Source organism: Leptinotarsa decemlineata, unplaced genomic scaffold, assembly GCF_025532065.1.
Source record: "Leptinotarsa decemlineata unplaced genomic scaffold, Ldec_3_MD MMD2_tig00000035_RagTag_RagTag, whole genome shotgun sequence".
Lineage (NCBI taxonomy): Eukaryota > Metazoa > Arthropoda > Insecta > Coleoptera > Chrysomelidae > Leptinotarsa > Leptinotarsa decemlineata.
Genome location: NW_027412540.1, coordinates 15,381,388 through 15,453,476, shown reverse-complemented (window position 1 = coordinate 15,453,476; position 72,089 = coordinate 15,381,388). Strand labels below are relative to the sequence as shown.

Genomic DNA, 72,089 nt, shown 5'->3' with positions numbered 1-72,089 from the left:
TTAAGTGGTCCCAAACTGAAATCATACACAGGGAGGAACACTCATTTGGGAGAAAGTGCAAAGAAGCTGCATATATGTTGTTCAATGACGCATTCAGTCAAGCTAGCGTAGAGATACGCAACATATTTAAATCTTTAATCAAGCAGGAAAACAGTTGACTGTGGAGCAGTCAGCATGTATTATACAGAAATATAAAAATAATTACTTAGTATACATTGGTATGTAAGTAGTTCATGAATATTTGTAAAACTAAGAAAGAAATAAAGGTTATGAATTTCAAATTGAATATTGAAAATCTATTCAGCTTAAATAACATTAAATTCACAGGGTGTAACTGAATAAGTGTAAAACATTCAAGGAGATGATTCCACATCGAAAAAAAGATAGGATCTTTCATATAAAGAAATTTCTTTGGAGCATCCCTTGTTAAGATACACCCCCTTAAAGGGGGTACATGAAATTTATATAACAATTTTTTTCACAAGCACTGAAAAAGTTACAATATTGAAATTAACTTGACGTTTTCTACTACCAGAAAGACACTTAGGTAGTAATTTATTTGGTTTACCCCATGGTTGTAAGGGGTGGAAAACGCAACCCTTAAAATTTATTTCCAATCTAACTTTTTGTCATATTATTTTTTTACCATTTAAAAATTTATTTTTAATAAACCAGTTCGCAGCAAAAAGTTATTTTACGAACAACTACAGAGATACATCGTCATAAATGCGAACTGGATTTATTGTTATTTTGTAGTTAGTACCTGCATCAAACGATTAAAGGGTGATAAACAAAACTAATTTATCAATAACAAAACACACAACATGTGTAAATCATAGTAGATGTTCAATATGTTTACCTTCAGACATTACACATGCGTCTAGACGTTGGTGCATTGAGCCACGTATTCGTTCAAATATTCCTGGAGTATCTCCGATTACCCTACACGTATCGATGATACGGTTTCTCAAGTCCTCTTCATAGTGAACAGGAGTACGATAAACCAAATGCTGTAAATGGTCCCAAATAGAGAAATCGAGAGGATTGAGATCCGGAGATCGAGCGGGCCAGTTTTGTGGTGCTCCTCGACCTATCCACTGATTTACATGCTTCAGTTAAATGTTGACGTGCTACTTGACTAAAATGGGCGGGAGCCCCATCATGCATAAAAAACATATCCCTTCTGACGCTCAAAGAAACTTCCTTCAGCATTAATGGATGCACTTCTTTTAAAAATTGAACGTATGCCTCATCATTCAATCGAGGAGGTAGAAAATGAGGCCCAAATAAATCATCCCCAATAACTCCGAGCCACACGTTAAGAGAAAACTGTTCTTGATGATCAGTTTCGATAATAGCGTGAGGGTTTTCATCAGCCCATATGTGGTAATTATCAGAATTAATAATCTTGTCCCGAGAAAAACTACATTCATCTGTGAATTCTATCGTCTTCAGAAAGTCACAATTTTCTCTAATCATTTCCAACATCCAATCGCAAAATTCAAGACGATTCGGAAAGTCTCGCTTTAACAGTGCCTGTACTCGTTGCAGATGGTAAGGGTAGAAGAGTTGTTTCTTCAAAATTCGAAATACAGTCATATGATCAACATTTAGCTGGAATGCAACCTTTCTAGTACTGGTAGTAGGTTATTCTTCAATCGAATTAAGTACTGCTTCCTCAAGCTGTGGTGTTCGTACTTCTCGATGGCGACCACAATCCTGCGTTCTTTTGTCGAATGAACCATATTCTCGTTATCGTTGACGAAGTCGAGCAAATATTCTATGTGAAGGATGCTGCCGTTGAGGATACATTTCAGCATATCTTCTATCTTCTAGAGGTTTCTGACCCATTCCCCTGCGACAGACCGTAAACGTAATTCATATCAGCCATTTCCTCATTTGTGTATGCAATTTTTAATAACAAGTGAATTATTAAAGTAACAAATTAAGAACAGAACAACAACACACAATTAGTAATAATTCAATTTTGAAAATTCACAAACTGACAGCGTCATAACAATTTAATTGTCACTATCGCTAATAGCGACCTACTAGATAGATTAGTTACGTAATTTCGCATTTATGACGATATATCTGTGTAGTTGTTCTAAAAATAATATTTTGCTGCGGTCTGGTTTATTTTGGGCAAAAACTCCAAGAGCATTTTTTGTTCAAAATCAAACAGGCTATCGAAAATAAATTTTTAAATGGTAAACAAAAGATAAGACAAAAAGTTACATTGGAAATAAATTTCAGGGGTTGCGTTTTCCACCCCTTACAACCATGGGGTAAACCAAATAAATTTCTGGCTAAGTGTCTTTTTGTTAGTACAAAACGTCAGGTCAATTTCAATATTGTAACTTAGGTCTTGTCCACGTTTGATTTCAATTCTTTCTTCAATTTCCCACCTTTTGTGTTTCGGGTCAAAAAGTATCAGCTGAGATTTTTTAGAATCCATTTTAGGTTATGGGCTATAGCTAGATCCAGTAACTTTTTTAGATCGCTGTTCATTTTTTCCATTGCCACCTGCCAGTTACTTGGAGGTGTCACTCTGCGAAAATTCAAAGTAGGTCCATTATAGGTCCGAGTATATCTTTCAATGAGTATTTCATGATGGTCAGATTTTGCAGGATGAATAATATTTGTGAAGTAGGAGTTTATTTGATTATTGATTATTATCCGCGGGAAGGTTGGGGCTATGTTTATTTTTCAAAATTTCAAGTTTTCAGATCAGATCAAACTGGAATTTCCGTTTCTCGAAACAAATTCTAAATAGGCTTTCATTTTCTCGTCGGATTGCTCCGGTGGTATAATAACGTAGCTCCTTATAGCTCGTCCAGTCTCTGTGAGGTTTGGTTACTATGAACTCTCCAAGAACTTCATCTCTAATTTTAATCATTTTCTTGATGTTGAAGGTAAGCCATGGAGTGGGCGGTTTTGTTGTTTTTATAGACCTAACTGGGGAATGCCCTAAATTTTTGGCATTGAATTGCTCTACACCAAATTTCACCTGTAAAGGGTTGACTCCATTCAATCAACACTCTTCGTACCATTATTCTATTTATTCCCTATATTGGAAACAGCTAAATACCGTCACTGTTAAAAAGATACGTGACAATACCTGAACTCAGTTATAAATTACTCTATTATCGAGTCCAAATGAGTTCAATTTTATTCCAATTGAACCAAAATCCGAGAATTTCGGAATGCGTTCCGCTTAGTCAGATTATTGTAACGCTGTGCTGATTGGAATCGATTCCAAATGGGAATGTATTGTCACGAATGCGGATTTGCCACCCTTAAGCACTCAATATTTCATGTTGGAGAAAAATCTATGTGATATATTTTTTGGGCACATTGGCACGCATAGTAATCGAAATGAGGATGTTTCGACACCCGAATATATTTAATTGTTAGAAAAAAGAGCATACATAAAATCAGTAAGTTCCATTATATTGTGATTCTGTTTTATCTTTGTTCAAGATTAGAGATTTTCCGATACGTATAATTGCTAATACATGTATATGGCAGCTTTAGCTATGCAAGTGTGTGTGTTGACGAGCTACATTGAATTTGATTTTCTGGTATGTTACAGCCACTTATAATTGACCAGAAGTAGACTTTCGATACTGACTAATATTGCAGTAGTTATTGTATGAAAGAATAAATTAAAAAACCACTTTCAATCCCAATACGAGAGGGATTCTTAATATTCAACAACTATAAACATTTACATTCCAATCATTCTATCATTGGAGAGTGAGGCTTTTTATATTTTGGCATCTCTGATAACATAAAGTAGCCCATACACGACAAAATAATGAGTGAAACTGAAGTTTCAAATAATCAAATTTTAGAGGAAATTATCAAAAGTAATAAAGAATTGAAAACAATAATAGAGGCAGTGGAAGTTAGATTATCACTAAAAATTGAAGAAGTGAAATATAGAGTTGATAAAGTTGAGATTGAAAATAGAATATTAAAAAATAAGATAGAATACTTGGAGAGAGCACTGAGAAAAAACAACATTGTTGTCTTTGGAATAGAAAGGAAACAAAATGAGACGATAACTGTAAATGGAACAACTGAGATTCTTAAAGACTTATTGGATATAGATGTTGCTGAGTCTGAGATCGATGACGTATACACTTTAGGAAGATCAGAAAAAAGTCCTATTAAAATAGAATTCAACTCTTTCATCAAAAAATCTTCGGTTATAAAAAATTGCGCTAAATTGAGAGGCACTCGAATACACATTGTGAATGACTTGACACCTAAACAGAGAGAGGAGGGAAAAATCCTAAGGAAGCACCTTTATCTTGCAAAACAAAACAATGAAAATAATTGTTACATCAGAAACGATAAACTGATTGTTGATAATAAAGTGTATACTGTAGCTGAACTTGAAACATTCGCAGATACCGAATCAATTCAAAGAAAACCCTCTAGCGATCCAGGAACGCCCATTGCCAGTAACTCTAGACAACAATTTCAAGAAATACAGGAAATACAGCCGTCTCGAAAAAAACGGGAAATCTGGAAAAACTAGCAGACTCCCGGAATATTTCCACTTCAAAACCAGTTTCAGACAAGAAACTTGTTAAGGAACGTACAACTGACAGGCCCGTTACTAGACATAACTCTATATCTAAGAATAAATAAATATCATATAATAAATATAATTTGTTACTTTCGATTCAAACTTTACTGGTTATTTAACTGTTTATTTTTCAAAGTATGGATAGTTTTATAACAGATTTTGAAAGCAATGTAGCAGATACTATTATATGTCAATCTGTTATGGAGTACGAAAAAGAAATAAAAATCGAAGCAAATTTCAGAGTCTTGCAAATGAACATTAGAATTCTCAATATTCTGAACGAATCTGATTTCGTCTCCACTATATGAACTGAAACAACTAAACTCATTATCTCTGTTCAAGAAGAAGCTGAAATTATGGCTGACTTCAAAATCAAGAATTCCAACACATCGATTAGTCGATACAAAAAATATATACTATGATTGATATTAAGTTAAGGCTATTTAAAATAATTTCTTTCACACATTCGTTCTGTCAGATTTTTCTGTGGAAATCTGAGGCATGCCGTTATCATATCAACACAAGTTATACTTTCCTGATTTTGATGATCGCGCTTGCCCCATATTTCATGATTAATTTATGACGTAAATATAACGTCTAAAACGATTCTTTTGTACTAATTATCTTTATTTCACAACAATTCATATATTCTGTGAATACTCCCAATCTTATCGTTATGATATCCTGAATAGTAATTTTATTTTCATGAAATTTTTGGTATTATGATATAGTATTATTTCCTTGAAAAAAAATTATATTGTTTACACTTTTCTTAAGCCATTTTTGTTCCAACTTTCGTCTACTGCTCTTTTTATAATTAAGCTATATCCGAAACTCTCAAGCTAGTTGAAAACACATTCTTTTGGTTAACCTATAATCTCATTTTTACCCTCGTTTTCTTTTCCGTTAATTTGACTGTATTACATTCGGTTCGTCAACATCACACCAGAATAATATGTCACCACACACAAGATGATAATATCAGCTTCGGTGGATTTTTGTTTATTCTAAGCCTCATATTACTAAGTTTTTTTTTATTAGACATTTGATTTTGTAACAATAGAAGGTCTGTATTTTTTTCTCGCTATTTATGAATAAACATTATTATTATTATCATTATTATTTCGTGAACATTATTATGTTCACACACTTTTTGGTAGGCATATAATGAGAAGCGTTAACCTAACTTTGAAAAATATTCTCGCCAACCAATAATAGAAGCTTGATTTTGCAACATTCCGCTTTGGAAAGCCCCGTTTATTTTTGTTATCGGTTCAATCACCAGTGACATTTATTTAGAGAACCTTCCGAAAGAAATGAGGTCTTGCAAAAGTCTTTACTCAGGTACTGGTTTCTCAATCCAATATTTCTTCATTAAGCAACAATGCTAACCAAATCTACCACAGATATTCAGTTGTAGCTACTGAAAGGTTAGCTGGTAGTTATGAACGGGAGGAATCACCACTTGCTCATGAAAAATAAAGCTTTGTGATCTCTCAAAATAACTACTAGTTTCAGTTTTCTACAAGTGTCACACCATCAAGGAAGCATCGTAATAAAATATTTTCATGACACTCTGCAACACCAAAGTTCAAATTGGTCAGGGTCACTCATTTTTAGTAAACACATAGATATTAGATGAACGTTCAACATACAGTACATTCCATTTAAAACGGGTCACACTGAATAACTTTTGGCACAATGATTTTCCGGTAAAATAAAAAAACACGTCAACAATTCTATGAAGGGAGACAAATTTTGACATATTCACGTTTGATGTTACTTTCCCTATTGCACTTCTAGAGAATGTCACTATTTTTTTTGGTGGATTACCGTATATTGTTTCGCATTATCAGATGCTCCATGATGAGCAGATTTCAACAAAGTATAAAACACATGCTCTGAAGCTTATGGTTCGGGAGCTACAAATTATTTGAGTTGAAACTTTTGAGTCTGAGTTGAATAACTTTTAAAAAAATGATAAGCAGAAAAATAGAGAAACGGGTCGAAGGCCACATTTTGGAATATTTGTTCAAAAGGCAAATATGAAAGCTATAAATTAGAAAAAGATTTTTTTTATTAATCTGATGACTGGACAATAAGAAGAAAAAAAATTTCTATAGTGAATGAATAGTGAATGGTCAAAAACGTTTTCACAATCTTCCATATAATGATACAAATGAGCTTCCATTGCCGCCCTTACATGGTTGAGAATCTCGGGAGTTATTTCTCTACAATGCCTTTTAATATTCTCTCTCAAATCGTCTAATGTTGTTGATTCTATCTCATACACTTTAGTTTTCAAATGACCTCATAGAAAGTAATCTAGAGGAGTGAGACCCGGAGACCTTGGTGGCCATTCTGTAGGACCTCTTCTGCCAATCCATCGACGAGGAAAATGATCATCCAAAAATTTTCTCACTGGAACGGCATAATCAGGAGATGCAGCATCCTGCTGGAAAACTATTTCGTTTTCAAATAAATGTATATCATTCTCAATTGTCTCATTGATGCATGGTATTATTTGATTCTCCAACATATCCAAATATTCATCACTAGTCAAATTATCATCGATAAAAGAAGGTCCTAAGATGTGCCCAAACATTCAATTTTTGAGGTCGTTAGGTATGAACTTGACGGTATAAATGAGGATTCGTATCACTCTAATATCGACAATTTTCCCGATTCACTTCTACATTCAAAGTAAACGTACATTCATCCGAAAAACAAATGTTATACAAGAAGAATACATCTTCGTTCAATTCATGAACTAGTCTAATCTTATATGGATGAAATTTGTACTTATGAAGGACCCTGAAAACATTTGTACGACTAATTCTTGATTCTCAAGATTCTCGTGGCCTAAAACTACAGAACAAATAGCTTCATCGTTGACAACTCCTGAACGGTTATGGTTTTTATTATTAACAGATCCAGTTTCCATTAATGTGTTCTATAATTCCAAAACGTATTTGTATCGTACATTTTTTCCTGGATGATTATCATTGAACATAAGGGCAGCAGCTATAACACTATTTCCATTATGGTAGTATAAACTCACTGTTTCAATCCGTTCTCGAAGGGTATAAACCATTGCTTCTCGAGAATTCACAAAAACAGAAACACCAATTGAAATTTCACCTGGTAGGTAATCGTTATTGTAAAATGAGACAAATAAAAAATTAAGAGAATATCGAATACAAACTTAAATAGGCAAAATAAGATTTTTTTGAAGTATACTCTACGAAAACACCTATGAAACTGAGGTAACATATTTCACAGAAGTACATTCAGGGTGGCTCGTTTTCAACTCGAATAATTGTCAGCTTCCAAACTATGTGCTTCACACCATAATGTATTTTAGTTTGTTGAAATCTGTTCATCATGGAATATCTGATAATGCAAAACAATTGATCCATTAAAAAAATACTGACATGGGATAGGGAAAGTTAGATCAAATGTGAATATGTCAAAATTATACCCTCGTATACTATTGTTGATATCTTTTTTTATTTTTTCTGAAAATCGTTTTCAACTCAACTAATTCGTAGCTCCCGAACCATAAGCTTCAGACCGTATGTTTTATACTTTGTTGAAATCTACTCATTATGGAGCATCTGATAATGCGAAACAATATAGGGTTATCTATTTGAAAAAAATTGGTGACATGCTATGGGGGTGCAATAGGGGAAGTAACATTAAATATGTCAAAATGTGTCCCCTCGTATACTATGGTGAACGTGTTTTTTTATTTTTTCTGCAAATCATTGTATCAAAAGTTATTCAGGATGGCTTGTTTTATATGGAATGCACTGTATATCTAGATGACGTCTAGAGGATATCTAACGTATTTTCAGTGGAAAATGTGTTTCCTAGGTTTTGGCGGCACCCAGTCTGAAAACTGAGAATTGAAAATCTTGACTGAAAATTTCAAATTTAATCTTTGTCATACGAAGGTTATTCATTGCAGTTACTTGTTCCCGATTTCAATCAATCGTAAAACAGTAGTTACGGTATTAGCTAAACGCTCCTAGAAATAAAATTGTTAACTTTCAAAGAAATTGAATGAAATATAACAATTATTCAGGATTTTCAACAGCATTCGGCAGCTGCGTATCCATTGATTCAATCAGAGAGCCAAAAAAATACCTGGTGAAGTTTTATGGAATATTCCCGTTGTTTTCAAAATCGTAGTAATCAGTACTTGAATGAAGAGTTCGGAAGACATTTATTTCCCAACATAATTTATTACTGTCAGTTTCATTCGCTAACCAGATATCGCTAGCAGTTTGACTCTTAAACCAATTCAATGAATTAATATCTCTGACTAAACTTTCTTCATAAATGTGATAGATATGTCCTGAAAACTTCAGTTTGTTATCATTCCTCTTGGAAAAGTAGGCCAAGAAAGGGGGTCATGAAGCGATATCATTAATTAACGACTGAAGCAGATGTTGATATCAATTTTAATACAATATGAAACAAACTGATCACAATCGTCCTTTTGCTATTATAAGACTGACAGCTATGCATTTCCATAGAAATATCGAAATGATGAACTTATTTTAAACCATGGGAAAACGGTTTTTATGAACTTCAACCTTAGGAGGCCATCAACACCTGGCTGTAATTTCGCTCTATCTGAAACAACTAAGTTCCTTGGCACCTTTATAGACAGCAAGTTAACATGGGAACCACACATTGACCACGTCTGCAAGCTGCTTAATAAAGCTTATTTTGCCATTTTACAGCTTAAAGACACAATTGCCAAACAGGGTCTTGTAACTGTGTACTATGCATTAGCTTATTCACATATTTCATTGAATATATTAACCTGGGGACGATCGAGTCATTTACAGCGCGTCTTTGTTGCTCAGAGAAGATTACTGAGACTGATTTTCAATATAAATCGCTTAGATAGCTGTAAAGAAACTTTTATAAATAATAATATTTTTACGGTACCTAGCATTTACATCTATAAATGTCTGGTGTACGCGAAAACTAATATACTTTCTTTCAATACCTCTGCTGAAAGGCACATGTACGATACACGACATAAAAAATATTGTCGATACCTGGGCATAAAACAGCTGCATTCAAAAACTCTCTATACTATAACTGTATTATTTTGTATAACTGTGTTTCTCAGCCTATGAAAGAAACGGCGTTATCTTTATTTAAAAATGAAATAAAAAAATATTTGATGCTGAATGCTTTTTATAGTATAGATGAGTTTATAAATAGAAATAAATGACCTGTCGAAGGGAAAATAGGAGGAATAAGGAATCAAAATTATTTCCTCATTGTGTAAACTTTTTGTGTAGTGTAAGTATTTTGTTTTATCCCATATACACCTGACAAATATTTTGTTTTGTCTCATATACACCTGTTTTTTTGTGAAATTGACAAGTATAAGTTATATTATACAATCATATTTGTGAATATGTTCATGTGTGAAAATGTGATGATTCAGTTTTTATTCATTTTGTTACATGACTCTACATTTATTTGTGACATTTGTGATATTATTTGTGTGTGATATTTAAGTGACGTGCCAAATATACACTATTGTATCAAATATTGGTAAATAAATATTCTATTCTATTCTAAATACAAACGATCTTATACTAAGTAGGGAATTATTGATATCGTATATTTTGCAAATTTCCACTTAGGCATAATCATTATTTTTGGTAAAATATTCATGGTTGAAATGTTACATATTGATTACTAGCGATGAGCCTTGACTTCGCAAGGTTCTAATTTGAGTCGAAATTTTTTCGTGAAACATAGTCAGGTCCATGCTTTCCAGATCCAATTACTACTGTTATTACACATTTATTCAGAGCAAATTCTCCACATTAGTTGCAAACGTATATTTCATTCTGCATGAATTGCATCATAACACAATATATTATTAAAAAAAAAACGAAAGGAATTTGTATTTCCAAAATTTCCCTGGGTATTCATGCATCTATGAAATAATGTTTTATGATTTGATTTGATAATTTCAGTACGGTATGGTTTATACATGTAAGTTCTGAGTCGAAAAAACAACCATTGTACAGTTTCTAATGTCAAATTAGTGAGAAATCATGTTGAATAGGATCGAATAAATTCACTCTACTAAGTTGAAAGTTGATTTCTACCAACAAATTTTTCAAATTTCTACTTAAATTTCAATTTGTTACGAAGCAATTCAACAAACAAATCCTTGAAAATACAAATGGTCAATGTCATTTAGGTAGTTTAATTGAACCTCTACCTGAAATTATGTTACCAAAATCATCAATACCTTATCTGAGATACCAAAACAATCATCATGTAACTTACATTACATATCAAAATTACTGAGTATCCATGGATCCTGAACTAACAAATTTCCGTTCAACATATACACTTTTAGGAATTTTATAATCCCCATGGATTTTTCCAGTCTATTATCATATAAATTATCTGCATTCAGAGCATTTATGATACATCTATCAGAGAAGGCTTTTCAAGAAGAAATAAAGATCATAAAGCAGGTCGCTTCTAATAATCATATTCCTCCGGAAGAAAAAATATTAAGAGCAGATAGTTGTTGGTTCACAGATGTATCAAAAACACCTTCCGGTTCTGGTGCAGGAGTTTTCAGTCCAGATTCAGGACAGAGATACCAACCTGCCTAGGAACCTATGCGACTGTATTTCAAGCGGTAATTTACGCTATTGAATTGTGTGCAGAGAGATTGGAAGAATCCAACCTTATACACAAGTCAATAAAAATATTCTCGGACACTCAGGCGGTGTTGGAAGCTCTTGGTTTCTACCGAGCAACGTCTAAATTGATATCCAATAGCCAAAAACGATTCTCTTCGATATGAAGACTTAAGAGATTGTCTCTGGTCTGGATTCCTGGCCACACTGGCCTGGAAGGCAATGAGGCTGCTGACTCCCTTGCAAAGGAGGGTGCTGCAAGCAGCTTCATCGGACCAGACCCTGGCGTTGGCATCGCTTTAGGCTTTGTCAAACAAAGATTGAACACCTGGATTGCAAGAAGATGTATGAACTTCTGGCAGAATCTTCCAGGATTGGCTCACTCCAGGGCATTTATTCACTCTGCGAAGCTTTATACCAAACAGTTGTTGGACTACATTAGGGATGAACTACGGTGTCTTAAAGGCCTTCTTATAAGTCACTGTTATTTGAATCATCATATGCAGAGACTCGGACTGTCGGAAAATAGTGTGTGTCGTCTCTGTTTGGAAAATGATGAATGGAGTCGTACTCTTACCATCTAACCCTAAATGCACTCACCATACAAACTAATCGGTTTCGTTAAGAAGCTGGCTTCATTTGGTTGAGTGTGAATAGGCGCGAGCAACAATGAACCCTTGAGGGTTGCGGTGGAGGGTCCAATAGACCCACTCATTTCAAACCTATCTGAATCAATGAACTATATCTAAATCAAGATGAACCTAAAGAAGCTAAGAAATATGCTAGCTATTTGTGAAAGCTTTGTGAACACAATATGGGAAACATGTTACTCAACGCAAAACCCAAAAGGGATAAGTAGAATAATCAGGTACATATAGACTAGAATGTGGTGATTGTTCAGTAGCTTATGCAGGCCAGACAGGAAAAAATTCCAAAATGAGGTACCGTGGGCATATTTTATCAGATAAAAAATCTGCTATATATGCACTAAAGGTACATCTACAAGGAACAAACCACTCAATCAATGAAGGAAACATGAAAATTTTACATACGTGCAGTAAAGAAAGGGAGATGAATTTGTTGGAAGCATTGGAAATGAATAAATTGAATAAAAATTATCAACTAGAACTATGCAGCATGTCATTTTTGAATTTGTGAATTTTGAGATCTGGTTTATGATCTATTGGTATTTGCAGCAATCCATATGTAGTTGTAGTTTTCAAACTACTTTTGAAGACGTTTTTGATTGAAGTATTTTATTAATCCTTTTTTTTATTTTTCTAAACAAATCATCAAAATAAAAACATCTCCTAGCAACTCCTAGCATACTCCGTTTGGAGAAAATTGTAGGGCACTATATTACACTACCTTAAAAAAAAATTGAACACAAAAATGAACTCTTCTTCCAAAGCGAGTTACATAATTTGATTTTTCTGGATTTTCATTTTTATTTTCTGACTTCCTCTTGAGAATTCCATTTGGTGTATTTGGAAATTTTGCATTTCCAGGTAAATTTTCATTTGATGATTGTATAAGAGCTGTCTCCACCCTATCAATCGAAATATTCTTTCTTTTTCCATTCATTGAAAGTGTAATATATTTTTCGGTTTTTTCTAAAACCTTATAGGAACTAGAACAAGGAGTTTCTTCAGCCAAGATAATAAAATAACATTTGGAGTCATTTGCCCTGTGGCAAGATCCTCCATTGCCCTCATTGCCGATAGAGCTGACTAGGTTTTCTGTCTTCAAGACTGAATAACTTTGACATTTTTTTCGTCTGATACTTGATAAATTCTGATGAGTTGACTTCTTATTAGTTCATATGAATCTGAAGAATTTTTGTGTTGTATTGTAACAAGATTTGAATTTTCTTCAACAATCTACAATCTTACAATCTTAAACTGTCAGTATCTTTCCACATTTGATTTTATTGGAATGTATGCTATGTGGGTTAAAAAAAATTCTACTCTATTGAACCACAGCTCAGGTTCAGTGTTCCAGAAGGATGGAAGTGATAGATTTTGCACGATTGAATTCAGTTTCTGGCTCCATACTTTTTATCAGGTACACAAATACAAATACATATTTCAATATAAATATCAAATATATTTGTACAGGAGCATAAAAAAACTCTCCCATAGTTATCGCGAAGGTGCGATTTTGTTCCATCCTTTTCATAAAAGAGGACGTATGCTTCTCTACTCACAAGCGATTTTGGTGAAATTGGTGACATGTGTGAATTTTTTCATTTGTGCCACGTGCCAGTATACGGGTGTATGCTGTATAATGCCCTCTGTCCCACTGTGATTTAAAAGTGTATATAGATTATAATTTTTCTGCTGCAAAATTGTCCATATCCTTTCTAGAGGAAATTTGATGACACTATTCAATTCACCTCTAAATCTTTCTGTTGAAGAGAATATTCTTAAATGAATCACTGAAATATGGGGAAACTTGTGGATTAATAGGAACTTTGTGAATTTTCTCCTTTTCTTGCATATCGAACACGTCGGTTTTTCATTTCCACCCAGAGTTTCTTTACTTGTGAACGAATCCAAGCATTGCTGCAAACTCAATTGGTCGGTTCTTTGTGATATGGATAGAGACAAATCCCAGAAAGGATCAAAGGTTACTGATGAATGTCCACAGTGTGTGCATTTCATCGTGGATTTCAATTGACCAACGAAATTACCTACAATCTTAGAGTTATGCTTTCTCAAGTATGTGAGCCATGACTTTTGTGTATTTCCGCTGTCGCTCAATTTTTTGTCAATCTCCGTTGAGATTTGTTCAGGTACCTCATTAATTATATTAACATCTTCATGTGAACCTTCTATTAGATAAGGAAGAAAGTCCTGGGCGTCTTGACGGACATTACCTATGAATCTAGGAGCAAAACTTTGAATCACATTTTTCAAGGAGACTGTATTTAATACTGTATCAAATGAATCTTCTGACCACAACTCCTTGATGACTTCTGCAAACGCTTTAATTAAATTTAATTAAAGCACCCTCCATACAACAAATACTAGAATTGATATCTTTCATAAATTCATAATTTTTCAAATATTCCAATAACTATCTCGTGTTTGATAAACATTGGATTACGCTGTTCATGAAACAGGTGTAACCAATATTTTTCCACCCATTTAGCCCAAGGGTTTTGACTGAATAATTTATCACTGGACAATTTGAAATATCTTTGAGAACCATTTCAGAATTTTGCTGGGAGAAAGTATTTTTTCCATTTGGTATTGTTTCATTTCCATAAAGTGGTATGTTATTACCTCTCTTTCCTTTATGAAGTTGGTTTTCAGGAAACATGTAAATTTCATCAAGTTTTTTAGAATCAGGAAGAGTACCAAAAACCGAAGCCGTATTTACTCTTTGGATGGCTATACTGATTTTTTGAATGAGAAAAGATATGACTCTTGATTCGTGGGTTTCATTGGTTACCTTTTCTCCAATTTCATTGACGAAATTGTTGTAATCTGGACTAGTTTGACTGATAGAACAACGATTTTTTTCTGTGGAAGTTGAAGGCGTATGGTAACTGCTGGATAAAGTAATGGTGTAGACTCTTCACTCATTTGTTGAATAAGTTTTTCTATACCTTTCGTTTTCCTATTATTATTTTCAAGATTTCCAATCAGCTTATTACAAAAAATCTCTGGCTTTTTGACTTTTTCAATAACACTACCTTCTGTTTGTGGAATCAAAGTCTTGGAAATTTATCATTCCAGTAAACTCCTTGAGAATTTCAGCCTCCAGCATTATTTTCATGTCAGGAACAGTTCCACCAGGATTGACATTGAAATACTCAAGAAGGTTGACCAACTGATCTCGCGAAAGATTTTGAAGTAACTTTACCATGGTTTTATCAAATGCGTAAGAACTATTCACTTCTTGGGATCACCAATTGTAGTTTTATAAAGACGTTTTTGATTGAAGTTTATTATTAATTCTTTTCCAAAAACAAACGTCACATCTTTCTTGTTAACACCACTTCTTTTTTTAATCTAATTACCCTGTCCTATAAACAGAATCAGAACTGTAACTCGAAACAACAAGGTAGAACCTTATCACTTCTGTGAAACCCACGATAAAAGCGAAAAGGGAAACGACTCAAAATATTTATAATGGACTTGGCGGTTTGCTTATCAGAAAACAGTACGCCACCGGAGACTGTTGTGCAAAACTTTTGGTTATCACCTTTTGTCGTGAAATTAGTGCGTGATCTGAAATGGATTCCGAAAAAAATACCATCCACGAAAATGGCTTCGATAATGGTTCTCTCGAAATTTGCCCGACGGTACCTGAACGCGAATATACACAAAGAGGTAGGTATGCTTACTACTGGACTGTGCGACTTGGATTTTGGTGGATTAGAATGTTTCGAAAGATGTTGAACTAGCTAAATAGTTGTCTATTGAATAATTAGTATAGAACACTGGTAAAAATTTTTCCACCGGTACCGGTGGCAATTTAATTACCGCCCATATTAGGGAGAAATTACTTTCGTGTGTGATCTCACATTCCATGCGGAATATTATTTTGTAATTCTACCCCGAAGACAAGTGTGGAATTTTTCAGTGGAATTTTTCATTTTGAGTGTACTTTTGTGTTGAAATAAAACTTTATAGGGTAAATTTGTGATATAAATTTATATCGAGATATTACACTCTTGACAGAATTTTACAGTAGAATTTTACACTCTTATATAATTTCACAGTGGAATTCTATACTCTGATAAAATTTTACGGTGTAATTTTTCATTTACGGGTTATATTACCTTGGGATATTCCGTTGTGAGAAGGTCCGTATTCAGAGTAGTTTTGAAGACAATGATACCTCAATCGGATGTTGACTCTTGACTCTTAAGTCATAACTTAGATAATTGAATGCACAAGACATATTACACATTGATATATTAAAAAAAAATATGTATATACAAAATAAGTTCATACACATTCTTGAAATGAAATTCTACAAAACAATTTTTTTTTTCATTTTCAAAAAGTCAAATAACAGTACAAAATAGAAAAACCATTCTTCAAATTAACATATTTTCTTTCTTGCTCATGGTTGTATTATTCGGAAAGAATAATACTGTTATTATCCTGAAAGAGAAATGAAATATCATCAAATGAATAGGTTTAGAAATCTAAAAAAAATTTTTTTTTACATTCAACAATTCTAAGTCCTCTCAAAAACACAGTTAGTTGACGAACACACATTCCTAGAGAAAAACTACTATATACAAAAATACAGTTATACTTACTTTGGTAATAAACTCTGCAAAATTCTTCAAAAACTTTGTCACGCTATTTTTGTTCGTTCCAGAAGTGCTGGCTTTGGTCCCGGTTCTAGGATGTGTTTTCATGAAATATCTATCTATGAAATATGCAGAAATTCCATTGTCGATAAAGCTCTCTCGGGGTATTTCATATTGAATATATAAAAACATCCATAGCACTGCTTCAGTGCATAAATGAAATTGGTGTTACCATCATTAACAATGATTTTTACTATGACAATGTATATATGCATTTAGAAAGTTTTATATGAATTGAAGCGTCTATAACAGCCCTCCTCGCAACTTTTGTAAGAACAATTCGATAAGAATCTATGAAGTCTTTGATGGATATTGTAGTTACTCAACAGTTGACATTTTTCTGAGCAAGTTTCACAACTATATTCATGTAGTGCAGAAATATCTGGAAAAAAGAAGATATACATGTTATGATCTCCGTTATTTCTCACCAAAGTTTCCAGAAATCCAAACAACACCTCCCTTTTTTATTATTTCGTTATTATTACCAAATTCATGAAAATAGGAAATATTTCATTTATTCCCCATACACTTTTTCTGAGTATTCAAATGAAGCAGCTACAACAAAACTGTGTTCAAATATTCTGTTTATTGAGAGCAATAAAACAGGACTATGAGTTTCTTCGAAATATCCAGTTTTAAGTCTAACTTGTTTCCGGTTGATGAAATTTTCCAGATCAATTAAAAATTTTGAGGCAATTCTAATTGAATTCCTTGATTTTCAGGTATTTCGGAAATAATTCCTAATTCATGGAATTCACACAAAAAAAAACTTTTTAGTTTATCTTATGAAAGCATACAAAAATGGTTTCAAAAGATCTTCCATCGCCAAAGCTTTTCAAAGTTGATTACATTTTCAGTCTATTGAGCATTTTTCCAATTTTCTCAATTTTTGACCAACATATCCCGAACTATAGCAAATATGGTAAAATTGTGATACATATTATGTTTATTTATTTGTGTCAATAAAAACATGTGTTTAGTTCCAACTTGTTTCCCGTAACCGAAAAAGTTTCAAAGAGGATGAAAAATTAAATTTTAATCTAGAAAGTATTCACACCTTAACAAAAAAGACTCATATGACCTCTTTTGATAATAATGGTCTCTGTTAGATGAAATATAACATAACAGCCAAAAAGCGAAGTTCCAAACCAGTGCAGAGCACTACTTGACCTTTTCCGATCCCACGCAGAAAGCATTTCGAGGCAATAATTCCTGAACTATGCATTTCACGTATGACCTTTCTCATGGATATCATTGACTTCAATATTGATATTAATCAAAAAATTTTGATACATATTCAACCGTTTGAATACAAAATTAGATTTTTCCAAATGTTTTCCAACATTTTCTGAAATATAGCAAATATAGCTATAGTGGTGTGGTATGAAGTGGTGATGAAGTGTTTTGTTCACCTCTTCAACAGAAACAAAAAGGTCCTAAAGTGTTTCTCGATTCTTTCAATTTTGAGTTCCAACTTGCCTCCCATCGTAAAAATGTTTTCAAGTTCAATAATAAGAATCACAAATCCTCAAATTTATCCAAAATTATGAGAGATACGAATAAAACGTACAGATATTTTTTAGGTGAATGAAATTACGATTCAACATTGTCCGATATTTGCAACAACCAATACGAAACTTTATTCCTCATCGAAATTCATTTTTAAAATTGATTGTGCATACGGCGTCACTGATGAGTCACGCCACTGCTATCGACTATATCTCTTTTTCTCTTTTTCTCAATACCATTCAGTAATTATCACAAACATTTTCAAATATATCTTCTGCAATTATTTGAAAATCAGTTAAAATATGTTGTACTATTCCATACAGTATAAAATAATTCGCGATGTGAGGTTAGGATATACTTATAATAATAAAAAACACTCTATAATGCATAACGAGAAAACTCAATGAATTCATCTGTTTATTGGACTAGTTATTGAAATTTTACAAGAAATGTACCTACTCACCTTCTTTACTTATTTTCACCAACAACAAAAATATTCTAATGCACACGTAAGACAAACCGATGCGCTTCTGTAGACAAGAATGAACAATACAATAATCGCTCACAAATACAAGCGTGATTTTACATTCGATAAAGAGATGGCGAAAATTCACATTTCACTAAGGGAGAATACCCATCGTCCAGTTAGTAATTCTCTTCACATGAAATGATACGTTATGATTTCACACATATATTAGATGAATATTTAATTCTTAATGAAAAGTACATTGCCTACTGAAATTACGCTCGGGGATGTGAATTATTCAATATAGAGAGTATATTTTCAATAAAACTGAAGTAATTTTCTTCGTTCGAAATGAAAATTCCGAGGTAAATTTCAATCATTTTTCCCGGTGAAAGGGACAAATAATGTGCTAGGGATCACACCTTAAAAGGTAAGACCTCGTTAGTCCTTATCTCGCACAAGTTTCTCAACTTCTGAGAGTTGTCGTTCGTATGGGGGTGACAGCTGATTAACAGAAAAACAGATTTTGAACAGATTTTTAAACAGTAAAGTTATATACTTCTAAAAAATTTATGAAATAGTAATGGATTTCTTTGAATATTCAACCTGGCAAAAAATTCGACTTGTATCTGAATATAATATTTGTATGATCTAGGTATACAGTTTCTTGAAGAATTTTCAGTAAAAACTCTAGTATACAGTGTGTAAAAGCCAAATGGAATATATTCATCATTTCGGTTACGGTACATATTTTAATAAAATCTCGAATCAAGTCAAATGTTAATTATAAATTAACAGTCTTCAAAGTAAAAATGCCACTTCTATCTTCAACACCCTTCGAATGACAGGTACAACTTCCATTTTTTAAATGGGAAGTATAAGTTTGTGATATATAGTTTGGCAGGTCTCCTCATTCTCTATTCAAAAATGTTATCGCTCTCAAGTTTATTGCAACAATTGAGATAAAATAAATTTGATCATGTGGTTACCGAAATGCGATAAAATACACTCAAAAATTAAAATGTAATGCCAAACGTAATGAAATGTAGAATATGAAAAAGAACTATGAATGTCTTTTCAACATCCTAATCTGAAATAAAACTGTCTTCTAACATTATTTAACATATCAGGCCTGACCGACCTAATCGCAAGCATTATTAGTTCATTTGAATCATTCAAATCTGAGGGTTTAGTTTTGACCACATTGATCTTTACATATCCCCATAAAAAAATCTAATGGTCAGCGCGATCAGGTGATCGCGCTGACCATTCACTCGATTCTCGCCTCCCTATCCACCGATTGGGAAATGTTGTATCGAGGTATTGCCGGACATTAACTTGGACATGTGGTGGTGCTCCATCCTGCTGAAACAATATCATATTCACTGAAACATTAGGGTTTCCTGGATCAGAATATGAATTTGCTAAACTTAGAATGACATCATTTTGAAGTAGTGCCAAATAATTATCGCCGTTCCTAGAATCCCTGCCCAAACATTAACCTTTTGAGGGTATTGCGTGTTGTTTTCTCTCATCCAGTGAGTATTTTCCGTTGACCAGTAGCGACAATTTTGCCGATTATCATGACCGTCAAGAGACAAAGTACACTCATCAGAAAACATAATTCTTAGAATTGGAAGATATTTTTATCCAACATGTCCTTCATTTGCCCACAAAAATAAGTTCTTCTATCGAAATCGTCTTCCATGAGCTCCTGAGTAGGTATCATTCTAGAAGAAGGCATTTTTTTTATGTTTACTATCGATGTATGGCTAACATTGAATGTAGTGGATGCCTGGCTACTCAATGTATGTGTGTTTTTCTCAAACTCAAACACCACATATAATTTGAGTTCATTACTCATTGCATTGGCAGCTGCTTTTTTTATTTGAACCACATGATCAAGCTCGCGAAACTGTTTCTCTATTTTGTTCATTGTTCCTTGAGATATGGGCGATCAATTAGTGAATTTCTCATGGAATAGGCGAGCTACTTCTTGTTGTGTTCGGGTTTTATCTCCGTAACCAATCATTTGTAAAAGTGTTAATTTATGTATTTTCGTTAATCTAACCATTTGTCAGACTAGAAGTTAACGAACTTCAAACTTGAATCAGAATACTAACAATTAATGTTGTAATATACAAAACAAGTTGACAAGACGTTTCAAACTAACGTTGCCAAGGAAATTGTTTACAGTTTTTCAAAGGATGCCATTTGAAAAGAACATTGTTATGGTTTTTGCTCACTTTCTTATTATCAATACCTCAACATGAATTGAGTTTTGATTACATTGCAATAAGGTTGGAGTATATTTTATCGAATTTCGGTAACCATATGATTTTAATTTATTTTGTCTTTATTGTTGCGATAAACTTGAAAGCAATACCATTTTTGAATACAGAATGAATATACTTTCATATATCACATTTATATATCACAAGTCTATACTTCTCATTCAAAAAATTGGGGTTGTACCTGTCATTCGACGGGGGTTGAAAGTAGGGGTAGGAAGCGTTTTTCCGCAGAAGTATGTCAATTAATAATTCAAATTTGACTTGTTTCAGGATTTTGTTAAAATATGTACCGCAACCATAATAATGAATAAATTCCATTTGACTTTTCCACATTGTACATTCTTTGAAAAACATTTTTTGAGGAGAACTCAATATTTCTTAGTGTTTTTTGAAAAAAACATTGTTTTTTGAAACATTGACCACAAAAAAAAGCTTGCTATGATTTTTCAACAAATATTTTTCTAATTACTCATGATCGTCAAAATAAATGAGATTCATCATACAAAATAGTTCATTTCCAAAAGCAAAAACTTGTATTCATATAATTACCTACTGAAATGTATTTTTGAAAATTAATTTTTTTAAGAAAACCATTTTGACTTTCTATTTCTCAACTGATACATAAATAGATGGAACTATCGACAAAAGAGAGAAGTAAAGAAAAAAAAAACAAAATCTCTCGATTAGATATATACATCTTATATCTCACTTTGGAAATATAAAAACACGTAAAATAAATGTTAAGTATAAGTTTCCTTCAGCTTTAAAACGAAGGAAAAAATATCCGAAACACTGATAATACTTCTCATCTATCAGTTTCCTCGTCATACATTCGTAATGGAATTGAAATAGATATCATCATCAAGAATATGATTACGAATATTTGACACTGTCGAAAACATATTTTTTCGAAGAAAATGCACGATATCATTCATATTACTTATTAATCTCATCTGATTATTTTGGTTTCAAGCACAGAAATTATATTTATGACTTCGGCTCAGGCAAAGCTCTCTGGCTTACAGAGATAGGCCTATCTGGCCATCAGTACCACACCGTCAGTGGCCTTGGATATTCTTATAAATCTACCTCCCCTCCACATTTTTCTGAAAGCTAGATGTACTGCATATAGACTTGTGCACATCGCCAATTGCACAAATCAATTCAATTCAGAGTACACTAGACTGCTGATTGACACTGGAACTCACAGAGCATTCTGGGAATGACCTCTGATATTATGCCTCCAACTGTCAACTACGAACTGCCTCATGCAGTACTTTTCCCAGTAAATAGGAGTGGATCATCCGGGAGAAGGAAATATTAAGAGCACATAGTTGTTGGTTCACAGATGGATCAAAAACAGCTTCACGCTCTGGTGCAGGTGTTTTCAGTCGCAGGCCCAGGATAGAGATATCAACATGCCTAGGAACCTATGTGACTGTATTTCAAGCAAAAATCTATTCTATTGAATTATGGTTGGAGAGATTAGTAGAATCCAACCTATACACAAGTCAATAAAAATATTGTCGGACAGTCAAGCGGCATTGGAAGCTCTTGACTTCTACCAAGCAACGTCTTAGTAGCAAATTGCCAAAAACGACTCTCAACAAATTGTATCTGGTCTGGATTCCTGGTCATACCGGACTGGAAGGCAATAGGGCTGCTGATTCCCTTGCTAAGGAGGGTGCTGCAAGCAACTTCATCGGCATACACTGTCTTCACCGTCGAAAGACAGTGTATGTCGCCCCTGTTTGGAAAATGATGAAACAGCAGAGCATACACTTGGTGCCTGCTCACTGTAGACCGAATCAGGTTTTCAGAATTTGGAAGAGCCACACTCTTACCATCTGACCTGAAAGATCACTTACCAAATAAACTATTCGGCTTCGTTAAGAGGCTGGGTTTATTTGGTCGAGTTTGAATAGGTGTGATCCACAATAAACCTTTGTGGGTTGCAGTGGAGGGTCGAATAGACCCACTCACCATTAATTCAATCTAACCTAACGTTTGTTACGATAGCTTCGATCTTTTTGAAATATAAATTGAAGTCATTTATGTCATCACTGAATTACAATATTGAATTCAATTTCTTTCGAGATGACCCAACGGAAAAAATATGTTTTGGAGTAGTTCATTTTTATACTTCAATACTGACAAAAGGAATATGCTCGTCGAGAAGAGTAATGGAGTTCTGGTGTTTTGAAAAATTGCTTGTTTTGGAAATAAACAATTGTTATGAGATTCCTATATAATTTCTGATATCTATCTATAATAAACAATTTCAGATCACGACCAAAATTCCAGAAAATATCTGTTATAAGATTAGAAATTTGCCATTAGATTCGAAAGAATCAGTATATCTAACATTTTATTCGAAACATTCTATGGAATATGTGAAAAATCAGATCTGGAAGAATTCAAAATGTGTTTTTACTTCACAAGTCAAGACGAAATTTTGATCACATTCATGTGATTTGAGTCGACTCTTGTGAAGCAGACAAACTAAATTCTGTAGTTGATCAATTCAGATGCCCTCGTTATTGATATATCAAGAGCGGAAATAACTGCAGGACTTCCAGTTGCAGCGTTTATTTGTAAACTACAGAATTCATTTGCAAACTCATAATGATAACTCAAGTCAATGACTTGTTGAGGAAAGATTACAACATCAGTATTATCAGTAATGTATTCTGATTCTTCATTCTTTTCAACACATACATTGTTTCAGACTCTCTATCCACTGAAACTTTGGCGGTAGAACATATTATAGAAAAATCCTCCTTCAGTGAGAACCACGCATCTAGAAGGAAATCAAATGGTGAGTACATTTCAAAAGGTGATTCCAAACAGTTATTAAACTGAATAACAAAAGAGCTTTCACATTGTTATACGAACCTACTGAATGTCCAACTGTTAAAAAGAGACAGAGAGAGAGGGAGAGAGGTAACTAATTTCATCATTCATATTTTCACGGCATTTTTCTTCATATTGTTTGTGATGACAAGAATGAGACACATTATATATCTCTCTCAGAGTTTAATAATATATATCATTACGATGAACTATTGTTTGGCAAATTGATTTTGGGTATTTATATACTTAAATAACATTATGTAAAAATTTCAGCCATACTAAAATATTTTGATTTTTTTTTTCAAAATTAGCGTCTGGCACAGTGCCAAAAAGTTCAATTGAAACAACATTAAAAAAACCTTCTTGAAATTGAATATGTCACCTGAACAGTTACGATGCGCACTGATAAACGCTAACACTACCGCCAACCAGATCGCCCGTATGACGTCCCGGAGAGTGAGAAAGATAGTATCTATATCTAAAAACTGGCCTACCTGAAATTCTTGTTTTTTCGACGTTCTTAGTTCTCGTACCATATACCTACCCCGGGTGCTGCTGAAGATTCGCTTGGGTCCTCAGTTATCTCCAGCTGTGAAACTTGTTTTTATATTACTAACACAAATTGCAGCCAATTTACGACTGTAATGCCAAAGGCAGTTGTTTGTTAATTTTTAATTCCTGAATGCGAAAATGATAGTAAAAATTTCCTAACACGTAAGATTTTTCAGTTATGATTTTTTTCACAAAAATTTAATGAACACGACATTCCAAATTTGCTTTTCCCCTAAATTGTGGAAATTGTTTGAAATCTGGCAACACAGCGGCTCTGCCCTGTATTCGAATTTGCCTTCGCTGTTTATGAGACTCGTAACCGCGCTTCTCAAACTTCTGATACCAGAAGATTTCAGAAAATACCAGAAATACGGGACCGCCTTGAAAGTAGCAGGTTGACAATCGGATAATCAATATTGGTTTAACACGAGTCAGTTAGTATTAGATGAGCGAGTTGAGCGAACCCGCGACGTACGCAACAGTACAAAAATGTCCAAAGTACAGAAACATGGCTGCGTCAATCCCGCAGCTAGTTTTTGTTAATATGTGGTCATTTTACTCCTAAATTGCAGAAACGGCCAATTAACCAAATGACCAAAGTAGCTTACCATAAGTATTTTGGATAAGTTGTTGGTGATCAAGATCGGGATTGGGATCCTCACGTATATTGCCAAACCTGTGCAGCAAATATAAGTAACTAGTTAAATGGCAAACGCTCTTCTATGCCTTCTGCAGTTCCAACGATTTAGCAAGAAACAACAAATCATTACAACGACTGTTAGTTTTGCATGACAAACGTGTTTGGTTTTTCAAGAAAGAGCAAACACAAAATTGTATATCCGGATATTCCTTCTGCAAGAAAGCCGGTTCTTAATGGAAAAGGTTTACCAGTTCCAACACCCCCGCCAAATTGAGAGGAAGATTTGGAAATGTATGATGACCAGGAAGGTTCCCATGATGTGCCGGAAAAAGACGGTTCTTATTTTTCCGAGAATGAAGGAAGAACACCCTACTCAATCCAAAAACCTGAATTAAATGACCTAGTTCGGGGCCTCCACTTGTCCAAAGAGAATGCTGGATATTAGGGTCTAGATTACAATAATGGAATTTACTAGTGTCTAAAACCAAAGTTAGAATATTTAGGAACCGTAACCTTGAGCTATCCTTGTTTTTTACTATGCAGGATAAAATGTGTGTTTGTGTAAATCCAAACGGTGTGATGAAAGAATTAGGATTTGCACATAACCTGGACGAACAAGAAAGTAGAAAATTACTAAACAATTGTAGAGGAACTACTTGAAAACTACTGCAGAATGGGATGTCGCATGTCTCTCAAAATCCATTTATTGCACCTCCATTTGAATTTTTTCTCAGAAAATTTGGGTGCTGCCAGTGACGAATAGGGAGTAACGTTACCAAGGCAGCTGGGATGCAGCAATGATAGGGGATTTTATTGTTGGTTCCTTATGAGGTAAAACGATGAAACATACAGTGTGACCCATTTTTAATGGAAACACCCCTCTAAAATTTGAAGTTGTAAACCGATTTTGGTAATTTTTTTTCTGAAATATCAAGTACTAAAAGGTCTACCTTGGGACAACATTTGAAATGTTTATTAAAGTTTCTGGGCATACTACGATATTTTTTTCTTAGTCAAAAATCGGGATTTTTCATTAACAATTTTTTTATTGAAAAAATCACTACGCCAATGGATTCAGAGTGCCTCTAAACAGGTGTGACCGAAATTTCATGAAAAAATATTCATTATCAACAAAGTTAACAATTCAAAACTTCGAAAACTCACACAGCTAACAGTCACAAAAACACCCTATATCAACAGATAGAACCATAAGAATATTTTTTTATGATTTCAACAATAAAGTGCCGCCAGATAAAAAAAACAAATAGGGTAAATATTTTTAATGAAAATAACGGAATTACATTCAAGTTTTCACGCAAATTTACTAAAACTGAGACCTAATATTTCAATTTAAATCTTAGTTGCCATGGAAATGATATTACAGTTTGACACTTGTGAAAGAATTAAGTGTACTATTGTCAACAATATCCATCTTACAGTTCTTCGAATTATTTTGTGTCATGGCTGCAAGATTGAGCATAAGAGAGAAAATTGAAATTGTACGCCTTCGGGAGATGACGTTAGAAGTGCTAGAGTACTAGGTTTGTAGATTATTTAATGAGAGACATCCAGATCGTCCTCGTATTAGCTGCGGTACGTTAAATAAAATATTCAATGAAACCTGTACAAAGACGAAACAGGAATGATCAAATCATTTTAGATTATTTCGGAAATAATCTTAATGCCAGTATAAGGAATGCCACTTTAGATTTGAATATTCCACGAGAAACTATTCGGAGATGTCTCAAGGCGTAGAATATTAAACCTTTCAAGACAAAATTTTTACACACACTTCAAGAAGGCGACGAATCAAGACGCCTGGAATATTGTGTATGGGCCCAAGGGGAATATTTAAATAATATAAATTTCCTAAAAAATATTTTATATACCGACGAAGCCACTACAAATGGAGTAGTGTCATCACAGAATTGTCGCTATTGGGCAGCGGATAATCCTAACTGGGTGGTGTGGTATATTGAACGAACGTATTATTGGTCCTTTTTTTTGAGGAGAACATTAATGCGTAGAGGTTTCTAGAATTTTCAAACACAGAGTTTGGGATGCTATTAACGAACTGCCAATCAATGAACGATCAAATTTAATTGTCCAGTTAGATGGGTGTTCAGTTCATTATGCCAGAGCTGTGGGGCAATGGCTTAACGAACATTTTCCAAACCGATGGATAGGCCGTGGTAGTCCGTTTATAGAGTGGCCACCCAGATCTCCAGACCTCACAGTTTTGGACTTTTTTCTCTGGGGACTTCTCACACAAAAAGTTTACAAAAACCGCTCAAGAGATAGAAATGAACTTTGTGCAAGAATTCGACAGGTATGTGCAGATATTAGCCCTCAAGAACTAAGGAACGTAATCAGAAACATTCGTAAGCGCTACGACGCATGTATCGAAATACGTGGTGGATTAGTAGAGGCTACTAGAATATGAGTTAGAATCAATTGTTGCACTGAATCGAAACATTTCAATAATTAGTTATTAGTTACGTTTATTAAATTTTTTTGCTTCATTGTTACTAGAATTGTGTGAATGTAATTCCGTTATTTTCATTAAAAATATTTATGCTATCTGTTTTCTTTTTCATCTGGCGGCACTTTATTGTTGAAATCATAAAAAAAATGTTAGCTGTGTGAGTTTTCGAATTTTTGAGTTGTCATAACTTTGTTAATAATGAATATTTTTTCATGTCATTTTGGTCACACCTATTTAGAGGCACTCTGAATCCAGTGGCTTAGTGATTTTTTCAATATAAAATCGCTAATAAAAAATCCCGATTTTCGACTAAAAAAATATATCGTAGTATGCCCTGAAACTTTAATAAACATTTCAAATTTTGTCCCAAGGTAGACCTTTTAGTACTTGACACTTAAACAAAAATTATTAAAATCGATTTACAACTTCAAATTTTAGGGGGGTGTTTCCATTGAAAATAGGTCACACTGTATAAAGGAAAGTCAATATTTGCAAAGAGGTTATGCACAAAATTCACCAATAATATGTGAAAATTTTTGTATAAAATGAAAATAACTATAACTCAAAATCTTTACGTGATGGAAAATTTTTCATGTTGAAGTCACTGTCAGGATGCTTTAAACTCTCATGTATAGCCATTAAAATTTTATTCGCAATTTTTTTTTAATTGTTGGCTAGTGTTACTTTACAAAACAATTGTGTCCTCGTAGTCTCTCAACAATTTGAATCAAATCTACTTGTCTGATGACAGTTCTGAAATTAAGAATTATTTATATTGTGAAAGGCAAGTGATGTTGATCTCAAGGAAATGAAATTATTCCTTACTTTTTCCTTTCTCCAAAATACAATATGTTTGGAGGTCGATATTTCTCTTAGAATTTGTGAAGTTGATTAACTGCCACAACTGGCATTTTTATGAATGAGGTCGGTGAATTTCATTATCGTTGACATGAAGTTTACACGCCGAAATCGAATCTCCTACACAGCACTCATGCCCTTCGCCACTTGACGATGAAAGGTCTCTCATTATTTTGTTTACATTCAAACATAAAACCTTCTACGCTTTTCGATAGGATGTCTAGAAAATTTCATTGGGTCACCTCAGTTACCTGTCCTTCCCTGACAACTTCTGATGTGTACCCTGAACAGGAAATAGATACTTGACATTTCCATTACTCCTACCGTATTTCTGAATAAATGATAAGAATTCATGAAGTTGAGGAAGAGTGGATAATGAGTAGTTGAAACACACTAATCAGAAGGATGTTTTTCAAAGAGAATTTAGGAATTGCAGAAGAATGCATTTTGAATAAAGACTTTTTGAATGAAATTGACATTATTGTAATACATGCTTAGTACACTTTCTGGCAGTTAATTGAATTTTTATATCAGATATTGATTTGAATTGATTTGATTCAATTGATTGAGTTGATTTCTCATAATTTACATCAAATTTCTTGTACATTGACGTTTGGGTATAAAATAGCTTACCACTTTCTCATTCAATATTCAATATGATTTCAATGCTGAAACTTGGTTCTGATGGCTGTACCGATATACAGGGTGTTACATAAGTACATTGGAATATTCAAGTGACGTGTTCCCGAAACAATTGTTATAAAAGTCTATATAAACTTGTGTCCGGAAAGCTTTTTTTCGGAGATACAGGGTAGTGAAATTGTTCGATTTTCGAAGAATACGTTATCTGCCCAAAATATGGTACACGGAGTTTTTTTGACGTAGAAATCATAATTTCCTATTAATTTTCATGTAACATCTAGAGGGCGCTGCGTACGCTGTCATTATTTATCACAAAATTGCCTTTTTTTTTGACAGTCAACTTCTGGTACTTTCTATGAAAAAACCTAATTTCCACAGATTTGCCAAGTAAAAAAGGTACACTTTCTTAACAACGTTGGAAGTGATGGTTTTCGAAATATTTACAATTTTCTTCTTCGATACATATTACTTTGCTCCTGAGGCGGTAAGTGATTAAAATGAGAAATCATGGTTTCCCACGTCGAAAAACCCCAGTTACCAAATCTTGTGCAAAACTTATTTTTTGCAAAATTTATTTTTCAAAAACAAACAAAAAAATCCAATTTCATTAGTTCGGACTTCCATAGTCTAATATAATATAAATTGATTCGAAATCCCTGAAAAAAAATTATAAAGATCAACCGAAAATAACAATTTTATTGAACAAAAAACTGAAATTGCGAAGAAATAACATACAAGCAACATCCAAAACAGTAGACATTGAAATATTAATGAAAGCTGAAAATAAAAAATTAAAAATATTATTAACAAAGAATGAAAAATAAAAATTAAAAGATTCCAAACCAAGTTACGTCACGACGTTTCGATTATTAGTATCCACAACCGTCTTCGGGTGATAACAGTTATTACCGCATTTATGTTACACCCTGTATATGAAATTACAATTGGTATTTTGCAAGATGGATCTTTGAGCTTTTTGCTGTTCTTGCTCCTTGTTTCCGAAATCAAAAAATGTTTCATGTGAAAAGTGGCTAAAGGTGTGGATAACACATTAGCATTATTCATGCTACTTCATGGCGATGATATAATAATTCGTGAGGGATCGAAAATTGAATTGAGAAGGCTTGAAGAGTATAGTAACCAATTGACCACTATAAAATAATTTCGTTTCATATAATCAAATAATCTTGAATGCATTACTTTCTCAATAATTTTGAAAAGAACCGGCAAAACTCAAATATTTCTGTAATTGACTATTCGATCCATCCTATTTCCCGTTTTGAATGTGGGTTTCACTTCAGCAATTTCAATTTCGTCAACTACAATGCTAGTGAGAAACTAATTAACCCATTGAGGGTGCTAATTCTAATTTCACATGTTTGATAGCTGTCATACTTGAATTGAAGGGGTTATATTTTTAGAAGTGATTAATTTTTGGGAAAGAAAGTTTTTGGCTTTCTACTACTCCATCTACTACAAATCCAATAACTTTTTTTAAATTCAGTTGATCAGTAATTTCTCCTCAGAATTGATGACTAAGACAACTCAGTCATCTTGTCTCCTTGGTTCTAATCCTATCCATGGAATAAATATAGTTTAAAAAACTAAAGAACACGCTTTTAAAGAACATCGAACTAAAAAGTTAAAAATAATTTTTTGGAAATAAACTTAAAACAATAGCGAACGGAAAATAGAAGTATTCATGTCAAAACAGCGACGGGCGCTTAATATATAAAAAAATATGGCACAAAGTCCTCACGCTTTTTTCACAATAATACTACTAATTTTCATTCGTTATTGTTTTAAACTTATTCGAAAAAAAAAATATTTTCAACATTTTAGTTCGATGTTCTTCAATAGTTTTTTAAACTATATTTATTTTTAATTTTTTAGTTTCGTTTGCTATGAAAGCTTTTTTTTAGTCTTTTTAAACTATATTTATTTTATTCAAACTTTGGGATCGATCAGCCGTATATTGTTTAGAAAAATGACCATTGATATTTTCCGATTCCGGAGAAGGAGCCTGAAAATCAGCTACCAAGCCCAAGGCAACAGGCGCGCAAAGGAGTCTTACAAATAAGGCTGCAGGCGCGCATGTTAATAAAAACATCCTTTTCGTAAATAAAGGAATACATATAAAGTGACTTCGAATTATATCCAGCGTCATCTGCCCGCAAATAGATCAAGCAATAATGTCGATATATCAAGGAGGTTACGTACAGCACCATCTGCCCGCGAATAGATCAAGCAAAAATGTCGATAATTCTGTCAAACACAGATCCCGAGCTTGAGAGTTACAAACAAACAAACAAGCAAACATACATACATACAGGTGAAGCTAATAAAAGCGTGTTAAAAAATACTGATGTCAGAACTTATCATGAGCATCGATTTACTTTCATTTTAATCGGTTGAACTGCTACGCCTTCGAAGTTTTTATCGTTTTTATGCATTGAAGGAAATAATCTGTCATACCTGTCATATTCTTGATAATTGAAAAAAAAATCTGTTTCGTTTCTATTCTTGAAAATATATTATCTTCAAACTAAAATTGTCAAATGAATTTCGAGTTGCATACGTTCGAATTTTCGTTGTTGGAGAGATGAACGAACAGGCTAAGAGATTGTATTTCTGTGAAGCATCCAGTTCGAATATTCAAAAAGATAACATTCGTGGTGTTTCTTGAAACTTTTTTGTGTAGACGTATTGTTAACTGAGTTACCTCATCTGGTTCAACAGCAGTTTTTGTAATCAGAAAAGTTAAAATGGACGATTAACAACTACTAAAAGGTTTTTTGGGAAAGAAAGTTTTTGGCTTTCTACTACTCCATTTGTATCAGATGGAGTAGTAGAAAGCCAAAAACTTTCTTTCCCAAAAAATTAATCACTCCTAAAAATATAACCCTTTCAAATCTACTAAAAGGTATAGCGTAACAGATTTCGAAAATGACAAAACTGAGATTCGCATATTTGATAAGAATAAATAGAGTGCAACCCTTGAAAGTTGCTACCTGGTAGTTTATTTTCGCTGAACCTGAATTCGTCAGTTTACCGTTGCAGTCAGTTCATTTAAAGCAATTGTTGGAGATACATCTAGTTCACAGAAAGAGCAGTGAATTCCATAAGGTAAGTGAATTTCCTTATGTATTTCTATGAAAAACGGAAACAAAGATGTTAATAATGACTTTAATTTGTGACCATTGTATGGATTCATCATATCATTGAGTGCCTAATATTGAAAAACTTGAAAACAAGTCATGAGGATAATTTCCATTTGTTTGATTTCAAATCATTTATATCACTATCTAACGAACATTTTTGTTATAGCGTCGAAATATTTCACATGCAAGTTTCGTTTCTTATCTCTTTTTGAGTGAAACCGTTCCACAGGCATATTTTCCACTCCATATTCACTACAAAAATTCATTTTTCATAATTGGTTGATTGACTTTATTTATGTGAGAATTTCACAACTCATCGAATTTTGATGATTCTATTGAAAAATTTTGTTTTTTAGTAGACAATAAGAATTTATCGTAATCATTTACTAGATTGAAATATATGCCGACACTTGATGAAAATCCATAACTAACGTATTCAAAAAATACTTTTCTGTGGGATTTTTACAACATCTCTACAAAAACGCAACAAGTGTTTCGCCATTACAATAATTCAAAAATTTTTGGAAAAAAATCAAATTATATTGCGACATTTTCTGTATTACTGGTGGGAAAAGCTTAAAATTTTCAGTTTTCTTTTCTGCAAAATAGAAATGACTGAAAATTAAACTTTTTTCAATTCTGATCAGAACTACTGTCCTTCATTTTTGTATTTATAATAATTCAAATTCCTATAAAACATTCCAAAAATTGCAACATATTCTGCTCGGTATTTTTTTTGCTAAATATCTACATACTTTGAAGCAGGGTAGCGTTCTTCTCGAAAATTCCAGTTAGCAATATGGGTAAAGAAGTTTTTATTTTTTAAACAGTTTTATTCTTTAAACACTCTCAATAATGGACGACTCAATGATCAGATCGAGAAATACCATTCATTTTCATCAATTAATTAGTTGAATGTCATTTTAAAAGATGTTTATGGACTAATAGTAATAGTTATTAATGAGGTATCCTTCATGAGTCAATTGAATATATGGATATTATACATTGCTTTCAGTCCTCTAATGAATAAGAGACAATCTTTTTCTCTCAGGACCTGCAGGACCTCAAATACAGTTTGCAATTATCAAAACATCATCAAACTCACAGTATTATTTCATGAATATATTTCACACATATTTTTTTTACTCGATGGTTCAACATTTCCTAAATGAAGCAACAGTTTGTATTCGAAAGGATGATTCTTTGGAAGTGTCCACCTACAGATTATTTGTAATTGCTTTCATTCTTCCAGAAAATTAAAAAATGTTCAGGATATGAATGTTATTTGGAAGCCATCTAGAAAGTCCACAAATTGTTTTTAATTCAATTTAATTCGAAATTTCGAAAATTTGACTTCAGTCTCGATATATCAATAAATGCTTAATGCACACAAAAATTACAATAACTCTTGTGAAAAGATAGGATAAGAAAAATAACTGGCTGGATGTACTGATGTCGATAGTACGGTGTTTACTGTTCACTTACAGTTTCAAGTGAAAAATTGAAAAATATTATGAATATTTTTAATTTATTTCAAAAATATCCGGCTCGAAGGACCAATGTTTTGACCCACGATTATTTTATCGTGAGTATGAATGCTTAATTCACACAATAATTATAATAACTCTTGTGACAAGATATGATAAGAAAAATAACTGGCTAGATGTACAAGATTTATTCTAACTGTACTGTTACAAGGTTTGAAACGTAATGATTGATTTTAGTTGGAGAAGGGGTGAACTTGGTCATTTTGGGTAGAGGTTTGGATAAACATAGCGGGTAATTCCCAAGATAAGGGACACAAGGAACATTTAAGGAATTGAAAATCTAGCTATTTGTTGCTCACAATATTTACGTAAAATAGACTTGAATATATGGGTTGCTTGGGTAAAGATATTTGGGAATATTGAATATTATGATGATAAGTGAATTAAAAAAAGACCCATACATTAGAAGACCAACTGGAAAACCCAGATTGGGAGACCCTTGAGAATATGGAAAAACTAATTAACTCAAACAATACCCAAAATAAAATAATGCCATAAAACAATCTGCTTTGTTGTACAAATTTTAGAGCTGGCAACTCTAGGGTAAATACTGAAAATTTTAGATTCACAATTCATTTGGCATTATATGTATTGTTTCTTTTCTTGAATAATACTTGCGGTTCAATTGTAATGAACATAAGTATGATTACTTATGTATTAATTCATTACATGAATATCTCTATGATACTAAGATGGCACTGATTAAATTTGAAGTTTCATATCAATAAAATGAGACAATGATCTCCTGAGGACGCCAACTTGGTTAGCAAAACGCTCGTCAAGAGATCGTAACTTTTGTTCTGGTGTTGTGAAAGTGTTTTCAATAAAAAATGAGACACTTATATTATAAAATAATTTCATCAACTTGATGAGTTTCATATTCTGACGACTTCTTTTATTCGCTTATGAAATTCATATGGATGCAGTTGAATGGAAATATATTATTTAACTATATTTTTTTTATTTCAGATGTCTCACAAGATGTACCTATTACCGTTTTTATGCATAATTGTTTTCATTCCGCATGCATTATCTGAACAATTATCCAGCAAAACAACACTCGCAGAGAGGAAGGAAGTGAACCGAACCGGGTGGACTGCTTATAATATGGTTGCACTTGGATCCGCAGTTTTCGTAGTAGGTGTGGGCCTAGCGGGTGTTCTAGCTTTTTCGTTTCCATTGTTAGCATATAAGATATGCTACGTACTTGGAGGATGTCAGAACACTTTGGATTACTTCGTGGATCAATTAGTAGCTGGAGAAATGTCTTCTGCTAGAAGCAGTGGAAGGAACAAGCGATCACTTGAATATTTGACACCCATTGTCGTGACCCTAGCAAAAGCGTATGAAAAGTATGAAGACCAAGATGAGGAAAAAAACTTCGAAGGCTTAGATTTATTCACAAGACCGCTATCTTGATACAAATGTTTCCAGTTGTAGTTGATATTATGAACAATTTCTATTCTATGATTCAAACTATTTCCCAAATTTATTATATGATTCGGGAATTTATTGTTCTGTACCAGCGGTTCTGAAATAAACGATTTCCTCAACTAATTATTGAATTCCTTTATCATTTATGGTGATCATTATAGAAACTCATTAAAAATTAAACTTCTGTCATTAGTTTGTTCTTTCTCAGGCAGTACGGAAGAAGGTGAGGATGCTGACAGCCACAATGATGACAGAAAAAGTATTGATGATGGAGATGCTACGAAAATTAAACTAAAGTATGAGGAAATGGAAGAGATTATTATCAATGGCGACGTAGATGCAGTTGAAGATCAAACTCTGAAAAAGCCCTCAAATAGTTATGCATCGAAAAAAACTGTAGCTCAAGGTACCTCAATATTATTTTTGGTGTGACAAAATTATTATTCATTCTATAAAGAGTGGCATTTGCGATCTCATATTGTCGATTCAGTCAACTAGTCAAATACCCTTTCTTGAGTACTTATTTCTTGTTTTTCTAGATACTATTCAGTTTTATATCGAAGAATCTGCTTTCAGATTTTCGCAATAAGAGCGATTTTATTGAAGGAAACAAATATTGTTAATGTACTTGGGTCAAAACTACATATATTAGCTTGTATGAGCCTTTGGGGTGGATAATAAATAGTTCTCATTTTCCACATCAGAGCGTTGGGTAACACCGGAGTCGCGTTAATACCGTAAAAGTGTTGTCGGTGTTAATCACTCTCAGTACGGCGTTATTTCAATTGATATAGGCTGACACTGCATAAGGTAGACTGCATAAGGTAGCAAGTGCTCAAAGACCTCGCAGCAAATCTTGGGTCCGGAAACTCTATACCCATTACGCGACTGCGGTAGACTAAGGTGTTGGAGACGAACTTCTGGCAGGCCATGATGAAGCTCTCAGTTTCTGACTTTCCTCCACTCTGAGAAAAGCGAAAGTCATGTGCTCTGATGAGCCATGGTCTTCAATGTTGTTGAAGAAGATCCCGTTAATGTGGGCAAAGGTTCCAACTCAATGACAGAGTTGTGATCACCTTGTTTTGAGTGTCGAAAACTTAACTGATTTCATCATCCTCTCAGGCAGCTGCCCTGGAGAGAAATGATACAAATCATGCCCTTTCATGGTCGTGGAACATGCAGAGGAAAAGATCTGAACTTGTGATGACTCTCCAATTCATCTACAGTTATGTAGATACTCTAAACCCGGAAATCCATGGCCTTCCTGTTGTGAGAAATGCAAACACCTTTGAGGAATATGCATGAGATGCTCGTAAACAACTCATAACACGAATTTCAGCATGTTATTTGTCTATAATTTTCAGAAATCAACACATATTGGTTCATGGTCCAGTCATGAGTTTAAAATTCTGACCGGATGGCGGTGACCACTTAGTAGTTTTTTCCATTATTAAGTGTCGTTTGGGCCTGGATCAGGGAAGTTCTTGAAACCTACAAGGGCTCTTCGAACTCCACCCCAGGTTATTGGATTGAGCAGTTTATTGAGCTAAGGGTGTCGAAGCTTCCTACTGCTGATCACCAACAGTAAGGATTTGGTGGTCAGTAGCATGATTTATCTCAAAGTGAGATGGATACATCATATTTTTGAGGCTATTCGCCGCACTGCGGACGTGAAAGACCTGCCAGCCGTACCAACAGGTGATGAAACTGCTACCACTTCGTAAGCAGGCTGAAGAGGAGCTACATAGCCCTGCCTCTGAAGATGCGATATGTTATCCCTGAGGTTTTGGGCTCTGTGGTGTGAAACACATTCAGAGCATGAATTCTCGCTATGTACCCTATTGATGCGGTAAACTCACCCACTTCGCCTCCTGAAGACGCGAACTTGGTTGATGAAACGCGCGTCGAGAAGATAATTGCAGTTCTGGTGTTTGGGAAAATTTGCTTGTTTCGAATATACGTTGTGATTGTATGTACTACACATATTTACACCTAACGTGGTACTGCTCGCCTTTTATACATACACCCTCACAATAAAAGCTCACAACTCTGAATCCTTGTAGATGGTTGGATATCTTCTAGAATATATTCTAAAATCTAGTGATAACGGTACACCATGCTTGATCTGAAGACCAAGTAGGGTTCATATTACTTTAATCATTGTCTAGAACCAATTCGATTTCATTGATCACTTCACTCCCCGCTTTTGCAAAAATTTAGACCAGGGTGAGAAGGAGATTCCAACCTCTAGAATTAACCCAAAACCATTTTCTCATGTTGACACTTGAACCTTAAAAGTTCACGACTTCTATAATACCATGGGAAGTGGATTCAACCATCAAACGGTTGATTTGGACGTTGATCATTTTTTGTCTTTATCCAACGAGTTGTTACTGCTCTGCTCTATCAGCGGTGGACGTTCAAATGAAGCAGTAACACCAGAAAATATAAAAAATTCACGAAATCGTTTCGAATGATCGAAATGTGAAGCGAATTAGCTGACATTGTACAGATATCAAAAAAAAGTGTTGGCTTGGCTTTATATTGCATGACCATTTGACTATCAGACAGTTCTGACTGTTGTTGTCACCAAAAACAAGAATGTCTTGATGATTCCGAGCGGTGTTCGGCCATGTTTAAAGTGACGAAATTTTTGGAATCAAAATGATCGTCATCTGAGTGGAGAGCAACTGCTGAACTTTGTCTAAAGCGCCCGAAAGCACAACAATCTGCTGAACAGGTAATGGATTCGGTATTTTGGGATGTGCGTGTAATATTCATCGACTATCTTGAGAAGGGAAACACCATCAACGGTATTTTCTCCAGAAAAACGATAAGATTATTTGAATCAGTATGTTTAATTGTTCAATTAAAATTATCTCAAAAGTATTGATACTCAATTGTTCAAAATATGAAGATTTTTCCCCAAAGATGTAACTATTTCATAATAGACAAATATTGCTTATTAAATAAACACATCGTAATAAAAATTTAATCGACATGCCAATATTTTTCTTGGATGTGGAAATAATTACGTGAATGTCTAAGTGTGTGTCAAAATTTCAATTCGATATGAAAATTCTTCGAGAAGCAGAATGACAAAACTTCATATTTTGATTTCCATATTTGTTTCATTTTCAACCTCTTAAAAACTATTGATATTTCAAATCATTTTTATTTGTTGCAAAAAATCATAATACTCTTCGGAATTATGAATTTTGAAATAAAAATCATATAATAAACCACTTGAACAATAAATATATAGAAAACAATGTAAAAACATACAAGTTTATTGTCTTTGTGCCTATTGAGGTAAAATATAAACTGTTACTACTATTTTTCATGAAATATATTTGAAAAAATAACGTGGAACATCATGATCGTATATTTTTGAAGACCCTTTTAATTCAATAAAACTTTTGCGAGCTCAAATAATTCTAATTAATCGATTTTGAATGTTAAAAATATTGTTTAATCACATTTCTATGATGTTTGAGTGTGAATAGTGTTTCGGAAGCAACTGGGAGCTTTATCAAAAATGAATCAACAGAAACCCTCATCACTCAATTATTGAGAAATCAGAAAAACGTTTCTCAAGACTAAATTTCATCATTATAGATGGTCAAGTGATATAATTATACTGAAAAAGGGGTTGATTGGGTAATAGGATCAATTTTTTCTCAAAAGAAAAATTGTATTCTTGCCGACGTTTCGAATTTAAATAAATTTTTCTTCAGGGCTCGAAAAGTAGTTTTTTCGTGTTGATAATATTACTATTGTAAAAATCAGATATATTAGATACATATTTTTATTTTTCAAATATGTATCTGATATGTCTGATGGTTTTTAAAATAGTAATATTATCAACACGAAAAAACTAATTTTCAAGCCCTGAAGAAGAATGTAATTAAATTCGAAACGTCGGCAAGAATACAATTATTTTTTTAGGAAAAAAGTGATTTTGTTACCCAACCAACCCCTTTTTCTAAAAAATTATTGAATCACAAAACTAGTTAACCTAGATAAATATACTCTCAGTTTTTTCAAGTGTCAAGTGTTGACAATTATCAAAATTGTTTACAGGAACATAACATGTTTCATTTTGCCTACTATCGATTCCACTCATTTTACGTTTCCACACGGTCTCCTTTGTCACATCTTAAAGTCCCTTTGTAACTACATTACAAGTTCATTAACAGAGTTTCTCTCTGACATTGTGTTTAAATCAATTCATCTCATAGCAGTTGTTTATCATTCTGAGCCAACATGACGGAACCGATAATCAAATTATTTGTTGCTCTGATAATGGATCCTGAAAATGGATAACTCCATTAATTCTATAATAATCATGAATCGATGTTCTCCCACATAATACCCAATGCAAATGTTTGACCAACTTCATCCTTTGTCGATATCAATAGTAGAGATAAAACCAAAATGGATTACGAGACAGGATTTTGACATTTCTATACATTTTCTGCCGAATAGGATAACTCGAATCTTTGAATTTTTCGAACATTTTGTCACTTGTAATCATTATCGCATGAAGTATGTCCCTATGTCTCTTTTGTAAGATCCCCAAATAATGTCGATATGAGATTTCAACAGTTTACGCTTCATTTATGGATGGTTACAAAAATGAACTTTGAAAGAACTCTCACACAAAAACTTGAAGATATATAGGGTGAATCTCCAGGAATTGCATCGACCGATTGTGGAAAAATTATAATTAGAAGAAATCTGAAAATTTGACAATATACTGAAGTCAATGGGTGCAACTCGGCTGAAATAGTTTGGAAATGGTGGCACTTTCGATTATAACGGAAGTAGCTATCGACTTCGTTATTTCAAATAGAACACCCTATATGTATATAATTACATTTTTGGTTTCTACATCAGAATTTAAATACTGTTTGTGTGGACGGACATATATCTAAGTCTGATCGTTTTTGACATTTTCAAGTTTTTATGTCAAAAATGATGTTTGCAGATCCTACAATAATTGTTTTGATTGACTTCCGGGCTTTATTGTGGTAATCTTCATTGGATTCCTTGTAAAAGACTTTATAGACTCTACATGAAATTTCAATAATTACTGATACAGGGTTGTCAAAAAACAAGAATGAAAATGAAATTTAATAAATCGTCTAAAGTGACTTTTACAAATGGAAACTCCCACTGTTACGTTTGAAGGTGATTGACAATGTTTCATGATGAATTTCACTAGTTCAGACTTCCATTGTCTAATATATAAAAATAATTTGAAATCTCTGAAACAACTAAAACGAAGAATTGAAAAAGAATAGCTGAAAATAACAAAGATATTAGGCGAGAATAACCTGAAATGAAATAATAGTGAAATAAAATAGAAGTAAAAATAGAACGATTGAATAAAAATTAAATATAAAGATATAAAAATGAAAATAAAAAAATCAAGAGAAGTGGAAGACTAGTGGAAGTGAACTAACGTGGTTTGGAATCTCTTAACTTTTTTATTTTTATTTTCTTCTTTAATTTTAATTTTTGTTAAATCGTTCTATTTTTCTTGTATTTCATTTCACTATTATTTCATTTCATGTTATTTTTGCCTAATATATTTTTTATTTTCAGCAATTCATTTTCAATTCTTCTTCTTTAGTTGTTTTAGGTATTTCAAATAATTTTTATGTATTAGACAATGGAAGTCCGAACCAGTGAAATCCCCCATTGTTATAATTTGTCCGAATTAATCATCAAAAATAAGGGTAACTTTGTAGGAAGATATCTAGTGCGAAAATCAGTAGTTTTTGAAATATTCGCAATTCAATATTTTTCTATCGACAGAATACTTACTATAAGGTTTCTAAATTCTCTCAGTTGGTCATGACGAGGCGGCTTCAGAAAACAATCAATTGATACGATAATGTCACCACTAGTCATTTGCAAATTGTCAACAATGAATCATGCCGGGACGATTGAAATACACAAACGAAGATTATTAAAATCAATTTATTATTTAGGGAGGATGAGATGAAGTTACTTCAAATACATGTAATAAATTTGGGACCTGAATTTTGGAAAAAAACCACCAAAAACTGTCAAGAAAATTATAGAAAATTTCAAGAATTTTTCCTATTTTAGTTTTACCACAATCGATCAATGCAGTTCCTGGAGATGATTTACGAAAATTTCACAATTTTCAAAAGCCTGTTGATTAATAACTGGCTGATGTAGAAGGTGTTCACATCTAATCTATTTCTCACTGAATCGCGCACTCTTAAACATTTTTGGAATATTCACTAGAATCTGTTATTCATTTTTTAAGTTTCAAAAGTGTGCTTGGTAAACTCAGGTTTTTACATGTCCCCAGAAAAAATAACTTAAGCTATTGACTGTGTCTATTTTGAACTGACCAACAGTTTTTGGAAACATGCAAATCTTTTGAAAAAAAAAATAACCAACAAGTTTCTCGTAATGGATTTCGGGAAATGTTTCAGTAAACATCTTGCTTATGTGGAATCAATAAAATAATAGCCTTTTCATATTCACAATCGAGTGACAGTTTTCAAACAAATGACCTAGGTAAAAAGAAACGGACCCATTTAGTGACCAGTAAGTTTCCTTGACTTCAGTCCTGAAAGTTTTTATTTTCAATGCGGAGACCTGTTCAAAATCAGGTTTTCCATTAACCAGCTGTCGCACCCATACGAACGACAACCCTCAGAAGTCGAAACTTGTGCTAGCTAAGTATTAAAGAGGTCTTACCTTTTAACGTGTGATTCCTAACACGACGATAGCAAGTGAAAATCGATCGTTCAGACTAGGGCTCGAACCACCGACCAACACGGCAGTCAATTCAAGTGAGTGAACAAAGCACCCACGACGAACCGCCTGGCTACCGACCGACCTATCAGAATAAATTGAGTTATCTAGATGACAAAAAGAATATAATTGTAGTTCACAAATAATCAAATTGACTTCATTTTGTTATTCGTTTCTGCCAGCGTTTGAAGAACAATCATTATTACTCTCATTACTGATATATTTTCTTTGATGAAAATCAAATATACAAACCTAGAATTTTCCGCAAGTTCATGATATGGACTACTCTCATATGGCAAAAAAGAAACTAAGGAATAACCATTCAAATTGGTAGATAAAGTGTTCTCAGAGATATATTGAATTTGTCTTCGGATAGAGGTTATAAACACAACATAGTGCAAGTATCAACAATACTTGCACTACCTACCTACGGCTTGTCAAATATAAGAAGAGTTTTATGAATTCCGTTATGGCCCCGCCCACTAGATCTGCGTTCGTTAGAAGAGTGTGTGTGAGAGACAGAAGACAGAGAGAAATATTTCTCAAGTATCTTCCTAGATTTGACAAGCTGTACTGGTTTTATCAATCAGGTTTGTAGTATCATCAGAAAACATGAAATTGGTTTTTGGCTATAGGTTGTAAAATAATCTACCTGAATCCCTGTCGAGTACTTACCTGTTGATAATATATTTTTCATCAATACACTTGAATTCTAAAAGTCTGATTTGCAAATTGTTCAATGTTTAACAACTTAAGTTATTATTTACTTAAGAAAAATACATCTTCAACTTGATCTTGTTTCAACGAGTTCATGTGATTTGTGATATCTAGGCAGAATATGTCAACGAAACATCAACTGGGTGAAATATCTAGTGATACAAGAAAAAGATTAAGCTGGATATTTTGGTTATAGATTAGGCAAAAGATTTCACAGCATTTCTGTGTAACAAGAAGAACTCGACTCAACACATTCTTATACACTGTGTCCGTAAAGTATGGAACAAATTCATTTTTACCTAAACAGGTCATTTTAGGAAATAATCCTGAAACACGTCGATTTTTGATGTTAATTTATAAAAAACATAGTCGTTTAGTTTTTTGTGAAATATCATTATTTGTTTAGTAATTTATTGATGTTCAGTGACAGTTTAGTACTACAATATTTTTGGTATTCGTGAATATTCGAATGATTGCTTAGATTTAATTGGAAGTAGAAATGGAGTTAAGTGTAAAACAAATAATTGAAATACTTATGATGATTGGGTATGAAGACAGATCGCGAACTCGGATGGAAGTGTGCAATTTGTTTAATGATAAATATCCAGAAAGACCTATAACGCGTTCAACAGTCACTAAGCTGGAAACGAAATTTCGAGAAACTGGTACGGTTGCAAATGTACGCAAATCAGATCGTCCCCCTGCAAATGCTGATACAGCATTAGATGTTTTACTGAGTTTTGAAGAAGATGCGCACACTTCTGTTCGTACAGTTAGTCGCGAAATCGGTGTTGGCAAAACAACGGTACACAAACTATTGAAGCTTGAAAAATGGCATCCTTATAAAATCAAACTTGTGCAAGAATTAAACGAAGATGATACCGATAGACCACTCCAATATTGCGAAGAAATGATGGATATATGTCACCGAGACCCTCTCTTGATACAAAACATTATTTTTTCTGATGAGTCCACTTTCACGTTAAATGGTGAGGTTAACCGTCAGAATTGTAGATACTGGGCAAAAGAAAACCCCACTGGATGCGTGAGCATCATACACAATACCCTCAAAGGAAAATGTATGGGCTGGAATTGTACGAAATTGAATCATTGGACCCTACTTTATCGAAGGTAATTTAAACGGGGCAAAGTACCTTGAGTTTTTAAGGGGGTATCTAGTACCTACTTTACGTAATTTATTTCTCAGCAGACGTAATTCTGGAGGTTTTGATGAAAGTTTATGGTTTCAACAGGATGGTGCACCTCCACATTATGTAGATGTTAGAAGGTACGTAGATGAAATTTTTCCAAACAGGTGGATTGGTAGACGTGGACCTACTGAATGGCTAGCGAGGTCACCAGATTTAAATCCTTTGGATTATTTTCTGTGGGGCCATCTGAAGAATGTTATTCATAAAACGAAACCAGCAAATATTGAAGATGTACAAGTGAAAATAAGAACAGAAATAAACAATATTACGCAAGAAACCATACACAAGATTCAACAAGAATTTGTACACCGTTTGGGTTACTGTCAAATACAGCAAGGGCTGCAGTTCGAACATTTAATATAAAGTCATGTATTCCAGCATATTCTGTCCGCTAGACAATGAGCATTTTTGAAAATATTGTTAATTTACCTAATAAAAAATGTTACGCGTTACTTCATTAGCACACACACAACTACTGTATTTTTGTCCACCCTGTACCAATTGGAATCAACATGTGACACATTTTTGGAATCAGCTCAGCTAAAGTAATCCGAAAATTGAGACAAAAAAAATTACGGTGACGCCATTATTCGAACGTAATTCACCCTGTATATTAGATTATTATTTTAAAATACGGTAAATTAACATCAAAAATCGACGTGTTTCAGGATTATTTCTTAAAATGACCTTTTTAGCTAAAAATGAATTTGTTCCATACTTTACGGACACGGTGTATATTTTAGTAAAGGGCATCGTCTAGGATGAAATGATAATAATATGATAAATGATTTCTTTCTCCAAAATGACCACCAATATTTTTTTGGAGGCCCTCTCAGAGCGGTGGCAATGGTAAAGTAGCGATTCACATTGGACTTGAAATCGCTGGAGGTTGAAATCATTTGAAAAAACATTCTCAGAAAGTTCCTTCCATACAAAGGCAGTTCCCTAAATGAAAGAGTTGTTGAACAGTGAAGTCTAGGTGTACTGAGTTGAACTTCGAAACGATGAGCAGCCATAGTTCATCGCGTATTTTTGATACGTACCGCTGTTGGTGGAATCACATGTGCCAAGTCACATGAACACTTCTTGTGAAAGTATCTATAGAAAAGAGACAAATCTCCAACCTTTTTCGATGTTCCAGACTATCAATGTTGCAAGTGATGTTAATCAGGCGAATGGCTCTTTTCTGGATGGAATCCAGCAGCTTCAGGATATACTTAGAAGCGTAGCTCCATACATGAGAACAATACTCCAAAGATGGTTTAATCTGAGCTTTATAAAACATCAAAAGTTGCTAAGGTGTGTACAGTTTTCTGGTTCGGAACAGTGTTCCAAACTTTTGAGAAGCAGCCTGTACAATTCCAGCGACATGATTGTGCCAAGACATAGTGGTGCCCATTTTAACACTGAACAAACTTATCGAAACAAAAAGCGAAATTGTGGTATTGAATTGAACCTGGTTCTTTCCACCCCAATTCGAAATCTCCTCTGGATCCTCATTAAGATATGCAGTTTTCTGGAATGATGAGACAAGTGTACTGTCGTCAGCAAAGCAATGAATTGGATTCTTCGTTTCTGTCAATGAGTCGTTGATATACAATAAAAAGAGGGTTTGAGACAATATGGATCCCTGAGGAACACCAGCGTTGATGGTGAAAGTATTCGAGAGATATCCATCGACGGCCACTTGCAGGGAACGTTCTTTCAGGAAGATGAAGAGCCATGCTCAAAAATGATCCGACAAGCTATAGCATCAAAGTTTAGCCAGTAAACCCTCATACCAGAGATGGTCAAAGGTCTTAGAAATATTAAGAGCAGCAGCCTCCCAAATATTCAAGGATAAGGTGGTTTACAGATATCAGATATCACAGATAGCAAAGCGATTGGTCTATAGTTATTCCACGTTTTGTGAATAGGCTGAACGCGAGTAATCTTCCAACAAGAAAGAAAATCCCTTCCTTGTAAGATAGGTTGAAAAGTCTGCAAAATACTGGTGCGAATTCATTTGCGTACTTTTTAAGTATGATGACTGGCATCAGGACCAGATGCCTTGTTGATATTGAGCTGTTTCAAAATTCGCCTGATAAGACGTTGTGAAATTGGCCGCGGTGGTACTGCGCCCGACTCACGATCAGAAGACCGTGGGTTCGATTCCCGCCTCGACCAGATATTTTTCTCGAGATAATTTATCTGGTTGAAGCTGGAATGATTCTACAACCGTGTTAAAATCACACGTTGAAAGGCAAGACCTCGTTAGTCCTTAGCTCGCACAAGTTTCTCAACTTCTGAGAGTTGTCGTTCGTATGGGGGCGACAGCTGATTAACGGAAAAACTGATTTTAAACAGATTTTTTTGAACAGACGTTGTCGAAAAGTAATTTCCGGCATTATAGATTGTAGTGTAGGAATAGTAAGTGGTGCCTTTCCTAGAAAACCGACCGTGGAGTGCGACGCAAATTGTTCACCTAGTAGACTTGTTTTTTCGATGGCTGTTGTTGCATTTGAACCATCCACTTTTATTAGTGATGGAATTTGGATTTTGAGAAGTTTTGATTAACAGCTTCAGCTACCAACTAGAAGGATCTAGACCAGTTGGGATTGGCAAGCAGTTTATCCCTAATTCTTTGCTTTCATTTATTTTAAGTTTGCAGCTGTTGCGAGCATTAACAAACCTCGTTTGAGTTTCGGCACTGGGATTTTGGCGCCACGCCGGTAGGCGAGATTTTTGAAGGTGACAGCTTGCTTGCCATTTTTGTTGAACCAAGGTTTGCCGTTGAAAGTTCATTTCTTAATGAGGAATATATGCATTTATGGATGATAGAATAACTTTCGTGACTTCAGAAGCACAAGTTGATGGACCATTACATTCGAAACAAATATCTAGCCAGGGAAACTATCAGAAATGTTTTTAAAAATCTTCTCACTTAGCAGATCTATAATGCCAAACTTGATTGGACTCCTATTAGTAGAAATATGTCTGTTTTTATGTACAACTCAAGAATTTTGAGAATAAATCTCACTACACTTCTGTGAATAAGAGATTCATTCGATGTATACTTCTCTTGTTCTATTATAGCCAAACAAATACAATGCAATGGACTTCTCTCAACAGAGTAAAACATTATAGTACCTAGTTATAGAAAGAACGTCTTCACGTTCCTCCGGCTGAAACTCTTTCATTTAATTTCAGTTGTTCATTGAGTTGACATTTCGTGGGATTATTTGCTAAAGTGATTTCGTTTCATGAAATCCTGGGAACTTAATGAACACCCTGGGGTTTCACTAGGTGCATTGCATATGACACTAATTAGAGTGGCATCAGACCGGTGCGAAACAAAGCTTTAGTTCTTTTATATGAATTTTAATTTTCTGCTGGATTCATTCTAATTCTCCTCTGTGATGAGATTTTTCGAATTCATTGAAGTTAACGAATGATATGCAGGTTAATGATTGGAATATTGAAAATGATACGTATAAATGAAAATACGTTCAATAAATGTGGTGTACCGAGTGTGATATAATTCATGAGTCGATGAACAAAAAAAAGGTGACATAAATCAGATTTAACGATAGCGTTTCCTTCACATGTGAAATCATTTTAATATATTTAATGTTCAACAAACGAAAACAAACGACTATGGTATTTCAAATTTTGTTAAAGAAAATGGATAAGATGTAATGAGCAGACTTACTCACATAATGCACTATCTTGCACCTTTCTACAATTCAACTAACGATCTGCCACGTCCTCGCACGGGGGCAATTCAAATTTGTAATTTCAAAAACATTTAAGCTCTTTACATCCATTGCAACTGATCGAAAGATCGGATTTCAATATTGTGGAGATACATTTTCATGTTTTGTTTGATCAATTTGAACAGGTAGTGATTATTGTGAATCAATTCTAGTCACTTAATGTATTGATGAGCACCAAAAACATACAGTATATTCACTAAGGGCGATGACATCTATGGGATGTCATTTAAGTGATCGTCGGATAACTCAACCCTCGAATATCAAAGACAAACGAGGGTCTCCAAGCAGGGGAATTGCAAAGTTCAGCTTCAACATTGACTGCCAACGAGAGTTGTCCCCTGTGTTTGACTGCAGCTTTCACTGAAAGGCAACTGATTGTTATCTAGAGCCTAAACACATTGCATTTATAATTCAACATCAGATAGCGCTGTTTTGACCCGCCACATGGCTGACCGCCTTGGGGACCCTCTTCCATCTTTGATATTCGAAGTTCAGTTCGCTATCGATCCCCATAGATGGTGTCTACGAAGATAATTGTGTTGAACTATAAATGCGTGAAGGTCCGAGTGAGCCCAAATAAAACTCAAGTAATAATAATGGGAAGAACGATATCTTCTCTGGTAATGAAAGTGGGGGTCTCTGGAAAGGACCGTAGGGTCACCTAGACCCCACCAATCGAGAGCGTGAGGACAAAAATACAGGAACGGATCCTCCCATTAATCTAAAGTCCAAACTGGATTTTGCAAAAAAAACATCAATTCACAACACGATGTTCCAGGCGTCTGGGGGCAAACGGCTCCGACAAACCTTTCCAGGTTGCAGATATTGCAGTTATCACGGATGATAGTAGATACTTAATGGTTCATGTGGAATGGAGACATCTGTAGAGATTTTTAGCTGCCTACTATTCAGCAGTCCATTCAGTCGAGGAATCGGCGAGTGCTCGATATCGTGGAAACTCACGATAATCCGTTATTTAGAGAAGCTACAGAGTTGGCTGCAGATGAACACTTCCGATATAGAAGGCCTCCACACTCAGTCGAATGAGGCCTTCATATTTTTGGTTGACGGGTGAATAACTTTATTATCCTACACCACAGCCAGGTATGGGACAGCATGTTGGGCGGTATGGATGCCTGAGGACATTCTTACCTTGAACCTCAGTAAGTTGTGTCTCATTTTTCCACCTGACGAACACACGTCTAAAGGGTAGGGAAGCTAGGCTCCATCTTGAATGAAATAAGGATGGTTGTCGGCATAAATGTGTTGTGTTAGGACTCTAGTTCACAATATAATATACAGGGTATAACTAAATGAGTGTAAAACATTTGAGGAGATGATTCCTTTTCGAAAAAAAGATAGGATCTTTCATATGAAGAAATTTCATTGAAGCATCCCTTGTTAAGATACAGCCCCTTAAAGGGGGTACATAAAATTTGTATAACAATTTTTTTCACAAGCACTAAAGAAGTTACAATATTGAAATCAACCTGACCTTTTAGTACTACCAGAAAGACACTTAGCCAGAAATTTATTTGGTTCACCCCATGGTTGTAAGGGGTGGAAAACGCAACCCCTAAAATTTATTTCCAATGTAACTTTTTGTCTTATCGTTGTGTGTTATTGTTCTGTTCTCAATTTGTTACTTTGATAATTCACTTGTTATTAAAATGGCATATACAAATGAGGAAATGGATGATATTCATTACGTTTACGGTCTGTCTCAGGGAAATGGGTTAGAAGCTTCTAGAAGATATGCTGAAATTTATCCTCAACGGCAGCATTCTTCACATAGAATATTTGATCGACTTCATCAACGATTACGAGAATATGGTTCATTCGACAAAAAAACGCAGGATTGTGGTCGCCATCGAGAAGTACGAACACCACAGCTTGAGGAAGCACTACTCAATTTGATTGAAGAACAATCTACTACCAATACTAGAAAGATTGCTTTCCAGCTAAATGTTGATCATATGACGGTATTTCGAATTTTAAAGGAACAACTCTTATACCCTTCCCATCTCCAACGAGTACAGGCACTGTTACCGAGAGACTTTACGAACCGTCTTGAATTTTGCAATTGGATACTGGAAATGATTAGAAAAAAATGTGACTTTCTGAAGATGATAGGATTCACAGACGAATGTAGTTTTTCTCGAGACAAGATTATTAATTTTCATAATTACCACATATGGGCTGGTGAAAACCCTCACGCTATTGTCGAAACTAACCATCAAGAACAGTTTTCTCTTAACGTGTGGCTCGGAGTTATTGGGGATGATTTAATTGGGCCTCATTTTCTACCTCCTCGATTGAATGGTGAGGCATACGTTCAATTTTCAAGAGCATCGTCATCCAGTACTTCTGGAGGAAGTTCCTTTGGGCGTCAGAAGGAATATGTTTTTTGTGCATGATGGGGCTATCGCCCATTTTAGTCGAGTATCACGTCATTCAACTGAAACATATGCAAATCAGTGGATAGGTCGAGGAGTACCACAGAACTGGCCCGCTCGATCCCCGGATCTCAATCCTCTCGATCACAGCATTTGGTTTATCGTACTCCTGTTCGCGATGTAGAGGACTTACGAAACCGCATCATCGATGCATGCAGGGTAATCAGAGAGACTCGAGGAATATTTGAGCGAATACGTGGCTCAATGCGCCGACGTCTAGACGCATGCGTAATATCTGAAGGTAGACATATTGAACATTTACTATGATTTCTACATGTTGTGTATTTTGTTATTAATAAATTAGTTTTGTTTACTACCCTTCAATCATTTAATGCAGGTACTAACTACAAAATAACAATAAATCCAGTTCGCATTTATGACGATGTATCTCTGTAGTTCTTCGTAAAATAATTTTTTGCTGCGAACTGGTTTATTTTGGGCAAAAAACCCTAGAGACATTTTTTGTTTAAAATGAAACAGGCTATGGGAAATAAATGTTTAAATGGTGAACAAATAATAGGACAAAAAGTTAAATTGGAAATAAATTTTAGGTGTTGCGTTTTCCACCCGTTACAACCATGGGGTAAACCAAATACATTTCTGGCTAAGTGTCTTTCTGGTAGTACAAAACGTCAGGTTGATTTCAATATTGTAACTTTTTTAGTGCTTGTGAAAAAAATCCTTATACAAATTTTATGTTCCCCCTTTAAAGGGCTGTATCTTAACAAGGGATGCTCCCATGAAATTTCTTTATATGAAATATCTCATCCCTTTTTCGATGAGGAATCACCTCCTCAAATGTTTTACACTTATTTAGTTACACCCTGTATAATTTCATATATCATCAGATGTTTTTGCTTCGCACGCGAAATACTGACCTTCGGATACCTTATTGCCATTTTCATAACGCATCTAATTTAAAAATGAATTGCAGCCCAATAAACCCACTGATATTGTAGAGCATTTTCGAAATTTTCAGTACCTAGTTTCTCTATCACGAACAAACATTCGAAAAGTCAAATTTATTCTGTTCTATAAGTTCAGATCTTTGTATCTCAGCTGAAGGAAAAAAATCATATTCTCATTCGTCAAAGTAGGTACGATTTTTCGTACCTTGGTTGAACTCGGACTAATGAATATAGCTCTTGGAGAATCACACTTTCTCAAAATATTCATTGAACATTGAACATTTCTTCAACTCAAACTTTGTCATTTTTGACTAATACCAAAATACCAACTAGCAACAGACTCGCAATTTCTTTATACTGTTGGCTCTCATGGTATTGTTGAATAATAAAGGTGCTGTTGAAAAACGGAAATTAATCAATAACATTTTTGGGTCTTGTGTTATTACTATCGATAAGGTGTATAGTCCTTTGTTGATTGATAGCTTAACGTTATATAGCTGAAAACTTTGGTGCAATAAGCTGGATGATGTAAATCATTTTTCTCTTACGCAATATAGCAGACAGCGTTGTTTTGATCTGCCATGAATCTCTTCGGGTTACAGTCATACTATTGGATGTTACTACACCTGTTTGGGTCTTAGAGAGAGGAGTCGTCGTCATCACAAGTAACTCAGTTTTGTCGAATCATCAGAAATATTTCATGACCATGCGTAGTAATACTGATGAGATGTACGGCAGAATGAAGAAGAATTGTAAATATTAAATCATGGATGCTATGGTTTTGGACTCTGATATCATCTTGTTGTCCTCTGGCAATGAGAGATGTTAAAAAAGAGTCAGAAAATCATTGCGCTTTCGGATATCGATGTCAAATTCCACTATGCAACGGAAAGCGATTGGTGTATCTTTGATACTCGTGATGATTCGAGTTTTTCCTCGATCCAACAAATGCCATCTTCACCAGAATAGTCGTCATCAACAAACATATCCACTTATATGAATGTCGTTATCATTTCAATCGACATTTTTTTATTCACACCTTGGTAGCCTGGTGCATTGACGTGGATGGCCATCTCCACTCAGTCAATCGACCGATGTTCGAACTGGTGGTTCGAAACGCAAGACCGGTCGATCGGTTTTTCACTTCGTATCGTTCAACCCGCGTTAGGAATTATACGTCAAAAAGTAAGATCTCGTTAGTCCTCAGCTCGCACAAGTTTCAACTTTGAGAGGTGTTGTTTTTAGGCTGCAATAGCTGGTTAACCGGAAAACAGATTTTTTCAACAGTTTTTTTATGGTGACGAATTGATTTCTTTTTATTGTTTCAGGAATGATGGATATAGCTCTCATAACTGCTAACGCAAATCAGTTACGATACATGGTGGAGTACAATAAAAATAGTCCAACCTACTACATAAACCTAATTCTCATATCTTTTTCGCTTATCCTGCAAGTTGGTATCGGAGTAGCTTTGATCATGAAAGGAAGATTGGATATGAAAGGGAGGTCGAAAGATTTCAAAGCGAAAAGAATTAACAATTACGTCATCATAGGGGTGTTTATGGTAACCATCATCAACGTGTTCATTGCCAGTTTTACTGTGACAGTATCAGCTTCTAAGGATTCTTCTAGTGTTCAGTCAACGCTTTCAAACTAAATGAGTCAAAATGATCAATCTATGAAAGACACTGTTGTTGTGAACTCAAAAAGGAGTTTTCAGTTATATGGAGGTACTCCAGTCATCTGATGAAAAATTGTACATGATAAATTGATCAAACCGAGATATGCAAATTATAAAATTCTGCTTCATGATCAATAATGTGATATTCAGTTGCTCTTCGAATGCTTTAACCAGTGTTTACAAGTCCCGTCTATCGAAATATAATCGTACATTGTAATTTGTGATCTTTTGTTCACCTAATAATCAGATATGAAAGCAACAAGAGATCGGAAACATCCATATGGTGGAAAAATTCCGTTCATTTCTTGATGAGAAATACAACATACAAAGATAATAGTTAATAAATCAATAGTATATATCTTCATTGGGTCAAAAGTTTTCAGATTCAAAAAAAAGGTATTGGCATAAACCATGTAGCTTCAGTGATAAGAAATAACGCTGTCTGTTCAAGAAATAAAGCAATTTTTCATTTTTCTCAAAAATTATTTGTTCATTCATCAATTTCTATGTCTATTTTGTCCCCTTTAAAGTATCCTCCCATAGAGATACACTTTTGCTAGCGTTTTTTCCAATCCTCGGAGCAGTTCTGCGATTTGTATTTCATATCTTCGAATGTCACGAAACGCCGTCCTTCCATGGTTCTCTCCAAACTTGGGAACAGGTAAAAGTCGCAGGGAGCCAAATCTGGTGAATACGGTGGCTGAGGCATGATTATGTTGTTGTTTTTGGTCAAAAAATTACGAGTGAGCGGGTGCATTATCGTGACCGTATCATCATGGGACTGAAACTCTGGATGTACTACGTGACGGTAATCGAAAGAAACAATGAGCAAAACCTTGACATTTGATCGAACTTGGCGTGCTTTTTTTGATATTGGCTCTCCTGGGATCTTCCATTGGGACGATTGGACTTTGGTTTTGATATCATAACCATATACCTATGATTCGTCATCAGTTATACCTATACATCAGTTTTTTGGTAGAAATTCAGTAATGCTTCATGCTCGAAGTTTACGAAAAATGTCCATGGTATGAACTAACCGAAATTCCGACGTCCTTAGCAACTTCTCTAATAGTGATTCGATTATTCAACAATTTTCTTCACTTTCTCGACATTTTCATCAGTTGTTGATGTGCTGGGGCGTCGCCATTCACATCTTCTCGACCTCCGGTGAAAAGTTTGTTTGATATAAATATGCAACAATATGATAGTAAGAAAGGAAAGCAACATTCGTCTATAATCATCAACAAATAGTGGATAGAAATACACAGGGCTATTCAAATTCGTTTCTGTACATGGGGATCTCGTAAACGATAAGAGATAGAGTATCGGTTAAATCATGGCAAAGTTGCGTATTTTAGAGACCTATTCAATGATGTGAGAAAATTGATTATAACTCTTTTGTATCTGGAGATATACAGGAAAAACAAAAAAATCCGAACTTATTTTTTTGTCTATATCTTCTATATTCACAGATATATTGAAAATCTGTTCGTATTGCTATTGGCACTTGATGTGGGCTATCAGAATATGTTCATATATTTTTCATACAGGGTGTCATCTGACTTGAGCTACCCCCATCTTTGAATTTTTAAATACAGACCTGCATTTGTTTTGTATTTTTTGTATAGCCGACGTTCACTTCATACTGAGAAATTGAATTAAATTTCATATTTCGGGATATTTGGGTAGTATTTGATTATAATTGTGAATTATAAAGATGAAAAAAAAACTCTATGGTACATAGGGAGACGTGAAAGTTGCTATTATGTTTTTATTCAAATCAGTTGACCAATTTCCAGGGCCGTAATTAAAAAGGGAATAATTCACCCAAATATAATCAAATATTACCGAGACATCCCGAAATATGAAACAAAATTTAATATCTCAGTATGAAGTGAACGTGTACGATTCAAAAACTACAACCAAAAATACAGGTCCGTATTTAAAATTTCAAGTGGCCCTAGTCAGATGACACCCTATATAAAAGATTCATGGATTTATTCTGATAGCCCACATCAAGTGCCAATAGCAGAATGCGGACAGATTTTCAATATATCTGTGAATAAAGAAGATATAGCCAAAAAATAATTTCGCATTATTGGTTCTTCCTGTATATCTTCAGAACCAAAAGAGGTATATTCGATTTTTTTACATAATTGAATAGGTCTCTAGAATACCCAACTTTGCCACAGTTTACCCGACACTCTATCTCTTATCGTTTACGAGATCCCCATGTACAGAAACGAATTTGAATAGCCCTGTATATTTGAAAGTATTGATTTTTCATGAACTATTTTATTCATCACTACATTCTTCACTGCATGTGGAACATTTGAAAACATACGTGAAAATGTGAATATTCGAGAAACGTTTCCTTCAAGTTTATTGATTCATCGCCAAGCAAACAATTGCATTATTGGAAGAAACATATCTGACAAAATGATTAAAAGACTTTCGCAGCCGAGGTTTTCTGTTTAACTTTTTTGTCGGGTTTGAAGGTCGTTGTTTTTGGAACTTCTTCCTGATGTTTTGCTGGCGAGAGTGGCTAGCTACTTATTGACATCCAACCTAACCTAACCTAACTCAACCTCATCCAGTTGTAGGTATTAGTACACTAAACTACCTGAGTGAACATAAATATGCTTTACGCAGCCGTTATATGCAGTTATCGAAAATAACTCAGGATGTTTAAACCTCTGAAGAAGTTATCCAATCGCCCTAGCGAAACGTCAGGAAAAAGATCCAACACTGAAAACATATATCTATACTTATATACAAAGATAATGTGCGAGTTGTGCACCTACATTTCATTGATGAATTTTACATTGAATGTATGAATTTTTATTTACATTGAATACCCAATACGATGGAAACAATTCATAAAGAATCCAACTACCGAGATATCCTATTCATAAGGAATCCAACTACCGAGATATCCTTGCTCCAGTGTTCTGAGAAGGTTGATGAAGTAAATGAAGACCCTTAATAATTCATCTTGTCTGAATGCGCCTGTATCTCTCATAGACATAAGTGGTACTCTGGGACTAGAATTACAGAATCTGCAATTTTATTTCAACCTTCTTAATAACTCACAAATAATTTCTTCTTAACTATTTTCAACTTATTCGTGAACTAACGTCCTCTAACTTGATTTAGAATTTCATAGAACTTCACATACACGTTCCAGACTTTATCTTTCAATGCTATTTTTGTAGATTATTCGACTCTAGCTCATTTATTTTACAACTCAAAGAATACTTTTGTTTTCACTAGTCACACGGTAGTCTAGTCATGAAGCCACCTCAACGCTGTAGCTATGAGTATTCACTGCGTATTCTCCAACTCGTTATGGAAATCGCACATTAGAATGTGAGACCTTGTTGATCTCCAGCTTGTATACATTTTGACTTTTGAGGATTGTTGTTCACATGGAAAGATAGCCGGGAATAACCAAGGAAACATTTTTTATATATTTTTTACAATATATCCAAACGATCAGTGAAGATAAACGAAAATAACTTCATAAATATCCATCAATTCATAATCATAATGATTTCGAAAACTCTATTCTATTATAATTTAACCATAATGGAGACTACCTCCCACAAATTACCTAAACCTCTACCTGAGGTCCCCCTTCAATTATGGTCACCTGAAGCATATTACCTCACTTCTAAATCAATAATACTAATTTTTTCTTGGTTTTTCTAAGAAAACAAGTTCAATAATGGTGATCTATTCAAATCATTAGAAAGTTTGAATTTTTAAGTTTATTCATTTCCATTGCTTTTAAATGATTCAGTTTCAAACCTTTATTTTCTACGTGTAAAATTTCGAACCCTTCGTTAAAGATATGATTTTCTTCTAGAAGTTGATTTAAATATATTGAACTTGTTTTCTTATTTACATAGCTCATATGATGTTCCTGAATCCGATTCCTGAATGGTCTGCAAGTTTGACCTTAGGACACGATCCACACTTTAATTTATTAAATTGTGATTTCTCGAATTTGAATGTTTTATCTTCATTATTTTTAACTAACTTTCCCAACGTATTACTTGTTGTATATGTAATTTTAATATCTCGACAGTGTTTTGGTTAGTAATTCGGCTTCAAACCCATTGTTTACTGCAATTTGCTTGATGATATTCAAAGAGGAACATTGACTATGAATCATGCTATTATAAGCTGCTACTTTGTGTTGATATGGATGGGTAGAATCGTAATGTATAGTAATATCCGTATAGGACAGTTTATGATAAATTGAGAAATCATGTTTGTTGTTCATTCTACTAATTGTTAAGTCCAAGAAATTGATTTTGTTGTCTGCTTCTACTTCAATAGTTTAGAAGATATAAATCAATTTCGATTATTTTACCAAACATGTACAATGAATGCTGATATTTTCAAACTGTCTGTTACAAAGACGATCAAATTCAAAATGAAGTGGAGTAATACCATCAGTCATATTATTATTTGCTCCATATGCAGATACTGTGATCACATGAAAAAATGAGTGGAAGTCAATTTTAGATTGACTTTATTCATATTTCGAACCGTTTACGAGATACACTGTTTCAAACAGAAACTGACATGGTTTCCTTATATTCATCACTTATTTTTTAAATTCTACAGATTCTTTTCGATATTTTTTCATCAGTCACATGTGATGCAATAGATAAATGATTTTTAAAATACTCTCCAATCATCAAATAAAACTTCTCTTCAAACAATAGTTTTATGAACGCTCCCACACGAACTGTAAATAATTTCATGAATTAGTAAGTTAATTCAATTGTCAGTGTATTTAAGAATATGTTCGAACACATCTCCACCTCTTTTTGAACAAACATGTATTCTCTTCAAAAGATTTTCATGTGTAGCGTTTCTGATTGAGTCTGGAATTAAACTATTGAAAGCAGTTCTAACTATCGATTTCATATCCTTCATTGCTGTTACTGGGTTAGAGTAAACCATATTTTCAATGAAACCCCACATAAAATAATCTGTTGAATCCATCTGTCTTCGACGATTTCAGTTGAGCACGTTGAGCACTGAACAAGAATTATTGGATGAAGCACCATCCATTTGGTACCATACACGTTCTCTTCCTGGCCTAGTATTTGGAATAATTTGAACTCCGTTTCTCAATAAATCTTCATGTTTTGTATCAACATAGAACTTAAAATAATAAAAGACTACGAGGCAAAACAATCTTTTTCAGCGTTTATAAAAAGTACACGTTTGTTAAAAAATCTCGAAAACAGTTTATATCTTCTAAACGGCAACATATAGTTATAGGTAAATAAGTATAGGAAGTTGTTGACAAAGTGATAAGAAATCATGATACGATATTTTATACAGGGTATTCCATTCGAAAAATCAAAGTAGCCGCTACTCTATATAGCAGAAGCAACAACACCGTCTAAAATATTTCAAGCGTGAAGATCATTTCAATGTATGCATATTGAAAAATATTCAGGTTGATCAGTTGTCGGGTTTGCCAGAAAAGTCTAATTAACGCTCATCGTGATGGGCCATGAATATATCGAACTCTATCCCCAAACACACGCAGTGAATTTGTACATTCTATCAGTTTGAAGTTTTCTCTTCTACCGAGTTTTCCTCTGAACATTTCCTACTCTAATCTCACGTTGACAACTTCTGAACATTTCACGTGTTTCGTAGCTGAAAGATTTCTCTGCGAAATGATGAACTTTGTTAGTATCAAGTATTCAAAGGGCCATTCGAAAATGCATACTGAATAGTTACGATTTAGTAAAAGTTCGAAACCGGGAATCAAATTAAACAGCGCCAAGCTGAAGCTGAACTGAATTCATAAGCAGTTTTCGAATCGTTTCGCTACTTCCCTGCTTTAAAACAAGTTAATTTTCTCTATTTCCACACGACCATATTTTGTTTTTGAAATACAACTACAACTGAAGCATTTTTCCTGCTCCTCGAAGGAATCGAAATTATTCAGCTTTTTGAATACACAGTGTCACACATAAAGTTCGCGACATATGGAAAGTTTTTTTATTGACAGATAATTAGTTATTCTTGGCGACTCAAATGGTCAGATTCAAATAGCTGCCTGGACAATATTTTAACGAATATCAACAAAGATAACTACGTGGTCGGAACTGCCGAGCCCGTTTTAGGAATCACACGTTAAAAGGTAAGACCTCGTTAATTCTTAGCTCGCATAAGTTTCGACTTCTGAGGGTGGTCGTTCGTAGGGGTGCGACAGCTGGTTAACGAAAAAAACAGATTTTTTTTTATGTCTCTCAGATCAAAATGGTCAAGTTATCATCCTAAAAAATGATGTCATTTCAACAAATCCAGATGTGAGTAGGAGGTTTATCACAAATGCAAGAGTTGAGCGTTTCAGACATACTTCAATATAATTCAAATGCAATCAAACTATCAGCGAGATTCAAACAAATGCCGCGGACATAAACCAACTCGCCGAATATACAGGGTCCTGCAACAGTGGCGCGGTGTTCCATATCTCTATATAGGAAGCAGATAGGAATCTAATTTTCTATAATATTACCTTATTGCTCGAGCTCGACAAAATAAAAATATTGGCGGTCACACAGGGTGTTCGATTTTTTCTGGGCGGATCCCAACTGTGTCTTTTTAAATGGCAACCTATATTTTTTATCGCTTTTTCGGTTTCTTCATAGAAAATAAAATAAACTTTATATATATCTGCACTTCGAAAATGTTGATGGTTTTCGAGATATCTAGCATGACAGGTTTTTTTTTCCAATATTCGTCACTCAGAATATTTGAAATTATAAAGTGGTGCCAAGTCCAGTTGAAATTTTTTTTTGGTCGAATATTCTACATTGGTAACTCTCTCAAACGATATATCTGAAATCGACCTGTGATATACAGGGTATGAAAAACCGCTTGCCAAATATTGTAAATGAAAATTTGCAAAATCTTCCTTATATTGAATGGAACACCCTGTATATTATTGATCCATAAGAAGCGCCAACGAAACCTCTACAAATTTCATTAAGTATTCCCTATGGCTAAGTTCAATAGTTTTTCTTAAATGAGCATTTCTTTCGAAAAATGGTCATTTTTTCAAAGCGAAATCCATTTGACGACTGATAAGAATATACAAAAAATACCCTTTCCTTAAAATATCGCCCATTCCTAAAATTACCTGTTGCTAGATGAACAAGTTGCGAATTACACCACAAAATGGACGTTCTTGAATAGTTACAATAATTTCAAAAATCTCGGAGTTTGTGCCATATTCTTTCGGTCTGAAACAACCTTTCAGCGAATGAAATATTTATTGGAAATCAAGTAGTCTGGCAAATGACAGAACAAAATATTTGGCTGCAAATGAATATTGAAATTTTTAGTCAATCGTGAAGTTGAACTGTCGGTATAATTTCATCAGAATGTTGTTATCAAAAAGTGATTTGATTGATATGATTTTCATATTAGGTAAATCAGACAGGAATTGTTTATTGGCAAGTAGAATTTATTCTCAACGGTATCCAGATAGAATGGATGCCTTCTATCTGGATACCGTTGGTATCCGAAAGGTCTTGGGACGATTCGTTGAAACTGGATCTATTAATTATTCCAAACATGAGCGCATCAAGCCAGCTACTAATGAAGATAATGAATTGCAAGTTCTTCTTGCTGTTGAAGAAGATCCTAGTAGGAGTCAACGACAAATTGGGGAAATAGTGGATATAAGTGAGAGATCAGTGCAACGAGTATTGAAGAAACATCGCTTGCATCCATACCACGTTCAGTTACATCAAGAACTACTGTATGCTGATTTTCGAGAAAAGAGTGAGATTTTGCAATTGGGCCATGAACAAAATTCGTCGAAACGAATATTTTTTCAATAATATTTTATGGTCGGATGAATCGACATTCCATAAAAATGGATTTGTAAATCGACATAATTACCATTATTATGCGACAGAAAATCCTCACTTATTGAGACAGGTGGATTATCAACATAGGTGGTCGATAAATGTCTGGGGAGGCATCATTGGAGAATATGTAATTGGTCCATACTTTTTCGAGGGACATATGAATGGTGCAATGTATCTCAATTTCTTACGAAATGATTTACCAGGTTTGTTAGATGATATTCCTCTTGACCTCCGCAATAGAATGTGGTTACAACATGATGGTGCACCTGCTCACTATTCGGCAGAAGTGAGAGATCATCTAAATGAAGTATTTCCCAATAAATGGATAGGACGGAATGGGCCTGTACGGTGGCCCGCTAGATCACCAGATTTGACGAAACTAGATTTTTTCTTATGGGGATACATGAAAAATATGGTTTACGTTGAGCCACCAACTTCTCCCGAAAATATGCGAGTTAGAATAACGAATGCTTTTCGCAGCATTACACCAGATGTCACCAGGGTAGAACAGTCTTTCAAACATAGACTTCAGCTCTGCATTCAAGAAAATGGAACACATGTTAAACATATTTTATAAAAGTTTCATTATCAACCTTAATTAAACTCTCCTTTTGTAGTTTTGTAATTTGCCAGTTGACAAATTTGAATATCTAGAACTCAAGCTCTGAATGAATATAATAACATGAAAAAAATAGTTATTTATAATGTTTCTTTCTTTTAACTTGTTTGGTTTGATATTGCACGATTTATGAGTGAAATTCTGCATCCAATGAAAAAATAATTTTCCATTTAGCAAAAAGTGATAGGTACATACATTTATTTCGTTAAAAAATATTTGTTTGGACACCTTCTAATGTACAAAATTGAAACAAGATATCTTTCGTATATTTTTATCAGTCGTCAAATGGATTTCGCTTTGAAAAAATGACCATTTTTCGAAAGAAATGCTCATTTAAGAAAAACTATTGAACTTAGCCATAGGGAATACTCAATGAAATTTGTAGAGGTTTCGTTGGCGCTTCTTATGGATCAATAATATACAGGGTGTTCCATTTAATCTAAGGAAGATTTTGCAAATTTTCATTTACAATATTTGGCAAGCGGTTTTTCATACCCTGTATATCACAGGTCGATTTCAGATATATCGTTTGAGAGAGTTACCAATGTAGAATATTCGACCAAAAAAAAATTTCAACTGGACTTGGCACCACTTTATAATTTCATGGTTGGATGGAAGAGCAATTTCTGCCTTGATTCGTCATGCGCAGACGTTGAATTCTGCCATTTGTTAGGTTAGATTAGTATCCTTTGTACTGAGTAACCTTTCAATAAAAGCATTTATTATTAAATATTCTGAGTGACGAATATTGGAAAAAAAAACCTGTCATGCTAGATATCTCGAAAACCGTCAATATTTTCGAAGTGCAGATATACATAAAGTTTATTTTATTTTCTATGAAGAAACCGAAAAAGCGATAAAAAATATAGGTTGCCATTTAAAAAGATACAGTTGGGATCCGCCCAGAAAAAAATCGAACACCCTGTGTGACCGCCAATATTTTTATTTTGTCGAGCTCGAGCAATAAGGTAATATTATAGAAAATTAGATTCCTATCTGCTTCCTATATAGAGATATGGAACACCGCGCCACTGTTGCAGGACCCTGTATAACTTATTCCTTGAGTTTCTTGATCCAAGATCAATTTCCAATGACAAAATTACATTCACTAAATAAGTCACTAGTGCAATGGTATAATGAGAGACTAAAGTAATAAGTGATGTTATAAAAGATCCAGTTGACTCTGAAATATATAAAATGATGAGAAAAAAATACAGGGAAAACTTCCAAACAAAAAAAAAGATGATAGCTCGATTGAAGTAGATGAGTTTATTAGTTTCTTTTCAAACATAGCTGGAAGAATTATTATAAAAACGCTTTCAGTTTGCGATTCAAATTATTCTAAATTATTGTACCACATGCTATATGGGAGTGAAAGAGTGTGTAACAGGTATTTAACAGAACATCTTCATTTACCACTTTCCTCATTTGTCTTAAAATAAAGACCACACTAAACAATTTGGAGCAAATTGATTCAATATGTTTCGACCAATTTAGGATATCATCGAGGGTAACACCCAGAAGTTTGACACATTTTCCCATGTAATTATTTGTTGAGAAGTTCAGACGATTTGTTTTAGCCTCATTCAGCTTCAAGTAATTAGCAGATAACCAGTTTTCCGCTTTTCTCTCTACTGTCGCGATGGAAACATTTGGGCACACATCTGAAGGAGTTGAATGAATTAATGTTGAATCGTCAGCAAATAAAATTGGTTGTATGTAGTAAAAGACATCATTGATATACACAATAAAAAAAAGTGGACCCAGAACGCAGCCCTGAAGAACACCATGAGTTATAGTCTCTAAGTTACAAATGCTCATATTCGAAGTAACATTTCTATTTTGTAGATATGATTCAAAGTTTCAAATGAACCCCTCTGATACTGACTGTATGGTTGATCGATTTTTCCGAAATCGATACTGGTTATCATGCAGTAAATTGAACTTTTCGAAGTAAAGAGATAATCGAGATTTCAGTATAACAGGGATAACTATGCTGCATTTGAATATGTCAGGAAAGACAGCTTCGGGTATGCATGCATTGTATAAATTTGCTAATAAATCGATGGAATTTTTTGAAATTTTTGTGTTTATTTCAAATATATCCTGTATTTTTTTCTCATCATTTTATATATTTCAGAGTCAACTGGATCTGTTGTAACATCACTTATTACTTTAGTCTTTCATTATACCATTGCACTGGTGGCTTATTTAGTGAATGTAATTTTGTCATTGGAAATTGATCTTGGATCAAGAAACTCAAGGAATAAGTTATATATTCGGCGAATTCGTTTATGTCCGCGGCATTTGTTTGAATCTCGCAAATAGTTTGATTCCATTTGAATTATATTAAAGTATGTCTGAAACTCTTGCATTTGTGATAAACCTCCTATTTACTTCTGGATTTGTTGGAATGACATCATTTGTTAAGATGATAACGTGACCATTATGATCTGAGAGACATAAAGAATTAACGAGGTCTTACCTTTTAACGTGTGATTCCTAATACGAGCTCGGCAGTTCCGACCACGTAGTTATCTTTGTCAATATTCGTAAAAATATTGTCCAGGCAGTTAGACTTGTTCCTAGCGGTTACTCTTTTGAATTCAGAAATAGTTGGTTCTAAACCAAATGAAGAAGTAAGATGAATCAACACGTGGAGATTTGTATTTGAATCTGCCTCGAAATGAACATTGAAATCACCAAGAATAACTAATTATCTGTCAATAAAAAAACTGTCCATATGTCGCGAACTTTATGTGCGACACTGAATATTCAAAAAGCTGAATAATTTCGGTTCCTTCGAGGAGCAGGAAAAATGCTTCAGTTGTAGTTGTATTTCAAAAACAAAATATGGTCGTGTGAAAATAGAGAAAATTAACTTGTTTTAAGGCAGGGAAGTAGCGAAACGATTCGAAAACTGCTTATGAATTCAGTTCAGCTTCAGCTTGGCGCTGTTTAATTTGATTCCCGGTTTCGAACTTTTACTAAATCGTAAATATTCAGTATGCATTTTCGAATGGCCCTTTGAATACTTGATACTAACAAAGTTCATCATTTCGTAGATAAATCTTTCAGCTAGGAAACACGTGAAATGTTCAGAAGTTGTCAACGTGAGATTAGAGTAGGAAATGTTCAGAGGGAAACTCGGTAGAAGAGAAAACTTCAAACTGATAAAATGTACAAATTTACTGCATATGTTTGGGGATAGAGTTCGATATATTCATGGCCCATCACGATGAGCGTTAATTAGACTTTTCTGGCAAACCAGAATATGATCTTCACGCTTGAAATATTTTAGACGGTGTTGCTGCTTCCACTATATAGAGTAGCGGCTACTTTGATTTTTCGAATGGAATACCCTGTATATGATATCGTATCATGATTTCTTATCACTTTGTCAACAACTTCATATACTTATTTCCCTATAACTATCTGTTGCCGTTTAGAAGATATAAAATGTTTTCGAGTTTTTTTAACAAACGTGTACTTTTTATAAACGCTGAAAAAGATTATTTTGCCTCGTAGAGAGGAATTTTTTGAATGGTTACTTGTCAAGACTCAAGAGGTCCTCATAATAATATCATATGAACCAAGGCCAAGTTATCAACAGCTATCTATAAAAATAAACATAATTACTCACTGTCTGTTTAAAAAATCTGTTTTTCCGTTAATCAGTTGTCGCCCACATACGAACGACAACTCTCGGAAGTCGAGAAACTTGTGCGAGCTGAGAACTAACGAGGTCTTACCTTTTAACGTGTGATTCCTAACACTAAATCCAAATTTCCATGATTACCATACATGATTACCGACACGCAGATTAAATTAGACCTATAAGATATAGATTGAATAATGCCACGAATAACTCTCTCAATATAATTCTTTATAATCACTTGCCTAGGGAAGTTGAATCTTTGTCACCCAATTGTTTCAATCAAAAGGTGAAACAGTTCCTCATCAGGTCAAGTTTCTACACTATTACAGAATATTTAGACACCCTCACATTCGCATGAGAATGTTCGGAAATTTAGTTTTTTTAATATCTTCAATCGTATTTAAGGTATCAATGTTTTGTTGAGTTTGGTTGTTCATGCTGTATATTCAGTGCTTCTGATTGATTCCATGATTTTTTTTCTTTCTGGAAATACAAATGAAATTTATTTTCGAATACAGTTTTTGTAATATGACTTGTCAACTTTGGCATTATTTTCAAAATCCTAAGAAAATCTTATTTTTTTTGTAAATTTCGAAAAATGCCAAAGAAAAAAGTTGCTCAGGCTATGCCCTTGCTCAAAATTTCTCACTTCGACTTTTTTCCAATTGTTTTGATTTTTAGAATCATTCACTCTGTCGATTCAAACGAAACATGATTCGAGTTTCATAATTTTGATGAATACGAGACTTCAATGTAATATGTTGTCATTGGCCTGTTACCAGAGAAAGAAATAAATACACCTCCAGAAATTCGATTTTGTTGTTACAAAGTTCATATAGGTTTTTTATTTCATTCTCAAACTGATTCGGATTTTCAATATACGGAAGTTAATAAATTCATTTGTCTTCATTCTTAGTACACTCGTATTCCTTTTTTTAGCAGATTTGTATCCCATTAGCTGCAGATGAGTTCGAAATATTATAATTTAGTTTACACCCAACAGTGTTACTGTTGGATGTGAACTGTTAGATGTAGTTAGCGAGCAAATAATAACGCTTCTTGAGGTTATTTCATAAATCTTATAAAATAACTATAACCAAATTTACAACAAAACATCATAACATTCATTGATTTATCTCAATAATCTCAGAAATAACCCGATTTCATCATTCATTATTCTGTCCTTTCCTTTCTATACAAACTTTAGTCCTTTCATTCACAGACTTTGTGATATTTTTAATAAAAACGGGATTTTTGGTAGCACAACACACCTGAATGGTTTTCTCTAAATGTACTTTGTTTGCAAATTGTCTGTGCTTATGTATTTTTATTTCTGATAACGCAAAGAGAAAAGCCCATCGAAGATAATTTTGGTGATCTTGGTGAACAATAATCTTTCCAATCTCGTCCTATCACTCTGCTCCTAAACAGCTGACTGAGACAAGATTCCACTTCTACCGTGTGGTGGATCGGTGCCCCATCAAGCTGATACCCACAAATTTCGTCCAAACACTCAGAAGTAGATTATCCTTAACTTCAGACAACACATTTTTAATGGAATTTCTGTATATGTCTGCGTTCAAATTTTCTCTAAAAAATATGGCCCAGTTATTTAGTAATGTAATAACCCACACATTTGTCTTGACTGAATATTAGACACGGCATTCTATTACAAAATTTGGATTATTGTTGGACCTCCAGCAGCAATTTTGGGAACGTACTGTTCCGTTCGACGTAGCAGGCAGATGCGACGATGACAAACTTGTTGTTTGTTGTCCGCTTCAGCCTAGTTCGAGAAATGCTACTCTGAAGGAATTCGATTTTCAATTATTGAAAATCATCGACTTTATGTTAATGATAGACACTATCTCGCACTGACGAATGACCAAACAGCCCGAAACCGGTCTGCAAGTGTGTACCAATAATTGTAAATCTATTGCGGTAGTTGTATCGCCAACAGCATATGCAGGAATAACTTCAGTAAAGAATACTGCACTGACACCTGTAGGATTTAATCCAACGCCCTTCGTGGTATTAGCCAGGAAGTAGTTGTTTTTTTAGATGATTTGGTTTATAGCCAGTCTTGAAGAATGCCCATTGACTATATGTGAAAAACACTGATTTGTATTCAACAAATCAATAATATGTTTCATCAGCAGGATATTCTTTGTAAATCACTATATATATGTTTGACGACCAACTAATATATGATTTATTTCCACTAATCTGCAGGATTAGCATGATGCAGTGGGTTCATTTATCAAAATAAGTTATCGCTGTGTATCGACGTTAAAGTCAGAACAATTCATCATATTAACGTCGGTTTGAATAGACTAATTGAGTTCATGAAACCGAATAACTCAGTCATTTTATTTTGGTTCGAACAACGTGACAGAATATCCGCAATAGATTTGAGTTTTGTGTGAATTTTCTATAGAGGGTTCTGGTAAGTCATTGCCCAAACTGAATAATTCCGTTTCAGTTCATATGTATTCACATAAATATGTTCATATGTATTCGTCACCATTCTCGAGTAATTTCATTTCCACATTTTTCGAAAAAAAATGTTGAAAGATTTGAAAGCTATGAAAAGAAAAAATGAAATAAATTAATATAAAACGGAAAAACAGATTTTAAACAGATTTTTTGAAACATGACCAAAACAAAGAATTTGAGATTGGTATAATTTGCAAGAGTAACTTTTGTATCCTGAAATGAAAATGATTCAATGAATATATTGAAAAATGAGGGAAACGACAAAGCAATGGCAATGATGAAGCAAAGAATGGAAATGACAGAATGGTGATGAATTATAGAACTACTTTACGACGTTTCGAAACACTGGTTCAAGAATAGACCAGTCACCATCCGAAGACGATTGAAAATCATAACATCGTGAAGTAGCTTGGGTTGAAATATTTTTTGATTTTTGTACACTCAGTTCATATTTTCATTTTTATTGTTTGCATATTATTGCGGTTTTGATAATTATTCAATTCATTCATTAATTCATCTGCATTCCAGGTATGAATGATTTTTCTTCGCAAATTATCATATGTAAATTTCATGGATTTCACACTAATTTATTTTGAATTTTTTAAATTCCAATTTCAAATAACCCTTTTATTTTTTATTTCATCTGTTCCTTCTCATCTTTTCAAACAGTGGAACATCGAACTTCTAACATCTATTTCGTAATGATTCATCTGAATGAAAACAAAATCGTTCTATTTCTGGAGTAAGAATTCTCATTCCCAATTTCGAATAATGATATTAACGAATAGGTAAAGTGTTTCCTTTTAATAACGTTCCTGTGATTATTCCAGCTCGAAAATCTCTGTGTGAGAATTCATTACCACGTTAGCGGATCGTGTTTCTAGAATTACAACAATTACGTTTTTGTGAATGCATTCTCTGCCCACGATAGCAAGAACTTAAAACTGAATATGGATATAACAGGAAATTTATTTCAATAAACGTCGCTAACATTTTATTAACGAATCTCTGCTGTGACTTTTGTGGGTGAACTCTATTTGTTTTCTCAATTTTACGACTCTGAATGGAATTTTAAATACTGTGTAAACTGGAAAAAGTGTGAGTGTTTTCTATCAACTTTCAGTTAAGAAGTTAATAATTAATCAATCATAGTCAGATTATATCCCCTATGTCAATGATGGTGTGTTGATGTTTGTTGAAAAGAAAATGAGGATGTGTCTTGATGAAAGTAATTTGAATTTATTAGTCAGAAATGACATAAATATATGATTTTCTTGAGATCTATATCGGATAGGTTTCCGCGGTCAACAATGTGATAATTGTGGTCTGGCTTGAACCACGTCTGTAGTTTTCATTTGTTCGACGTTTCGGATTTGAATCCATCTTCAAGAACCACTTGAAACTGAAGTTACATGACTCGATGACGGGGTCGTAATCTACCTGACCCTCGACTCTCGTCACTGACTTTGTTCAGTTCCAAGTGAACACTGTTGTTCGGGTCCAGTATTTATGCTTCTGGACAGGTATAAAGCAGAAGTATTGCAATTAGTACAGGTATACGACCTGCCGACAATGAATTCTTGACTTTCTTATTGACGTTTGATGTGTTACCTTGAAATATGTAGCAAGACAATAATGATCTTCATGATTGCCGTAGTCTCTGTGAATTATCTTGTTTGTTGAGGCAGTTGGGATTTTTTCAATTTCGATAGCTTCACGAATTATCCTGTACTGAATAGTTTTGTTTTACAAAATTTCATTTCGAAGATTTCAGCTTCGAAGTTGAGCCCGAAGTGGTCAACCTATCCAGGACGAAGATTTGAGGACCATTGTGGATACTGACAAATCACAAACGGTGTCTGAGATAGCGGAAGAACTGGGCGTCAGCTCCCATGCGGTTTTTGATGTTTAAAACGTATTGAAAAGGTCAAAAACCCGGCCACTTTCACGATTTGAACGATTGAGAAAAATCGTAAGGTTTCGAGGTTTCATCTTCTTTGTTTCTGTGCAACCAATACAAACTTTTTTTGTAAAGTTGATCCTCTACCACAACAAAAAATGTTCAGGACATTGGTTGGACACCGATAAGCCACCTAGGCACTTCACAACGGCAAAAAACACCCAAAAGACCATGGCAGAGTCCTATCGTGATGAAATCGACGAAATGTACCGAAAATTTCTAGCAGCAGCGGCCGTACCTGGAAAACAAAAGATGTCCAATCATGTTCTACGGTAATGCCCGTCCGCTCGTTTCACAAATCATCGTATAAAAATCGAAAAATTGAGTACCATCTTTCCAAACATTTCAACAATTGTCTCACCGGCAGAACCTTCACTAATCAGGACCAGGCTAAAAAGGACTTCGTCAACTCCATCGAATCCTGAGCATCTAATTTTCATGCTGACGGAAATGGCGCTTATTTTGATCCATTTGGATAGGAATTCACTGAAATATTACAGTTTCGACTGGACTCATGAAAAGGGACAACACTTTTGAAACAACCTAATGATGAATTGAAGGGGTTATATTTTTAGGAGTGATTAATTTTTGGGGAAGAAAGTTTTTGGCTTTCTACTACTCCATCTTGATACAAAAAAAAAGAATGAGGAAATCTTCCAAATAAAGGAAGGAAGTAATCAATTTGAAAATAAGTAACTTTGTACATGGATGTGTAGATCATGCAAAGAAGTAACTTTCAGATATAAACTGAAAGAAAGTCCTCCTGAAACAGCTACTTTTATATAAATATTGAATTACACGAAAGAAAAACATTCTTTCGAAACAAATACTTCTATATGGACACTGAATTATACAGAAGATACTTTTCTCTACTCAGTTTGTATTTCAAATATTCGTTGTGGAATAAAAATCAGATATCATTCACATGAGTTCTACTTTAAATGAATGGTAACAAATTGCACTTACACTGTCGTCCTCACTGGTATACATTGATGTTTCGCCATAAGACACTTGCCCCAAGGCTCTTCACTACCAAATTGGATAACATTATAGGAAATATCCACAATTCATTAATAAATTACGATTTTTAATGCCACAGAATAAGCTTGATCTGCTTATGTCATCGATGATTAAACTCTTTTTCTTATGAAGATGATCACATGGTGACCGAAACACGTGTCGCGGTGTCAAAAATAGCGATTTGGTGTTGGGAAAAAACTCCAGTAATATTCACTTCTATTTCTTTTCAATTTCATAAAAAATGTATTTTATTGCATTTCCATTATCATAACTATTTTCAATTTAATAAAGGGAGTGATGAAGTGACCTAGGAATTATTTGTTACAGTAATCTGATGTAGGGTTTTTAATTTAAGGCTCCCGATTAGGCAAGAGATTGTTTACTTGTGATGTACTGTTTGGAACCTTTGGTGTTCCAGTTTTATCTTCCTCTTGAAGATGATCACTTGGTGATCGAAACACGTGTCGAGGTGTAAAAATAACGATTTGGTGTTGGGAAAAAACTCCAGTAATATTCAATAGATTGTTGTTCATTTAATTTTTTCAAAACCTATGCACGCTACAAACATCCGAATGAGCAGAAAATATTTATTTATTTTATTTATTCAATCTGAAGTACCGACTCAAGTGCACCCAAGTGAATTGAGTGCACTTGAGTCTTCAGAACCCAAATTTTATAACACTCTTCCCAAGGAGTTTTGGAATTCCTCTTTATATAATTTCAAGAAGAAATTAGAAATCTTATTTCAGTCACTGTAGATTTGCTTTCGAAACAGACCTGTATATGATGATTATTTGCGCTATGGTTACAAATAAGGTGAAAAATATCTTTGAGAAATTTAGGCACCAATTCAATTTAATTTTTATACTTCATAATTACACTAGTATAACTCGTTCTAAAATACGTAGATCAAGTATTTTTGAGTATTTTTGATTCTATATATGCTAGTACTCAAATATTACTTGTATAGTACTTCCTGCATTATTACTTTTTCAAGGTTGAGTTGAAAAGCAGCCTAGGCTGAGACTTCACCTTTTCGTTCTGAAATTTTGTATTTTATTTCTATTATGTTGATGAATTAAGAGGATTATTATTATTATTATCATTATTATATGGTCATCAATTATCGAAAAGCATCATGTTAGTACTTTCAATCAAACCAATTAGAACTCCAAACTTTATATAAACTTCTTTAATAGAATAGAACTTTGTTAACAAATTAGGATAACTGATGGCACTTGTCGGTATACCTCATGATTTGCTGATTTTGGTGTCACATTCCTTGAAAAAACTGGTGAAAAATACTTATGACATAATAGATTTCATCCAGCGTGTCTAGGATATTCTCCTGAGACAACTATCACCTTCCCAAACCTCTGGTAAATTGAAAAGCGTTCCTCATAACAGCTGATCTATAATGCAAGGAGTTAACTCAGCTTTGTGAATTATGAGGAGGTCGTGACATTTAATGCATTTTTTGCTGACGGCGTGGAGCTCCCGTCACGGTGATTCCAGCTCTGAGTGAATTTTAATAATTTATACTTGATGTGCTGGAACATGACCTTCCCGATTTTTATAGGGTGGAAATAATATAACCTACTGGGGTATTGTAAAAAAAAGGATTACAAGTTTCCTTATCTCATAAATGTTCCTGGATGATGTGAATAAGGGATTGATCACTTCTGAATTCCATGAATGGTGAATCGAATATATCGAATAAAATTTTAAACATTCTCTTCCAGCTTTTCTATACGGAAGGAGAACCACTAAATCCGTGGGTAACGTTATGTAGGCTATTGGATCATCTGCAGTGG

At 34.1% G+C, this 72,089-nt stretch overlaps 1 protein-coding gene across 1 annotated transcript; it reads left to right on the top strand.

Moving 5' to 3' along the window:
• Nucleotides 1-15,446: 15,446 nt before the first annotated feature.
• LOC111505985 (uncharacterized) lies at nt 15,447-53,086 on the top strand. Its single transcript, XM_074171945.1, has 4 exons — nt 15,447-15,638; nt 23,631-23,720; nt 35,283-35,480; nt 52,251-53,086. The coding sequence occupies exons 1-4, from the start codon at nt 15,542-15,544 to the stop codon at nt 52,577-52,579; spliced, it is 714 nt and encodes a 237-aa protein (XP_074028046.1). The 5' UTR covers nt 15,447-15,541; the 3' UTR covers nt 52,580-53,086.
• The last annotated feature ends 19,003 nt before the right edge of the window (nt 53,087-72,089 follow it).

Coding starts and splice junctions, on each gene's coding strand:
- LOC111505985 (XM_074171945.1), top strand. CDS start 15,542: ATGGATTCCGAAAAAAATACCATCCACGAAAATGGCTTCGATAATGGT. Junction 23,721..35,282: donor ATCTAGAAGGAAATCAAATG/GTGAGTACATTT, acceptor GTTCTTTCTCAG/GCAGTACGGAAGAAGGTGAG. Junction 35,481..52,250: donor GAAAAAAACTGTAGCTCAAG/GTACCTCAATAT, acceptor TTATTGTTTCAG/GAATGATGGATATAGCTCTC.